The sequence below is a fragment of the Myodes glareolus genome, chromosome 9 (genome assembly GCF_982192425.1).
Source record: "Myodes glareolus chromosome 9, mMyoGla1.1, whole genome shotgun sequence".
Taxonomy (NCBI): Eukaryota; Metazoa; Chordata; class Mammalia; order Rodentia; family Cricetidae; genus Myodes; species Myodes glareolus.
In genome coordinates this window covers 96313069-96385157 of record NC_142034.1, presented here as the reverse complement: position 1 = coordinate 96385157, position 72089 = coordinate 96313069, and the positions used below count along the sequence as shown (strand labels likewise).

Genomic DNA, 72089 nt, shown 5'->3' with positions numbered 1-72089 from the left:
TTCGTGGCCACCCTAGGCTACACAAGATCAGTGCAGAAACAGATCCAGGAAGTGGTGGCTCACACCTTTAATCCCAGCACTAGAGAGGAATATATGCTGGTATGAGACAGGAATTAGCTCTTTTTCAGTATGAGGATTTCTTAGAGGCCAGAGCTCTCTAGCTTGGCTGCTTTGCTTTTCTGGTCTTCTGGTTGAAGCCTAGCATCTGTCTCTAGGTTGTAAATGGAGACTGCGTTTTGTTTCCCATCCACCCAGTGAAGAAGCCTGCTCCTATGAAGTCAGCTAGGGTTCCTGGATTGGGGGTCATTAAGGCTGAGGAAATGTCATATGAGAGGAACTGAGACAGGAAATAAAGGATAGAATTGGGAGGTCTGTTTGGTCATGCCGAAACAGCCCAACAGCCCAGAGTTTCTTTCAGAACTTGCTTATGTATAAAAGCCAAGCACAGCACAGCACAGATGGTCACCAGTACCTAACCTCATGGCCATTCACGTCTTTGAGTGAGCAACCTCCTCTCCAACATACGCTTGATGCTCAGAAGCAGCCTTACTTTCTATTTTGATGTTCCTGGGGTTTATCATCAGCTGTGTGCTTTCTACTAGACAGAGTGATCTTTTCTCATGGGCTAGATCAGAAGTCTCTCACGGCCCTCAAGGTTACTGGAAAAAGTAGAGCAGACAAGCTTGAACTCATATAAGTCATAATGGACTCCAGATGGAAACTGAGTCACACATGGACTCCCACAACCCAGACCCAAATAATCACACAGAAACTATATAAATTACAACACTGTTTAGCCAATGGCTTAGGCAAGTTCCTAGATAGCTCTTATATCTTAAACTAATCCATTTCTATTATCTGTGTATTGCCACAAGGCTTACCAATAAGGTTCTGGCATCTTTCTCCTTTGACAGCTACATGTGATGTGCCCGACTCTGCCTTCTTTCTCCCTGCAATCACTAGTTTTCCCACCTAACTGTATTCTGCCATGTCATAGGTCAAAGCAGCTTCCTTATGAATCAATTAAAACATATTTACAGCATACATAGGGGCATACCACATCGTCTCCCCCTTTCTGTCTAAATGAAAAGGAAGGTTTTAACTTTAACATAGAAATTGCATATAACAAAACAAGTATCAAGCAAAAATTACAGTCACAATATTTTTTGTGAGTCTAAAGTTTATATCTAATTTATCTTATATCATAACTAAGGAAAACTATAATTATATCTGTCTTCAACTCTATCAAAAGCTGCAGAAGGATATAATATTACCTAAGTAAACAGGAAGTACATTGTAAGCAACTTCAGAAACTCTAGAATTGACAGAGATATCTCACTGCCTGGACAGTCACACAAAGTTCTTCTGTATCCTTGGGGCATCCATCTTCAGCCTACAGGCCCATAGTATCTGGAAGACTTTTCCATGAAGCAGGAAATTTGAAAGTCTGTTTCACCTATATTGACTGTTTGTCAGTCACTTTCTTCTATGTCGTGCAGACTCTTTCATGAAGCAGAAACCCTGAAAGATCATCTCACCTTCTTTAGGCAAGGTTAGCAGTCATTTTCCTGTGGGTTCTGCATGTCCAGTTCATATAGCATACTATCAAGCAGTTCAGGCAAGAGCAGTTTCTTGCCCAAATGGCTAGCTCTGTCACATGGAAGACAAATTTTACAAGGAGTTTCTTTAGTGCCCATCAGCTTCTCTGAAGTAATTGGTGCTGCCAGAAGCAGGCATATCTCACTGTCAAGAAAAGTCTAAGCTGGGAGGTGGTGGTACACACCTTTAACCCTAGCACTCAGGAGACAGAGACAGGAGGATCTCTGTGAGTTTGAGATGAGCCTGGTCTACAAGAGCTAGTTCCAGGACAGGCGCCAAAGCTACACAGAGAAATCCTGCCTCAAAAAACTACTACTACTACTACTACTAATGAAAGAACTTAGACTTTTCTTTCCCTTCTTTCCTTCTTTCCTTCCTTCCTTCCTTCCTTCCTGTCTTTCTTTTTTCTTTCTTTCTTTTTCCTTCCTTCCTTCCTTTCTTCCTCTCTCTCTCTCTCTCTCTCTCTCTCTCTCTCTCTCTCTCTCTCTCTCTCTCTCTCTCTTTCTTTTTGAGATAAGGTTCCTCTGTGTAGCTTTGATACCTGCCCTGGAACTAGATCTTGTAAACTAGGCTGGCTTCAAACTCAGAAATCTGCCTGCCTCTGCTTCCCAAGTGTGGGAATTAAAGCCGTGTACCACCACCGCTTGGCAAGTTAAGTTCTTAAAAACTTTTCTTTTTTTTCTTCAAGAGCAGTCAGGGTTTCCTGTCCTGTGGGAAATCCAAGTTTCTCCCCCTCCCCCCCAGGTCCAGGAAGGTGAGCATTCAAACAGGCCAGGATCCCAAAAAGCCAGACCATGCAGACGAAACAAGACCCAGTGCCATTGTCAATGGCTTCTCAGTCTTCATTTGGACCTTGGGGGCTCAGTCAGCCCCCATGTCAGCCACATTCAGAGAATCCGGTTTGATCACATGCTCGTTCAGTCCCAGTCCAGCTGGCCTTGGTGAGCTCTCATTCGATCAGTCCCCTTGTAACAGTGGGTGAACACACCCTTCCCCGTCCTGACTTCCAGTGCTCCAATGTGGGTCTCCGTCTCTATCTCCATCCATCGTCGGATGAAGGCCCCCTCTGATTTTGCTTTCCTTGCTCACGATCTCCCTCCCTCTGTTTCTCATTTGAAACTAGGGAGTTAAGTCCAGTATTCCAATATGTGTCTCTGTCTCTATCTCTATCCATCGCCATATGAAGGTTCTGTGGTGACATGCAAAATATGTCATGGTTATGGGCCAAGGCCAGTTCAGGCACCATCTCCTCTGCTGCCCAGAGTACCATCTGGGGACCTCTCCTTGGGCCTGGGAACCCCTCCAGAATCAAGTCTCTTGCAAACCCTAAAATGGCTCCCTTAGTTGAGATATAAACTTCACTGCTCCCATAACCATCCTTCCTCCCTCCCCCCTCCCATTCCCCCAAGCCACCCCTAATCCTCCCCCTCTCCCTAACCATCTCCCCTTACTTCCACCCCCCACCCCCCGTGCACCCAAGTTTGCTGGCAATCTTGCCTACTTCTAATACCCAGGAGGATAACTATATGATTTTCTTCAGGTTCACCTTCTTATTTAGCTTCTCTAGGATCACAAATTCTAGACTCAAAGACCTTTAACTGTGGCTAGAAACCATTTATGAATGAGTACATACCATATTCCTCTTTTTGGGTCTGGGTTACCTCACTCAGTAAAGCGTTTTCTATTTCCATCCATTTGCATGCAAAATTCAAGATGTCATTGTTTTTTACCGCTGAGTAAAACTCTAATGTATATATGTTCCACACCTTCTTTAACCATTCTTCTATTGAGGGGCACCTAGGTTGTTTCCATGTTCTGGCTATTACAAATAGTGCAGCTATGAACATAGTTGAACAAATACTTTTATAGTATGATAGGGCATCTCTTGGGTATATTCCCAAGAGTGGAATTGCTGGGTCCTGAGGGAGGTTGACTCCCAGTTTCCTGAGAAACCGCCACACTGATTTCCACAGTGGCTGCACAAGTTTGCATTCCCACCAACAATGAATGAGTGTTCCCCTCACTCCACATCCTCTCCAGCATAGGCTATCATTGGTGTTTTTGACTTTAGCTATTCTGACAGGTGTAAGATGGTATCTCAAAGTGGTTTTGATTTGCATTTCCCTGATCGCTAAGGAGGTTGAGCATGACCTTAAGTGTCTTCTGGCCATTCGAAGTTCGTCTGTTGTGAATTCTCTGTTCAGTTCAGTACCCCATTTTTTAATTGGGTTAATTAGAGTTTTAGTGTCTAGTTTCTTGAGTTCTTTGTATATTTTGGAGATCAGACCTTTGTCTGATGAGGGGTTGGTGAAGAACTTCTCCCAGTCCGAAGGTAGCCTTTTTGTCTTACTGACAGTGTCCTTTGCTTTACAGAAGCTTCTCAGTTTCAGTAGGTCCCATTTATTCATTGTTTCTCTTATTGTCTGTGCTACTGGGGTCCTACTTAGGAAGTGGTCTCCTGTGCCTATATCTTGTAGACTACTTCCCACTTTCTCTTCTATCAGGTTCAAAGTAGACAGATTAATGTTGATGTCTTTAATCCATTCGGACTTGAGTTTTGTGCATGGTGATAGATATGGATCTACTTTCATTCTTCTACAGGTTGACATCCAGTTATGCCAGCACCATTTGTTAAAGATGCTTTCCTTCTTCCATTGTATACCTTTAGCTCCCTTGTCGAAAATTAGGTGTTCATAGGTTTGTGGGTTAATATCCGGGTTTTCTATTCGATTCCATAGGTCGACTTCTCTGTTCTTATGCCAATACCAAGCTGTTTTCAATACTGTAGCTCTGTAATAGAGTTTGAAGTCAGGGATGGTAATGCCTCCAGAAGTTCCTTTATTGTATAAGATTGTTTTGGCTATCCTGGGTTTTTTGTTTTGCCATATAAACTTGATTATTGTTCTCTCAAGGTCTGTGAAGAAATTTGATGGGATTTTGATGGGGATTGCATTGAATCTATAGATTGCTTTTTGCCATTTTTACTATGTTGATTCTCCCAATCCAAGAGCAGGGGAGGTCTTTCCATTTTCTGGTATCCTCCTCAATTTCTTTCTTCAAAGACTTAAAGTTCTTGTCAAATAGGTCTTTCACTTCCTTGGTTAGAGTAACCCCAAGATTTTTTTATGCTATTTGTGGCTATCGTGAAAGGTGATGTTTCTCTGATTTCCCTCTCTGCTTCTTTATCCTTTGTGTATAGGAGGGCAACTGATTTTTTCGAGTTGATCTTGTATCCTGCCACATTACTAAAGGTGTTTATCAGCTGTAGGAGTTCTTTGGTAGAGTTTTTGGGGTCGCTTATGTACACTATCATATCATCAGCAAATAACAAAAGTGTAACTTCATCCTTTCCAATTCGAATCCCCTTGATCTCCTTATGTTGTCTTATTGCTATTGCTAGAACTTCAAGCACTATATTGAAGAGGTATGGAGAGAGTGGACAGCCTTGTCATGTTCCTGATTTTAGTGAAAAGGCTTTGAGTTTCTCTCCATTCAATTTGATGTTAGCTGTCGGCTTGCTGTATATTGCTTTTATTATATTTAGGTATGATCCTTGTATCCCCAGTCTCTCCAACACCTTTATCATAAATGGGTGTTGAATTTTGTCAAATGCTTTTTCAGCATCCAATGAAATGATCATATGGTTTTTTCTTTCAGTTTATTTATATGATGGATTACATTGATAGATTTGCGTATGTTGAACCAGCCCTACATCTCTGGGATGAAGCCTACTTGGATCATAATGGATAATTTTTCTAATGTGTTCTTGGATTCGGTTTGCCAGTATTTTATTGAGAATTTTCGCGTCGATGTTCATGAGTGAGATTGGTCTGTAATTCTCTTTCTTGGTTGTGTCTTTGTGTGGTTTTGGTATCAGGGTAACTGTAGCTTCATAAAAGGAGTTTGACAATGACTCTTCTGTTTCTATATTGTGGAATACATTAAGGAGTATAGGTATTAGCTCTTCCTGGAAGTTCTGGTAGAATTCTGCATTGAAACCATCTGGTCCTGGGCTTTTTTTGGTAGGGAGATTTTTGATAACAGCTTCTAATTCTTCGCGACTAACAGGTCTATTTAGATTGTTCACCTGTTCTTGGTTCAATTTTGGTATATGGTACTTATCTAAAAAAATGACCATTTCTTTTACATTTTACAACTTTGTGGCATATAAACTTTCGTAGTAAGATCTAATGATTCCCTGAATTTCCTCTATGTCTGTGGTTATGTCCCCCTTTTCATTTCTGATCTTATTAATTTGCATGTTCTCTCTCTGTCGTTTGATTAGTTTGGATAGGGGTTTGTCGATCTTGTTGATTTTCTCCAAGAACCAGCTTTTTGTTTCATTGATTCTTTGGATTGTTTTCTGTGTTTCTATTTGTTGATTTCAGCCCTCAGTTTGATTATTTCCAGTCTTCTACTCCTCCTGGGTGAATCAGCTTCTTTTTGTTCTAGAGCTTTCAAGTGTGCTGTTAAATCTCCAATGTGTGCTTTCTCCATTTTCTTTAATTGGGCACTTAGTGCTATGAACTTTCCTCTTAGCACTGCTTTCATAGTGTCCCATAGGTTTGAGTATGTTGTGTCTTTATTTTCATTAAATTCAGGGAAGACTTTAATTTCTTTCTTTATTTCTTCCTTGACCCAGGGGTGATTTAATAGTTGACAGTTCAACTTCCATGAGTTTGTTGGCTTCCTGGGGGAATTCTAACTTTAATCCATGGTGATCTGACAAGACACAGGTGGTTACTAATATTTTTTTTTGTATCTGTGGAAGTTTGCTTTGCTACCAAGTATGTGGTCAATTTTTGAGAAGGTTCCATGGGCTGCAGAGAAGAAGGTATATTCTTTCCTATTTGGGTGGAATGTTCTATAGATATCTGTTAAGTCCATTTGATTCAATACCTCTAATAATTCTCTTATTTCTCTGTTGGGTTTCTGTCTGATTGATCTGTCCATTGGTGAGAGAGGTGTGTTGAAGTCTCCTACCATTAGTGTGTGTGGTTTGATGACTGCCTTGAGTTCTAGAAGTGTTTCTTTTACATAAGTGGGTGCCTTTATATTAGGGGCATAGATATTCAGGATTGAGACTTCCTCCTGATGAACTGTTCCTGTTATGAGTATGAAATGTCCATCTCTATCTCTTCTGATTGATTTTAGTTTGAAGTCAATTTTGTTAGATATTAGAATGGCCACACCTGCTTGTTTCTTAGGTCCGTTTTCTTGGAAAACCTTTTCCCAACCCTTTACTCTGAGTAGGTGTCTGTCTTGTGGTTGAGGTGTGTTTCTTGTAAACAGCAGAATATTGGATCCTGTTTTTGTATCCAATCTCTAAGTCTGTGCCTTTTTATAGGTGAATTGAGTCCATTGATATTAAGTGATATTAATGACCAGTGGTTTTTGACTCCGGTTATTTTGGGGGGGGGGTAATAGAGTGTATGTTTTTCCCTTCTTTGAGTTGTGCTTGTGAAGGGTCGCTAGATGTCTGAGTTATTGTAGGCGGTGTTGGGAATGTTGGATTCCTTGGGTTGTGATTTGCCTTCTAATACTTTCTGTAAGGCTGGATTTGTAGCTACGTATTGTTCAAATTTGTTTTTATCCTGGAATATTTTGTTTTCTTCGTTGATAGTGAACGATAGCTTGGCTGGGTATAGTAGTCTGGGCTTGCATCCATGGTCTCTTAGTTTCTGCAGTACCTCTATCCAGGACCTTCTGGCTTTCATGGTTTCCATAGAGAAGTCTGGTGTAAGTCTGATAGGTTTACCTTTATAAGTTACTTGATCTTTTTCCTTTGCAGCTCTTAATATTCTTTCTTTAATCTGAATGTTTTGTGTTTCGATTATTATATGGCGAGGGGATTTTTTTTTGATCCAGTCTATTCGGTGTTCTGTATGCTTCTTGAACCTTCATAGGGATATCGTTCTTTAGGTTGGGGAAGTTTTCTTCTATAATTTTGTTGAATATATTTTCTGGACCTTTGATCTGCAGTTCTTCTCCTTCTTCTACCCCTATTATTCTTAGATTTGGTTTTTTTTATTGTGTCCCACATTTCCTGAATGTTTTGTGATGAGAATTTGTTGGATTTGCTGTTTTCTTTGGTCAGAGCGTTTAATTTCTCTATGCTGTCCCCAGAGTCTGAGATTCTTTCTTCTATCTCTTGTATTTTGTTGGTTATGTTTGTTTCTGAAGTCTCTGTTCGTTTACCTAGATTTTCCATAGCCAGCCGGCCCTCCGTTTATGATTTCTTCATTGACTCCATTTCAGTTTTCAAATCTTGAACTGTTTTCATTACCTGTTTGATTGTTTTTTCTTGGTTTCCCAGAATTTCATTTACGGATTTACTCATTTCTTCAAACTTTTTGGTATATTTCTCTTCCATTTCTTTACTCATTTCCTCAATCTTTTTGTTATACTTATCTTCCATTTCTTTATGGCAGATTTTCACCTCCTGTTTAAGATCCTCTATTATTTTCATAAAGATCCGCTTAGAGTCGATTTCTTCTATTTCTTCTGGAGTAGGTTGTTCAATTCTTCTAGTTTCGTGATCCCTGGATTCTGGAGATGTCATGTTGCCTTTCAGGTTGTTGGAGGAATTCTTGCATTGGCGCCTGCCCATTTCCTCCTCTCTGGATGAAACTCCTCAGGACTCTCTGGATAGGACTCCTCAACACTCTCTGGATAGGACTCCTCAGCACTCTCTGGATAGAACTCCTCAGCACTTAAAAACTTTTAAATGCCATATTCTATAGTTCTTTTAAATGCCATATTCTATAGTTCTTTGAAATTTTGAAGATTATATACTAACTGAAATATATCTCTGTATATCTAGAAAACCTAACTAACATGACTAAAAGTTTGATTATTATAGATGACTACCTGCTAATCTGTATTTCTTAACTATACATTTTAAAATGAGCTGCATAAGCACAGTACCTCAAACAAGATTAGAAATATATATTCACAGAGTAACAAAATCGACCTGAAATTTGTATCAATAGACCAAGATTCATACCAATGCAAATTATTCATCTCTATATCATATCACCCTTCTTTTTGAAATTGACTGTGGCCATTAATCACTTATAAGCAACCCTTTTAAAATGAAAAGTAAACATTTATAAACAATCATTTTGGGAATTCGGGTGTAGTTTTCTCTAAACTACTTCCTGCCTTTTTCTGGGTGAAGTATTTTTAGGGGTTCGTAGAGACCTTTCAGGGGCTTTTGTTCCACCAAACCACATTATCTTAGAAGGAATCCACAGGTTCCCATCCTCTTTGGAAACAAATGCAGAACCTCTTTTCCAAAACAACATATATTTTAGACACAAATTTTGAAGTCAAGATACCTTTATGTTGGTTTAGGTTAGCAGTTCCCACAATCAAGTGTCTCTCAGCAGTTAGTACATCAACAGTAAAAAAAAATGTAAAGAAAACACAGTAGAATACACAATCCATATTCTCTGTGTATCTTTAATCATTACATGGCTTTATTATATTACTTTTACTGTCTCTTTAAAGACTTTTAAAAAGCTATTTCTTTTTATAACTGCCTATACGCTTTCCCCTCTCTTTCCAAAGCCTACATACATTTTAAAGACACATTATGAATTGTCTAGAGGTTTATTTTTGTCTGAATCTGTCTTTATTGCATTTCTGCAATCCTTTTTTGATCACTGTTGTGAACTGTTAAGCAGTCATGGCTAGGACCAGAGCAGTCACTGTGACTGTTGGTTCCACCCTGCTTGGCTTTCCAACATGTCAGAGGTTTATTTACCACCAGCTCTGGGAGCCATGTTTACCACCCCAACTCTCAGAAGCAGTTGTCCCATGCTGTCACCAAGTAACTTGCAGCACGCTGCCCATAAACCTCATTCAGGTGATCCAAAACTGGACCTCCTAAAAGATGCAGAGAGATTTGTGCTACCAGAATGAACCAAGAAACTGTTTATCAAAGGAACTGCTCAGTTTTTTGCTGCTAATGCTGGGTGAGAAGCTTTCTCTTAGAGGAGCTGGGAGCCTATCTGAAAATATGTGGCTATCAAGAAGCTCCAATTGACTCCCATTTTTGTGGGTCTAGAAGCCCTCTCTTTAAAAAAAAAAGAAAGTTTTTTTTAGGTCTTATGGGGATCCAGGCCCATGTTGAGTGCCATCTGTAAATAAAGACTGTACTTTTGTTTCCTAGCCTGGCCACCCACAGCTGAGTAATCACGCAGAAACTATATAAATTACAACACTATTTGGCCAATGGCTTAGGTGTGTTCCAAGTTAGCTCTTATGTCTTAAATTAACCCATTTCTATTAATCTCTGTATCACCATGAGGCTTACCAATAAGGTTCTGGAATCTTTCTCTTTGGGCAGGTACATTGTGTCTGCCTGACTCTACCATCTTTCTTACTGCATTTGCTTTAGTTTTCCCACCTAGCTATATTTTGCTATGTCTTTGGCCAAAGCAGCTTCTTTATTAACCAATGGCAATAAAACATATTCACAGTACACAGAAAACATCCAACATCACTTGGTTTTTGTTATTCACACTATATTTAATGCACAATGTTTGGGGTACAAATTCACACAAAAAAAATTTACCTGAGGTTTTTTAGCCACTGGTACAGGTTAAAGCTACACAAGGGGCTCCCACTGGAGCTAAATGTGGGGCTCCAGCCCCACCTGGCTTGTCTTTCTTTTCTTTTTTCCCCAAGCCCCTGAGATAGTTTGGGATTTTTCTTTTGTGGACTTCAGGCAGTCCCCCAAACAAACACACACTTTTTCTGAACAATTCCCTGTACATTTTTCAGACAGCTCTCTCTCTCTCTCTCTCTCTCTCTCTCTCTCTCTCTCTCTCTCTCTTTCTCAGCTGTGGGGTGCAGGCTCTCCTTGAATGCCCTTTTTGAACTGCTAACAAACTAGATGGCTGCTTTAAAATCCATTCAGGGTTTTACTTTTCTATGTAGCAGGAATAAGGCTCACATCTTCATCAACATTGTCAGCAGATTTAGTAAGTCAATTGGGAATTCTTTTTTTTTATTGTATAATTTCAGGCATTTTAATTTTTTATTTTTAATTGTTTTTATTGAGCTATATATTTTTCTCCACTCCTATCTTTCCCTCTCTCCTACCCTTCTACCCTCTCCCAAGGTCCCCATGCTTCCAATTTACTCAGGAAATCTTGTCTTTTTCTGTATCCCATGTAGGTTAGATCCATGTGTATCTCTCTTAGGGTCCTCTTTGTTGTCTATGTTCTCTGGGATTGTAAATTGTAGGCTGTTTTTTCTTTTCTTTTTTTTAATTTTAAAAAAATATTTATTTATTTATTATGTACACAATATTCTGTTTGTGTGTATGCCTCCAGGCCAGAAGAGGGCATCAGAGCCCACTACAGATGGTTGTGAGCCATCATGTGGTTTCTGGTAATTGAACTCAGGACCTTTGATAGAGCAGGCAATGCTCTTAACCTCTGAACCATCTCTCCAGCCCCCTGTTTTTTCTTTTCTTTATGTCTAAAAGCCACTAATGAGTACATATGATATTTGTCTTTCTGGGTCTGGGTTACCTTTCTCAATATGATGTTTTCTAGATCCATCCATTTGTCTGCAAATTTCAAGATGTCTTTATTTTTCCCCATTGTGTAGTACTCCATTGTGTAAATGTACCACATTTTCCTTATTCATTCTTTGTTCTGGGGGTATTTAGGTTGTTTCAAGGTTCTGACTATGACAAATGATAATGAGCACATGTCCTTGTGGTATGATTGAGCATCCTTTGGATATATACCCAAAAGTGATATTGCTGGGTTTTAAGGAAGGTTGTTTCCTAACTTTCTAAAAAATTTCCATACTGATACCCAAAGTGGCTGTATCAGTTTACACTCCCACCAGCAATGGGGGAGTGTTCCCTTTATCCCACATCCTCTCCTACATAAGTTGTTATCAGTGTTTTTGATCTTGACCATTCTTATAGGTGTAAGATGGAATCTCAGAGTTGTTTTGATTTGCATTTCTCTGATGGACATTTCCTTGAGTGTCTTTTAGATTCCTCTGTTGAAAGTTCTCGGTTAGGTCTGTACCCCATTTTTTATTGAATTATTTGTTTTTTTTTTTTATTTAGAGACAACCCCCTGTCTGATGTGGGGTTGATGAAAATCTTTTCCTATTCTGTAGGCTACCATTTTGTCTTGTTGACCATGTCCTTTGCTTTATAGAAGCTTTTCAGTTTCAGGAGGTCCAGTTTATTAATTGTTTCTCTCAGTGTCCATGAGACTGGGGCTATATTTAGGAAGTGGTCTCTTGTGCCAATGCACTCAACTATACTTCCCACTTTCTCTTCTGTAAGTTTCAGTGTGGCTGGCTTTATGTTGAGGTCTTTAATCCATTTGGACTTGAGTTTTGTGCATGGCAATAGATATGGATCTATTTTCATTCTTTTACCTGTTGATATCTAGTTATACCAGCACCATTTGTTAAGTATGCTTTCTTTTTTCCATTTTATGTCTTTGCTTCATTGTCAAAAATCAGGGGTTTATTGGTGTGTAGATTGATATCCGAGACTTCAATTCAGTTCCATTGGTCCTCCTGTCTGTCTTTATGCCGTTACCAGGCTGTTTTCAGTGCTGTAGCTCTAGAGTATATTTTGAAGTCAGGGATTGTGGTGCCTCCAGAAGTTCTTTTATTGTACAGGATTGTTTTGGCAATTTTTTTTCTCTTCCATATGAAGTTGAGTATTGTTCTTTTGAGCCCTGTGAAGAATTTTGCTGGGATTTTGATAGGTATTGCATTGAGTCTGTAGATTGCTTTTTGGTAAGATTGCCATTTTTACTATGTTAATTCTGCCTACCCAAGAACTTGGGAAATCTTTCCATTTTCTGGTGTCTTCTTCAATTTCTTTCTTCAAAGATTTAAAGTTCTTGTCATATAGGCCTTCCACTTGCTTGGTTAGAGTTACTCCAAGATATTTTATGTTATTTGTAGTTGTTGTGAAGGGTGATGCTTCTCTGATTTCTTTTTCAGTCTATTTATTATCTGTGTAAAGGAGGGCTACTGATTTGTTTTTGAGTTAATCTTGTATTCTGTTACATTACTGAAGGTATTTATGAGTTGTAGAAGTTTCTTGGTAGAAATTTTGGGGTCAATTATGTAAACTACCATATCATCGGCAAATAGTGAGAGTTTGACTTCTTTTTCAATTTATATCCCCTTGATCTACTTTTGTTGTCTTATTGCTCTAGCTAGAACCTCAGGTACTATATTGAATAAATCTGGAAAGAATGAACAACCTTGTCTTGTTCCTGATTTCAGCTGGATCGCTGGGAGTTTCTCTCCATTTAGCTTGATGTTGGTTGCTGGTTTGCTGTATGTTGCCTTTATTATGTTTTAGGTATGTTCCTTGTATCCCTGCTCTCTCCAAGACCTTTATCATGAAGGGATATTTTGTAGAAAGATTTTTCAGCTTCTAATGAGATGATCATGTGGGTGTTTTTTTTTTTAATTTGTTTATATGGTGGATTACATTGACAGATTTTCATATGTTGATCCATCCCTGCATCTCTGGAATGAAGCTAACTTTATTATGGTGGATGATTTTTCTGATGTGTTTTTGGATTGGGTTTGCCAGGAGTTTATTGAGTATTTTTGAATCAATGTTCATGAATGAGATTGGTCTGAAATTCTCTTTCTTAGAAATGTCCTTCTATGGTTTGGGTATCAGGGTAATTGTAGCCTCATAAAAAGAGTTTGGCAATGTTCCTTCTGTTTCTATTATATGGAACAATTTGAGGAGTATTGTTATTAATTTTTCTTTGAAAATCTTGTAGAATTCTGTGCTGGTCCTGGGCTTTTTTGGTTGGGAGACTTTTGATGACTGTTTCTATTTCTTTAACTGTTATAGTTCTATTTAATTTGCTTATCTGGTCTTGATTTAATTTTGGTAAGTGATATTTATCCAGAAAATTGTCCATTTTCTTTAAGTTTTCCAATTTTTGTGGAGTACAGGTTTTCAAAATATGAGCTATTGATTCTCTGGATTTCCTCTGTGTCTGTTGTTATGTCCCCTTTCATTTCTGATTTTGTTAATTTGAATATTCTCTCTCTGTCTTTTGGTTAGTTTGGCTAAAGGTTTGTCTATTTTGTTGATTTGTCTCGAAGAACCAACCCTTTTTTGTTTCATTGATTCTTTATATTGCATTCTTTGTTTCTATTTTGCTGACTTCAGCTCTCAATTTGATTATTTCCTGCCATCTAGTCCTCCTGGATGAGTTTGCTTCTTTTTGTTCTAGAGTTTTCAGGTTTTACGTAAACTCGCTAGTATGGGATTTTTCCAGATTCTTTATGTAGGCATTTAGTGCTACGAACTTTCCTCTTAACACTGCTTTCTTTGTGTCCCATAAATTTGGGTATGTTGTGTGGTCATTTTCATTAAATTTTAAGAAGTCTTTAAATTCTTCCTTTATTTCTTTCTTGATCCATTGATGATTCAGGTGAGCATTGTTTAATCTTCATGTGTTTGTTGGACTTCTGAAATTAATGTTGCTGTTGAATTATAATTTTAAGTCACGGTGATCCAATAAGATATATGGGGTTATTCCAGGTTTTTAATCTACTGAGGTATGCTTTGTTACCTAGTATGTGGTCAGTTTTTGAGAAGGTTCCATGAGGTGTGCTGAGAAGTTGTTATGTTCTTTTATGTTTGAATGGAATGTCTGTTAAGTTCATTTGATTCATAACATCTATTAGTTTTCTTATTTCTCTGTTAATTTTCTGTCTGACAGACCTGTCCAGTGGTGAGAGTGAAGTGTTGAAGTCTCCCACTATTAATGTGTGGGGGCCTAATTTGTGATTTAATCTTTAGAAGTGTTTCTTTTACATATGAGGGTGCCCTTGTATTGGGGGCATAGATGTTTAGTATTGAGATTTCCTCTTGATGGACTTTTCCTGTGACTAATATGAAATGTCCTTCTTTGTCTCTTTTGATTGATTTTAGATTAAAGACTATTTTGTTAGATATTAGGATAGCTATACCAGCTTGTTTCTTAGGTCCATTTGATTGGAAAAAAATTCCCAATCCTTTACTCTGAGGCAATGTCTGTCTTTGAGGTCAAGTTGTATTTCCTGTATGCAGCAGAAACATGGCTTCTGTTTTCATATCCAATCTGTTAGCCTGTGTCTTTTTACACATGAGTTGAGTCCATTTATATTAAAGGGATATTAATGACCAGTGATTACTAGTTCTTGTTATCTTAGTTGTCATTGTTGGTAATGTTATTGTGTGTTTTCCCCCTTTTTGGGATTTGCTGCTGTGAGATCATCTATTGTCTGTGTTTTTGTAGATGTAGCTAACTTCCTTGGGTTGGAGTTTTCCTTCTAGTAGTTTATGTAGGGTTGGGTTTGTGGCTAGGTATTGGTTAAATCTAGTAATGTTATAGAATATCATGTTTTGTTCTTCTATGATGATTGAAAGTTTTGCTGAGTATAGTAATCTGAGCTGTTATCCATGTTCTCTTCATGTCTGCATAACGCTTGACCAGAACCTTCTGATTTTCATTGTCTCCAATGAGAAGTCAAGAGTAATTCTGATAGGTCTGCCTGTATATGTTACTTGGCTTTTTTACTTTGTAGCTCTTAATATTCTTTCTTTATTCTGTATGTTTAGTGTTTTGATTATTATGTGGCAAGGGGACTGTTTTTGGTGTCCATTCTGTTTGGTGTTCTATAAGCTTCTTGTATCTTCATATGCATATCTTTCTTTAGGTTAGGAAAGTTTTCTTCTATGATTTTGTTGAATATATTTTCTGTGCATTTGGGTTGGACTTCTCCTTCTTCTAGCCCTATTATTCTTAAGTTTGGTCTTTTCATGGTGTCCCATATTTCCTGGACATTTTGTGTTAAACTTTTGTTAGATTTAATGTTTTATTTACCAATGAGTCTATTTTCTTTATTGTTATCTTCAGCACTCTCTTCCATCTCTTGTATTCTGCTGTTTATTCTTGCATTTGTGGTCCCTGATAATTTTTTTTCATGTTTTCTGTTTTCAGAATTTTCTCAGTTTGTGCTTTCTTTAATGTCTCTATTTTGGTTTTCAAGTCTTGAATCATTTCTTCCATCTGTTTGATTGGTTTTTCTTGGTTTTCTTTAAGAGATTTGTTGATTTCTTCCAATTTTTTGTTTGTCTTTTTCACCATTTCTTTGAAGAAATTTTTCATTTCCTCTTTAAGGGCCTCAAACATTCTCCTTAAGTTATTTTTTAGGTAATTTTCTTCTGCTTCATCTATATTCAGGTGTTCAAGTCTTGCTGTTTTAGAGCCACTAGTTGTTGTTGGTGTTGTGGGTTTTTTTGTGGTGTTGAGTGTGTTATTACCTTATCTACCTGTCCTTTCTTCTGATTGGTGTAGTTGGAGCTGTATCTCTGGTGATCAATCTTCCAGGTGCCAGTGGATCCAAGGTTCATGTGGCTGTTCCTCATGGTGCGGTCATAGCCATGGTTCCAGTCATTGGAGATACTTGATGTTCCTAGAGGTTGCTTGGTGCTCCTGAGTGTCACTCTACAATCCCGTAAGTTGTTCGGGCCTGTTCCTAAGGAAGTTGATTGCTTGGGGTTACTCCTTCTGAGGTTGTTACCTTGAGCCTGCTCAGGCAGAGATTGCTGGCTCTGGCCTGCTCCTTCGGAGGTACCAGACTCATGCCTGGTCTTTCAGAGTTCCCTGGCTCGGGTCTGCTCCTTCAGTGGTCATTCCCTTGTACCTGCTTCTGTGGAGGTTGCTGCCTTGGGCCTTCTCTGGTGGAGGTCACTGGTTCGGGTCTGCTCCAGCAGAGGTTGTTGGCTCAGACCTGTTCTTCCAGATGGTTCTGGCTTGGACCTGCTCCTGGAGAGGTCCCTGGCTTGGGCTCAGTCTCATAGATGTCCCTGACTCAGGCCTGCTCCCTTAGAGGTCCCTGAGTCATACCCAATCCCACAGAGGTCTCTGACTTGTGCCTGCTCCCTCAGTGGTCACTCCCTTGTACCTGTTTGACAACTGGGAATTCTTAAAAGAAGAAGTTAGTTAAAAGAGAGATCCCACATTAGAAATGTGAAAAACCATTATAATGGAGGCATTTGGGTTTCTGTATGATAATATAATAGTTTGAAAATGGAATGATTAAATGAGTAGATATATAATTTGGATGTGATTTATGTAATGTCAATCAATTCTAAACATTATCAGCATTATCATCTAATCACTAAAAAAGTTGGTTAATCTGAGTGCTAAGATACAGGTCTTAGAGAAACCTAATAAAAACACATCACAGATATATTCAAACAGACAGATGATTTAATGGAGAGTCAAATTCAGCATTGCATTCTAAGAATAGAGGGGAATAACCTAAAGTTTTCATATAACCAATCCCAATATATCCAATAAACTTACAGTAATTGCCCAATGACGGAGGCTCTTTAACAACTAACTGAACTTCTATGCCAATGCTAGATTTAAAGAGATTCAAAGAATCAATAGTCTCTTATGGCATGCATTCAATATTGTGAAGCAAACTGTTAAATGTTAAACTTGTGATCAGTTTGTAATACAATTATCCCTAATAAATGTGTAGATATGGTTGAAGGTATTTCAGATCCTGATCCACAATTATAGTGGAGTACCTGGTTCAGAAAAAAAGGCTAAGATTATTGAAGAATGAAGTAAAGCTAGCAATAGGGAAATTTCCCAAGATCAAATTCTTGGAGAAGGAGACTATGCTACTTTAAAAAGGCAGGCTATATATGATGACCATATCCTGGATTTATTTGTGTAGCAGCTTTGAATGTTTGAGATAGAATTGGAGAAATAGAAAAGAAAATTTAGCATTTACTAATATTATGCCAGTCCCAAAGGAAGTTTTTATGGATTTCTCACAAAGATTGACTTCGGCAGTGACTACAATGATAGCAAGAAGCCTGACAAATAATAATTGAATCTCTGGCTTTTAAGAATGCCAATTCTATAAGCAAAGAATAATTACATCATTAAAGGCAAGTTCAGCACCTTTCGAGGAATGGATCCAGGATATAATTAATATTGAATCTCATGAACATGATGTTTCATGGATAGGAGAGGTGATTTCCAGGGATTTGAGCAAAAATTGAGATGTCAAATGTTCTAATTATGGCAAATAAGGTCATCTTAAAATGGACTGTAGATGGCATTCCCAGAAAGAATGTTTTTTCTAAGAATATTCCATTCAAAATGTCCTTCCTTCTGGATTATGCAGAAGGGGTGGCAAAGGCAGATGTTAGACTAATGAATGTTAGTTAGCAAGGAATATTTATGGTAACTCTTTGCCGCTGGGAAACTCTGTGAGGATCCTTTCTCAGGCACCTATGCCAAATCCAGTTCAGTCATTTTCTGCTATCATAGATAAAACTCCTTTCCAGAACAATTAAAGAACCTAATGCCTATTGTAAGAAATCATACTGCTCTGGAAAATAGAACAGCTATAGAAGAGAGAACAAAAAAATCAGGAGAAATCAAAAAAGTATTTTGGCAAGCTTCTATAAATGAACAAAGACCAAAACTAAAAAATACGAATGAATGATTTTGTCATTGAAAGTCTAATAGACACTGGTGGGGATACAACAATAATGTCATCAGAATCTTGCACCCAAATTGGCCTCTTCAGGATGTAAATTTTCAGTTTTTAGGGATCAGAACTTTATTTCAGGTAAAGCAGAGTGTAAGATGGGTCAAATGTATAGGGCCAGAAGGACAGAGAGGAAAATTAAAACTTTATGTGGCTAAATAGCAATGAATTTGTGGGGACATGTGGTGTGGGAGGTCCTTCAGTCTATGTGTTGCTTTTATTGGTTAATGAATAAAAAAACTGCTTTGGACCTATAGCAGGGCAGAACTTAGTTAGGTGGGGAAAACTAAGCTAAATGCTGGGAGAAAGAAGGGCAGAGTTGGAAAGAAGCCATAGAGCCAGTACCAGAGTTAGAAACATGCCAAAACTTTGCTGATAAGTCACCACCACATGGCCATAGACAGATTAATAGAAATGGGTTAAATTTCTATTATGTAAGAGTTAACCAATAAGAAACTAGAACTAATAATGGGCCAAGCAGTGATTTAATTAATACAGTTTCTGTGTGATTATTTTGGTTCTGGGTGGCTGGGACAAAAAGGCAACCTCCCTGCTACAGACTGGCATGCCATCATGGGTGACTACATCCACATAAAAACCTGAGAAAGCTTAAAAAATAATCTTGGACACAAAAGAACAGAGTTAAGCATGGCTTGGTAGTGCCACTTTCTTGGGTAAGCTCTGTTTGTTAGAAGCAAGTAGAGGCATGGTTCCTTTAAGAGAGGTTTTTCTGATTCAGCTGTAGCACAAAAAATGCCACACAGTTTTAAAATGTGGCTTCCTGGGCCATGCTGCCAGTGTGAGCTCTGGCTATGAAGCATTTGAATGGCATTTGTAGGCCCAGGTGTTTGTGTGCCCACTTGGGGCTGTGAGGAAAGTAGCTGAGATCATGCCCATGGCTCAGTGCTCTCCACCTTGGTAGGGTAGGCAGCAGGATCCGGTCTACTAGGCATGCACAGGCAGGAGAGCATGGCAGATTCCTACCTCCATACACAGAGATATTTCCAGGCTGCACAATGTTTTGCCTGGCAGATTTAGCTATTACTCAGATAAAAAGGGTTTATGTGCTGCATGCTCCTTCTCAAAGTTAAAGTGCTGAGTATGGCTCCTACCTGACAGACCCAGAGCAGGCAGTAATGGTACCCCCACCACTTTAAAAGTGAAGGGAGGCAGATCCAGCATCCAGAGCAGCTACAACCAAGCTTCTTATCATTTTAAAAGCTCTTCAAGACAGTAAAGAATTACATATATGCAATAAGGACAGATTCAGACATGAAAGACCTCTAAATGGGTCACAGGGTTGGATAAATGCACGTAGGCTTGGAAGAGAGAAGAAAAATAGTATAGAGAGTTGGAAAAAGAAGTAAATACAAGAGCTAGTTCCATGCCAGGCTCCAAATCTACGCTGTCTCAAAAAAATAAAAAAAGAAGTAAATCATTTTTTTAAAAAAGTCTTTAAAGAGACAGAGTACAGACAGTTATAGATTAAAAGGATTAATGAAAAATAAGCTATGTAAAGCTGGACTAATCACAGAGAGTCTGGATTATGTATATTATTGTGTTTTCTTTTAATTTTTTGACTGTGAATGAACTAAGTACAGAGAAACATTTCATTGTATGGGCTGCTAAACTAAACCAGCATGCATATTATAAAGGTATCTTTACTTCAGAATTTAAGTCTAAGGATATGTTGCTTTGGAAAAGAGGTTCTTCTTTTGTTTCCACAGAAGATGAGAACCTGCAGATTGCCTCCAGACAAATATGGTTTGATGAACCAAGACTCCCTTAAAGGTTGCCTTGAACACCCCTCAAAAAAACTTTTGCCCAATAAACAGCAGGAAGAAGTTTGGAGACGCTACACCCATATTCTGAAATATTGTTTATAAATGTTTCTTTACATTTAAAGGGGTATATGCTATAGAGATTTGCATTGGTATGAATTTTGGTTTATTGATACAAATTTAAGGTCAATTTTGTTATACTGTGCCTGATTAAGGTGTTGTGTTTGTATAGCTCATTTAAAAATGTAATGTATAATTAAGAATTATAGGTTAATAGATAATCATCTATAAAAGTCAAGTTTGTAGTCATGTTAATTAGGTTTTCTAGATATATAGAGATATATATCAGTTAGATAGGTATTCTTCAAATCTTTCAGAGACCTTCAGGATATGGCATTTAAAATGTTTTAAGAGTTTAAGACTTTTCATGACAATGAGACACATCTTCTCCTAGCAGCACAAAGCTACTTCAAGAGGAAGATGGAAATCAAAGAGACTCCTTATGAAGTTGACTGACCATTTGGCAAGAAACTGCTAAACATTCGGCAGGACAGAAAAATGTGATGGAAAAACTGCCAATATAGGTGGAACTGTCTTTGAAATTTCCTGCTTTGTAGAAAAGTCTGCTGAATACTATGAGCCTGTAGAATGAAGATGTATGTCCCAATGGTACAGAAGAACTTTGGATGACTGTCCAGGCAGCGAGATGTCTCTGTCAATTCTAGAGTTTTGGAAGTTGCTTACAATGCACTTCCTATTTACTTAGGTAATATCATATCTTTCTAGAATCTTTGATGGAGTTGAAAAATTTATAGTTATAGTTTTTCTTAGTTATGATAAAAGATAAAGTAGATATAAATATTGTAACTGCAATTCTTGCTTGATAACTGTTTCGTTATATGTAATTTTATTATATTAAAGTTAAAGCCTTCCTTTTTGTTTAAACAGAAAAGGTAAAATGATGTGGGAGTTCCTTCTGTCTATGTGTTGCTTTTATTGGTTAATGAATAAAGAAATTGCTTTGGACCTATAGCAGGGCAGTATTTAGCTAGAGCTAATGGGCCAAGCAGTGATTTAATTAATACATTTTCTGTGTGATTATTTTGGTTCTGGTGGCCAGGACAAACAAGTGACCTCCCTGCTACAGACATGGTTTGTTACAGCAATGAAATACTCAGATTAACATTCCTCTAATCTTAGAAACAAACCATAAATCAGCATATGTTTCTGTGAAAAATATTAAAAGGATTTATAAAGAACAGTCACCAACCATTCAGGTTGTACAAGAACAGGGCACAGCAGCTGTCGATCTTTCAAAGACACCAACAGTCCCACATTTAAAATGGTTGACTGACAAACCTGTATAGGTTAAGCAATGGCCTTTAACAATAGAGAAACTGCAGACTTTAGAATAGCTGGTATAGGAGAAACTAGATGCTTAGTATATTGAAGAATCGACCAGCTCTTGGAATTCTCCTGTATTTGTTGTTAAAAAGAAATCGATTTTCATTCTTCTACAGGTTGACATCCAGTTATGCCAGCATCATTTGTTGAAGATGCTTTCTTTTTTTCCATTGTATGATTTTAGATTCTTTGTCAAATATCAGGGGTTCATAGGTGTGTGGATTAATATCTGGGTCTTCAATTCAATTCCATTGGTCAATGTCTCTGTTTTATGTCAATACCAAGCTGTTTTCATTACTGTAATTCTGTAATAGAGCTTGATATCAGGGATGGATTGAGGAACCCATTTTGCAAGAAATATGGCTCTAGAAAAATTCCCAGGAATCCACAAGGAAGATCTCAGCTAAGACCCTAAGCAGTAGAAGAGAGGGCGTCTGAACTGGCCTTGTCCTGTAGTCAGACTGATGGTTATCTTAAATATCACCATAAAATCTTCATCTAACAACAGATGGAAACAGAGGCCGAGACCCACATCGGAGCACTGGACTGAGCTCTCAAGGTCCAGTTGAGAGTGGAAGGAGTGAGATTATGTGAAAGGAAGTCAAGACCATGAGGAGTTCACCCACTGAGACAATTTGCCTGAGTTAATAGGAGCTCACCAACTCCAACTGGACTGGGAGTGAATGAGCATGGAATCAAACTAGTTGCTCTGAATGTGGTTGGCAGTTGGGGCAGACTGAGGGGCCAGTGACAATGGCACTGGGATTTGTTTCTACTAAATGTAGTGGCTTTTTGGGATCCTATTCTCTGTGGATGTATACCTTGCTCAACCTAGATGTAGTAGGGAGGACCTTGGACTTTCCACAGGGCAGGGTGCCTTGCTCTCTCTTAAGATTGGAGGGGTGTGGGGGGGAGAGGTGTATGGAAGGAGTGGGAGGGGAGTGGGAGGAGGGGAGGAAGTAGGAATTTGGATTGGTGTTTTTTAAAGTAATAAAATAAAATAACAAAAAAATTAAAAACAAGTAAAAATCTAAAAAGTGGAAAATGGAAACAGATCTAAGAGCTGTCAATAAGGTTATTAAGCCCATGGGCTCTCTACAGTCTGGCATCCCTTTGCCTTTCCTATTGCCAAAAGGATGGCCTCTAGTATTTATTGATTTAAAACATTATTTCTTCACTATACCTGTACAAGAAAAGGGCAGAGAAAAAAATGCCTTTACAGTGCCTACTTATAATAATTCTCAGCCTGCTAAAACATATCAATGTAAGATTCTCCCACAGGGAATGTATACTAGCCCCTGTGCCAATATTTTGTAAGTCAGCCATTGGAAGTGAAATGTAAGCAATTTCCTGAATCTATAGTTTACCTTTACATGGATGACATTTTACTATCTGATTCAAATATAGATACTTTAGAAACAATGTTTGAAGAAGTAAATAAATTTTGCCTTGTTGGGGATTACACATTTCTCCTGAAAAAAAAATACAAAGATGAAATTCAATTAATTATTTAGGCTATAAAATAGGTTTACAAAAAATTAGACCCTAAAAGGTGTAAATTATGAGAGATTGATTGCAGACTCTTAATGACTTCCAAAGATTTCTAGGAGACATTTCCCATCTACAGTACAATAATATGATTTCTAAAAGTTAGGGCCATGATGGGTATTTTGTACAAATAAAGACAGACAATCTTCTAGCATATGTCTTTAAGAAAATGAAACAGTTTTTTTGTTTATTATAATATATAGCATATTGCAGGTATTCCACACAATCTTACATGATAGAAAGTTATAGAAAGATCAAATTGAACTCTAAAGGATATGTTAAATAAACACAAAGGTATGATAAAGACCCCCATTAATGATTGTATAATGTTTTATTAACTTTGAATTTCCTAAATGTTAATGAGAAAGGAATAGCAGCTGTGGAGAGACATTGGATAGTAGAAAAAAACTACAGAATTAAATCAGCCAATATTCTTTAAAGATGTACTGATCTCAGGATGGAAATCAGGACATGTGTTACATTGAAGGGGTTTTGCTTTTGTTTCCACAGGAGAAGAAAAGCAATCAATAACATCAAAATTGACAAATATTCAATTTGAACAAGAGATACCTTTTATTTAGAAGAGATGATAGTTCATTAAGCACCATGACCGTTTAATTCTAACTAACCTAAAAATAAAAAATGCTTTTAAATTGATCAGATATAACTTGCCAAAAGAGAATCTCCCCAAAGTTATCATTAGCGAAGTTTTGTTTCTGTCTTTTTAGGAGAATAAAGATATTAGCTAAGGAATCTGAAGACTACTGGACAAATGAGACATCTGAAGAAAAGGGACAAATCATCCAGAAAAAAAATGTGTCAAGAGAAAGAGTAAATTGTCCTATTAGTATATCACATTTCCAGAAGGGTAAATTTTCATATACCATTCTAAAACTGTGTTTCTGCGGTTCTCTACAGACATATATGCAAGCATTCTTTTAGTAGTCCCTGTCCAATTAAACATTAACGCTGGTTTTGGAATTGGAGTGTGGCTTTCTCCTTCTCTAAACCCAAGCATGCTTTTCAGGTGAAATCCCAAATCTCTCTCATGTCAAATGAGCCACCTGATATGGGACAGAAGAAAAGCAAATATTTAATGACTATTTTATTGCTGCTAATCTCACAATCCTTTGTCTTTGTTTTCAAAACAGGGATCTACAGAAAATGGCATTTAAGATGTTCTAAAAACATGGGTTCTTTTTTCTTTTTTATCACGATGAGACATGTCGTCTCCTGGCAGCACCAATCTACTTCAGAGAAGATGATGGGCATCAAAGAATCTCCACATGGAGTGTGCTTTCTTCGTGGCAAAAGAAAGACACTGGGAAAGAAAGTGCCCCTACCTCAACTGCTGACAGTATTCTGGCCTAATGGGACAACCAGGACACAAAAAGAGAGTGACTGCCAAACCTTGCCCAGTAACTAAGGTTCTCAGGCACAACACACCTGTCATACCACCACTGGGGAAGCTAAAGTGAGAGGACTAAAAAAAGATGAGTCTTGGTGGATGGAAATTAGGGGCTGAGCAAGAAGACTTGCCACCATGCCTGACAACCTGAGTTGATTCCTAGTGGCCACATGGTGGAAGGAGAGAAGATGCTCCAAACAGTTCTCCTTTGGCTTCCACATGTGCTCTGAACGTCCACCCCACTGTCATCTTAGTTACTTTTCTATTGCTATGATAAAACACCATGGCTAAGGCAGCTTGTCATGAAAGCATTTAATCTGGGGCTTACGACTTCAGAAGGTTAGAGTCCACACTGCTATGGGAGCATGGCAGCAGGCAGTCACGCATGGAACTGAGCAGTAGCTGGGAGACATCTTGAGGTGAAACTGTTGGTATTCAGACATCTATACTGTCCTGACCTTGGGGTATGTACCCTCATCTGCAGCCACCAAGAGCACTTCCTGTGCACGCTCACAATGTTCCCTTTTAAAAGGGCCCTGCCCACCACCTATCTCTCTCTTTCTCTCTCTGTATCCATCTCTCTGTCTTCTCTCTTCTCTCCTGCCACTTCTGTCCTCAGAGGCCTGCTTCCCCTCTCCCCTCCCCCGCTTTCCCATTCACTTTCCCCCAGGAAGCCCCCTCCACCTGAGCGCTGTTGTATGGCGTCTTTCTTTCATGTGCTGTTTTTTTTTTTCAAATTATAACAAAACCCACCAGACCCAGAGAGATACACAGTGGGAATTGCATGGGCTTTTAAACCTCAAAATCTACCCCAGTGACACACCTCTTCTAGCAAGGCCACACCTCTAATCCTTGTCAAACAGTTCCACCAACTGGGAATCAAGCATTCAAGTATATGAGCCTGGGGGGAGCATTCTTATTTACAGCACCACACCCCCAAAATAAACAAAGGTGATAAAAAGGAATGAGGACACAGGACATTCTTATAAAGAGATTATTTGGGACTGGGTCTTTAGTTCAGAAGTCGAGTGCTTGCCAAGCTGTCTGAAGTCTCTGGTTCAGCTCCCTACCAAGAGCAAACACTCATTGTCTGAAGGGAATATTGGGACTCCAGCCCCTTGCTTTATCTTTCCGCTTCTTGTTCACAACATGGCCAGCAGCTCTGCTTCACTGACTGCTTCTCAGCATGATGTTCTGTCTCACCATAGGTCCAAAGTGACATCGCCACAGATGGGAACCTCTGAAAAAAATGAAACAAAGTAACATTTTTTTCTCTGGGGACTTTTCTCCGACTCCAGGTTTAGGGGCAAAGTGTCTTCCCCTGGCTCTGGTCCCATTTTCAGGACCTAGCCAGGCAGTGGTGGTGCTCGCCTTTAATCCCAGCACTCGGGAGGCAGAGGCAGGCAGATCTCTGTGAGTTCGAGGCCAGACTGATCTACAAGAGCTAGTTTCAAGACAGGCTCCAAAGCTACAGAGAAACCCTGTCTCGAAAAACAAAACAAAACAAAACAAAAAGAAAAAACATTTTCAGGGCCTGTTTCTTTCCCTGGCTCTGAACCCAGTGCCAGGCTGCTTGGGGATTCTGCTAGGGCTACAGACTCACTGAATGTGTGGGGGCCTGGGCCTCTCACAGTGTGTCTGTTTTCCTGCAGGTATAAGTCTATTTTCTTGTTACTTTGGCTTTGTATATAGCTTGGAATCAGGTAAAATAATAAGTCCAGCTAGCTTTCAGGCATTATGCTGGTCCACCCCGTGTCGCTTGGCAGGATGAGCTTGTCAGTACTCAAGCAAATACTTAGTCATCCCAGGGTCCTATTGTAGGGTGAGAGGGTCAGCCCAAGAAACGCACCCTGGCCCTGAAACCAGAGCCAGTGAAAAAAACTCACCCTGGTTCTGAGACCTGAGCCAGGGAAAAATATACTTTAGCCCTGAACCCCGAACCAAAGAAACATGCCCTGACTCTGAAACCAGTGCCGAAGAAGCACACTTTGCTGGTAGAATCAGAGTCAGTAAAAGAACTATCCCCAGCACCCAAACTAGAGCCAAAAAGCTTTTTAAAAGGTCAATGAAAGAAACACCGTTTGGCTCTAAAATCAGCCATCTCTGCCCCGGACCAACTAAACTGGCCAGTCCCTGAGCAGGGAAAAACTAACCACTCCCTCTTCTCCCTAGGAAAACTCCACCCCTAAGAAGCCCTAGATAAGCCCTGTGCCTGTTCAGCTGGTAGCTGCTCTTCTTCCACTCTGGTAGAGGCAGCCACTCTCCTGGACTCTTCCCTCCCAGTGAAGCTCTTGAATGAGGTTGGGTGATGTCCTTCTTTTGCAGGAGCAGACAGAGTAGAGCGGGACTGTAACACTTTCAGGAAGGGAGCCTTCCCCTATCAGCGCCTATATGCTAAGTCAGAGGCGCAGCGCAGTGGAGCAGAGCTGGACCGTAATGCTCTCGCCAGGGAAAACTTCCCCTAGCAGAGTTCCTACACTTTGGAGCACTTGTAACAACTTCGCTGGGGAAGCCCTCTCCTTCCAGAGCAGAGCTGTCACATTGGTGAAACCTTTCCCTAGAGCAGGGCTCTAAGCTGCTACACTTATTGTGGGCTGTGTTCTGACTGCCAGAGCTCTGTTCCACCCAAGCTGTAACACCTGAGCTGTAACACTCAGTATTCCTTGGCTCCTGGCTGCCAGGGTCCCTTTCCAACTAAGCTGTGACACTTATGACTTCTTTCTCTCTCTCTCTGTCTCTCTCTCTCTCTCTCTCTGTCTCTCTCTCTCTCTGTCTCTCTCTCTCTCTCTCTCTCTCTCTCTCTCTCTGTTTCTCTTCTGCTACTCCTGTTCCCAGAGGCTGCCCCATCTCTCTCTCCCCCCTGTCTGTTTTCCCATTCCCTTCCCCCAATAAAACCCCTCCACAGGAGCGCTACATGGCAATGGACTCTTAACTGTCTAAGTTTTTCATAAATGGTAAATCATAAACTATTGTAAGTCCTGACTGGACATAAAGAATCTTCTAGAGTGTTTTGTTTGATGATTCTGGACTAGCAGGGCACTGAGTGTTCAAGTACAGAGTACTTCAGTGTAATTTCAGAAAAAGGATTTAAGTCTGGGATGCACACTAATCCTACAGATAGGCGAGTTCCTCATTAGGAATGAAGGAATTAAATTTCCAAGGCATCTTTCTTTTAAAAAGTCACACAAACATAACAGACAATTGTAAAAAGGGGAACATAAAAAAAGGAGTAAAAAGAGGGAGGTGAATTACAATAAAATTTTAATTTTAAATACTCATACATTATTTTTTAAAAAGATATTTAAAGCCAATGTAAGTGGATAATGAGAGCTTATTCTGAGTATATGCTAAGCTCTCGGAGACTTGCTGTATGTACACTGGAGGGTGGATGTCATTGTTTTGTTCTTTAGGTTTCCAGGAAACCAACAATTAACCAATGTTCCTGAACTCTTAATGAATGAATCACTCTGGGGCTCATTAAAAGTACAACAGTAGATCATGTAGTTTCGAGTCATTAATAAGTTGCTTTGGTGATCATTAGAGACACTTAGTATCCCTTCTGGGAAACCCTCGTTATGAAACAGTTGGGATACCTGGTGTTCTCATAAATGAATACCCCAGGCAGGAGGCCAAGAGGGTCCTCTTACAAGGTCATCTTGAGAAGTTGTAGTTCAAGTTCTGTTGCACTCTAGAGTAGAGAAAGGCTGCCTTTGCTCTCAGTCTTTCCCTTGGGAAAGACGGCTCTGCCTAGGGGAACGCAGTCACAAAGGCTGTTTAGGGAAAAGGTTGTCAATACTACTTTCTTGCTTATAAATGGAACTTTTGCCAGGTCAGTGTGTAATGTCTAGGGTTTGCTTTAAAACCACAAAGCTGACAACACTCTCACAGCAAACTAAAACCATAACACTGGAGGGGATAAATGAAACAAGATTGCAAAACGTTAATAATTTAGAGATAGGGTGTCATGTCAATGTCATTTTTGAGGCATACAGAACATTCGTCATACTACCTTTCTGTATACTTGATAATTCCTATTTTTTTAAAAAACTATTGGGTGGCGATATTAAAAGGATTTGTCTCCTATATATTAAGTTAGTTATTGCTCTGAGTGCTTATGGGTTCTTTCAGTTACACAATTCCTATTCGTAAAAAATACATTTAACAATAAATGGAGGCGTGCACAGAATTCGTGTATCTGGAAAGTCCAGGGCAGACATAGGTCTCAGGAGATGTTTGACCCTCCAGCTCAATGGTGTAGCCAAGCACTGAGTCAACCATTTGCTCTTCTTCCCTTGACATTGGTTTCATAGTAAAGCTTTATCTCCGAGCTTCAGGAAGACCATCCCTGGGGTCGCTGGACTCCAGGAAGACCGTCGGGGGTCGCTGGATCCCAGGAAGATCATCCCTGGTCGCTGGACCTTGGGAAGACTGTCGCTGGTTGTTGGACCCTGTTGCTGGTTGTTGGACCCCGGGAAGACCGTCACTGGTTGCTGGACTCCGGGAAGACCGTCACTGGTTGCTGGACTCCGGGAAGACCGTCACTGGTTGCTGGACCCCGGGAAGACCGTCTCTGGTTGCTGGACTCTGGGAAGACTGTCTCTGGTTGCTGGACCCCGGGAAGACTGTCTCTGGTTGCTGGACCCCGGGAAGACTGTCGATGGTTGTTGGACCCTGTCGCTGGTTGTTGGACCCCGGGAAGACTGTCTCTGGTTGCTGGACTCTGGGAAGACTGTCGCCGGTCGCTGGACTCCAGGAAGACCGTCACTGGTTGCTGGTCTCCTTACCTGTATCATCTGTCAAGAGCCGGTTGTTCTAGCATTTCTAATATCAGTCTGCAAGGGAACAGCTTAAGCCACATGCCTAAACCAGAAACCCTGTTTCTTAAATTGCGTATCACAACCCTACATGAGATTAATAAAAACCACTAGTTCTGAGGTTTATGTACAAAGGCAAAAGACCAGAATATTGACGACTATATTGAAGAAAGTAGGAGGGCTCATATCTTTGAAAAACTAACTCAAAATAAATCACAGGCCTAAATACAAATTACAAAGCTCCTAGAAGATACGAGAAAAATCTACTCTCTTGGTGTTGGGGAAATGGCAAAGTCGGGAAAGTGCTTGCTGCATGAGCATGAATTTGATTCCTAGTGCCTATGTAAGAAGTCAGGAACGAGAGCACACTTCCCGTAGTTGTTGGACTTTGTCCACAGGGTCTCTCTGAGTAGCCATGGCTGTCCTAGAAGTCCCTGTGTAGACCAGACTTGCCTCAAACTCACAGAGATCCAACTGCCTCCCCCTACAACATCCCGTACTGGGTAAAGGTGTGTGCCACCACTGTCTGGCTATGGCAGTGAGTGTTCTTAACACCAGCACTGGGGACTCCGCAATAGGCAAATCCCTGGGGCTTGCTGGTCAATAAGCCTAGATCAATTGGTGAACTCCAAGTCTTTGTGCTGGCTAATTATACATCCGCTTGACACAAACTAGACCCGTTTCAGAAGAGAGAATCTTAATTGATAGAATGCCCTCAGCAGTCTGGCCTGTGGTGCACTTTCTTGATTGACAACTGATTGAGAAGGGGCCATCCCATTGGGGTTGGGCTTTCCTTGGGCTGCTGGTCCTGGATACTATAGAGAAGCAGACTCAGCAAGCCATGGAGAGCAAGCCAGTAAACAACACTCCTCCACAGCCTCTACATCAGTTCCTGCCCCCAGGCTCCTGTCCAGACTTCCCTTAGTGGTGGACTTCGATGTGGAAGTGAACTCAAAATAAACCTTTTCCTCTCTAATTTGCTTACAGTCATGGCTTTTCATCACAGCGATAGAGACCGTAACTAAGACAATCTTCTAATTTGTACAATCCTCCTTCTCTTCACTGCCCTTTATTTCTAAGAATTTAGGTTCTGCTGAGAATGGTGGCATACTCCTATAATCTCAGATACTTGAAAGGCTTGATGTGAGTTTACACATTCAAGGGATGTGTGGGCTACATAGCAAGTCCTGTGTCAAAACCGAAGGCTCCAGTGTATAGCTCCAACCCCATGCTCACACACACAGCCCCGATTAAACTCGACAGGGTTCAAAACAGAAAGACATGAATATGGCAAAGGGCGCTTGAGGGAGCTGACAGAAGTGAGAGATTTGGGGATGAGAGCAATCAGACTTTATTATGTTCATATAAGAAATTGCCAAAAAAAATTAATTAACAAAAATAAATACAAATTTAAAAGCAGGGTAGGTGGCTCATTTAGTAAAGTGTATGTGGTACAAGCATGAGAACCTGAGTTATGAGAACACACATAACGGTCAGGAAGGGCAGCTCCTGCCCATGACCCAGCGTGGGAAAGAATCAGTCAGTCTAGCTGAACACAGGGAGCTCTAAGTTCCATAAATATCAGTGAGAGACCCTGTCTCAGAACTGTAAGATGGAGAACAGTGGGGGAAGACACCTGAAGTTGACCTCTGATCTCAGCATGAACAGCTGAGTGGTCGAATACATGCACACAGTGACATACACACATACACACACGAGCACATGCACACAGTGACACACACATGAGCACATGCACACAGTGACACACATGAGCACACGCACAGTGACACACACATGAGCACATGCACACAGTGACACACACATGAGCACACGCACACAGTGACACACACATGAGCACACGCACACAGTGACACACACATGAGCACATGCACACAGTGGCACACACACGAGCACATGTACACAGTGGCACACACATGAGCACATGCACACAGTGACATACACACACGAACACATGTACACAGTGACACACACATGAGCACACGCACACAGTGACACACACATGAGCACACGCACACAGTGACACACACACAATCAGCAGAACTCTTGTCTCACATACCCACAGCCCTAGTTCCAATCTCTAGTGCTGAAAAGAAAAATTCGGCTTCTATCTCCTTAAGCCAGAAACATTACTTTTTATTCAGAATAGTTCCAAAAAGCAAAATTCAACTTTTTTTCCAAAAATGACTCAAGATCGTCATGATCTCTAAAATGTAGACTGAGTTTTCCTGTGTGTTTATACTTCAAGTCCTCCCTTAAGCGCCCTAAAGAACAAGAAGTGATTTAATCTATCCTCCTTAAATAACTTCCCCAGCCCACGATCTCCATCAGCATTCCATTTCCCTGAACACACAACGATGTCTCTGCTCACCCCATTCCTCACCTGCTCAGGTTCCCTCTGCAGAGCTCGGCCAGAGTCACCCGTGAGCTCTTCAGTGCCCTGTGATAACTGAAGTTCCAGAAATGCCAGCAAACGCTCTTAGGTTTAGGACTGTCTTTGTGAAATGGATTTTTTACTTTGACTGGCCCTCTTTGCATCAGGCTCCTTGGGATACCATAAAACCTTGATCTAAGGGTCCAAATACTCAACCGCTTTCAGATTTACCGTCACCGTTCTGCTCTTATAACAGATTTGCTCCTATGTTCGACACTTTACAGTGTGCAACCTTGGCCAACTGAAGCACAGGTTGGTCCCTCTGGCTTAAAATTCAACAAAAGAATCTTGCTCCTGAAGGCACCAAAGGCAGGGTGGTGAGGAAGGGAAGCACAGGTCAATAGAAAGTCATGATGATCGGAAGATTTGCTACTTAACAGAAGAAAACGGAACAGAAAAGGTCCTGACTTGCCCCTCTCTACAGTAAACTTCTGTGGGCTGAAGAGAAGGTTCAGCAGTTAAGAGCACTTGCCGCACTAGCAGAGGCCCCCAGAGTGGCTGGTAAGTTACAGGGCAGCTCACAACTGTCTGTGAATCCAATTCCAGGGCATCCGATGCTTTCTGACCTCCACTGGCACCAGCACACAGGTGGGTATACATACATATGTTAGGCATATCTTTAAAAAAAAAAAACAAATAATCACCAGGCATTTGTTTCTCTTTTATATCTATGAGTGTTTTGCTTGCATGTTTGTCTCTATATCACTTGAATGCCTGGTGCCCACAGAGGATCCCCCTGGAATCAGTTATAGATGGTTGTGAGCCACTTGGTAGATGCTGGGAATCGAATCCAGGCCAGCCAGAGCTACACAGTGAGACTTTGTCAGATGGGGATGTGCGGTGGGAAAGAGAGAATGCAAGAGAGAACAGAGCTAGGATTAAGATGCCATTTTACTGGTTTTGTATTTCTTCAAGGGTTTTTTAGACCTGTAAGTAAGGTTTCATGGGCCTCCGAAATTTTGCCCAACATGCTATGAGCATTCAAATAAATGGTCAGTTTCTTGTGGTCCACCAGGGCTCTGGAGGTACAGAGCCTCTTCCTGAGTCTCCATCAGCAAAAACTATTTCTGAGACTACACTGGCCAGTCTTCACACTAGCAGTGGTCAGGTATAAAAGCGTCAGCGAAGGCAGGGACGTTTCTCTAGGGCCAGGGTGGATGCTGCGCTGCGGGCTGCACCGTGGCCCTGAGTTGCCCTTGCGAGAGGATGCCAGCTTTGGGGCCTGACTTCACTTCAACCACTTTCCGTACGGGTGGGCAGAAACGCCGTAGCCTAGGGTCGACCGCCTCCCGGTACCTGCTCACACGCTTAACAGAGGCAGCCAAAGTCGCAGCGTCCGGGTTACCTCCTAGAGGCCGGCTTTGGGATGCCGTTTCCCGTTCGCTCACCGGCGAGCCACCGCCCTCAACCGCGCAGCTTTGCTCGAATACCAGCCGGAGGCAGCGGGAGGGCCACCGCGCTAGGCTTCCCGCAGACAGAAGTCACCCTTTTCTCCAGTGGGTTTGAGCGCACGCCCTACCAGAAGCGGAAATGGGTGTTCCCGAGGCTTAGGTGTGTCTCTCTTTACTCTTTGGCGTTTACGGGTCTGTGCTTGTGCAAGCATCCAGGGGGTTTCCGGACAGGCAGGAGCCTAGAGGAGCCCATAGTAGGACAGGAGGGCATCGCCGCCTCGCCTCCCGGTCATCTCAGCGGAGCTTTGAACCGCTGGTGTCTGGGGTCATCGTGGTATGGTGGCTGCCCCTGTGTATGCTGTGCTCACTGCCTGGGCCCCTCTTCAGGCTCCAGCTGTGCTCGGGGAGCCTTTCGCATCTTCCTTCGGGGAACATGAGGGGTTTGAATGCCTACCGAGTCGTGTGATGTTTTCCTCATAACTGTTTTTGTTTTGAAATATTGTCTTTCCCTTGACAAAGCAATTGAAACCAATTAAGTGATTTGTTCTTGCTCAGTGCCACACATTTATCAGTAGGGGTGCTAAACCAGAAAGTGGCCTTCCTGTTGTCAGAAGGTCTGTTTTGTTTTGCTTTTTTTTTCATCATCGTACTTCCCTGAAGGTGGAAACGCTGTCTTCATGTTCTCTAGCAATGCCTAAGAACAGTCAGGTACACAAAATAGGTTATCCCAGGAGCTGGAGAAATAGTTCAGCAGTTAAGAGCACTTGGCTGGTCTTCCAAAGGTCCTAAGTTCAATTCCTAGCACCCACATGGCAACTCACAACTATCTATAACTCCAATTCCAGGGGATTCAACATCCTAAGAGGTTATCCCTAAATATGTACTGTCAAATGTTTTTGGATTCTTGGTGATCTCCAAATGTCTGTAAGAATACCAGCAAAGAGATTATTAATTAAGTGCATCACAAGTAGGCAGCATTAGTGTACCAATAAGCCCGTACTTCCAAAGACCAGTTTCGTGCTTATGGAGAACTCAGGGCAATAAAAAGGCATAAACGACCTTGTGAGAACCCGAAAGAAAAAGCTGATTTGGGGCTTCAGAGATTATCAAAGGCTGCAGACTCCGGGCACGTGCCAAACAGAAGGAAAACTTGAGAGTTTGTAAGACTGAAAGTGCTTCCCTTGAGCTAGACTACATTGAGAGGAAGAAAGAGTTTAAGAGATTAAAAAAAATATGTGACTCTTATTTTGGAGTCTCTTGAATGGGAAGAGAAAATTGCATTTAAGAACGGAAATAAGGTTTTGTTTTGCTTTTGAGCTTTCTAGGGAAGTTTATCTGGGGTAAGCTTAAGGTGAGAAGGAAACAGATGCGGTTACCTTTTGCTCTGGGGTGGAATGTTATGTGACTCAGAGGATGCGTCTTGATCCTTTTAAGGCATTACCGATTAAATGGGTACTAACAGGCTTGTCCCTTGAATATGTGCGAAAGAACAGTCTCCTGAGAATCTCAGTCTGATGCAACTTACTTTCTAAATGCCTTGTCTTTGCTCCCAGTTTCAGAACCAGGGGACAGCAAAGTTTTTAGTATTGAGATACTGATTGCTTTGCCCAGGATTGAGCATATACTTAAAACTATTAAGCCAGGCAATGGTGCTGCAGGCCTTTCATCTCTGAGTTTGAGGCCAGCCTGGTCTACAGAGTGAGTTACAGAACGGCAAGGGCTATACACAGAAACTCTGTCTTGAAAGCGAACAGTCACTATTAACTGAATGAATGAAATGCTCCAGGTATTGTCCTCGGATATCATTAACAAGCTTGAGTCATAACAGACGGAGAACATTGGTTAAAGAGAGAAGGTCAGAGAGACCCTGCGGGAAAGAGGCAAAGCAGGGCACGAATGACCAATAGGACCAATGATGGTTTTCATGGTATAAAGTTAGGTGCCATGCTTGCTTATCCTTCCTGAGGGGCTATGGAAGTCGTGCTTTTGGGCTCTGCTTTAGAGGTAATTTATGTGCAACTGGGAAACAGTGAAAGCAAATATGTTGAGTTAATTCTGAAAGATCCACAGAGCTCATATGGGATTGAACGCAGACCGTCCAGAGTTACTGCTGCGGCTGTTGGCTAACAAGTGCTCTTTTTCTTTTCCTGTTTATAATATATGCTGCTTAATTGTTCTAACTATAATATATCTAGAACAGTCCAGGGAGTTCTGCGGATGGAAAAGTGGCACTAAGTGCCATTGTCCTGCTTACAGATTGCTTCGGGAACTTGGTGACACTCAAAGCTCATGGCTATATTGACTGAAATAAAAGTTAGATTGCAGTCATGTGTACAGCCTACTAACTTCTCTTCCCCTAAAAGATTCTACACTATTTCCAAGTTCCTGCTGTCCAGATTTCCAATGTCAGGATCTTTGAGGCTCGTAGTCTCATTAAGTAGATAAACTTTTTCGGAGAATGCTGTATTTATGACACCATGAACCCCATTCTCTTATAACAGTGAGGTGAAATCGGGTGATTTGGAAGCAGGGGAGCTGCACTGCACCTCTGCTGAACACAGTTACCCAATCCCTGTCCTTGAGTCTTTCACACCTTCCCCAAACCTTGCTTTTCATCGGCTCCCATCCTCATCTGTCCTGTGGGACCATCCCCTCAGCTGCTTCCTTCTTTATTTCATCCCTTTCACCGTGTTGAGTTAGGGAACATATGCAGGTACCCTGATGTTCCTGACTGGGGAAACAAGCAGAGAGCTCTGAAGACTGAATTCCTCTGCCTTGTGGTAGTAAGAACCAGATAGTGCTGCCGTCTGCAGGATTATGCAGTGAGATTTCAGCTGATGAATCAGAAGGTCAGCCCACCAGAGATGTGCACTCTGGTGGAGACAGGCCCAGATGCAAGGCTCTGGGAATGCTGCCTTTGCATGGGGGCTGCTCCTGCTGTGACTCCCTTGTGAAGCCTGGTGCTCTGCTTCTGTAGTGGGACTCATCCCAGAGCTTCACCAGCGTATTAGTTAATTGTTGGGCACAGTTTCTCCCATGCACTGGTATACTGGGTGACTTTTACCCCACACTGGGGGACCTTTGTGAGAAAGTTAGTCACACAGCCAAAAAACCTTTGTTCCCCCAGTCAAATCTCTGCTCCGTTCCCTGAAACAAACTTAGAAGCCAGCTTCCCACATGATATTTTATGGCAGGACATTTAACTAAAAGAAGAATCTTGTAAAAATATCACATTTGGGACCTTTCAGATAGGCACAGGTACAAAAATACAGCATGTCTGAGCTTGTTGATTCATAGTCATCATAGTAAGGAGGACTGGGCATCCTGAATTCACCAACAGCCATTATGGGAAAGTGCAACTTCAGTTAACCCTGCTCTAACCTTAACAGGCTATTAATACCCTGCACTTACTCTCACCTCGGTGTATTGACACAAGATTTTAGTCTAGAAAACTTACTGTTTGTGCCGTAACCCTGAGAGATAACAGGGAAAAGCTATTGACCATTTAACCAGCTCTAGACAAAGGTAATCCTCTTCACATGCGCTCTGGGAACAAACGCTCCCATTTGGCCTGGGCGGCTGGAAATGGTCTGGCCCTGAATTTTGTACTCTATAACCATAGATTTCCCTTTGTTGTAACTGCTTAGGGTGAAAGATGTAATTCTTAGATCTGAGAGGTCCTGGTTAGTCAGCTATCATTGGAGAAAATGCCAATGCAGACCAGGCTCCCTAAGTCTCCTTCCACAATTTACACCAGTTGCCAGGACTACCCTGACGCTGTTCCCAGGTGCCACAGTTCTGGTGAGCCAAGAGAGTGCCAGTCGCTGCATTCCTCTTCTCTTTTATATTTATCAATCACAAACTTCTAGTCTAATATAACACATTAGGAATGCAGCACACGAACTCCCCCTTTCCCTTCTTAGATTTTAAATCTCTTTAAATTGATCTTTTTGCCTCTTGGAGATGCCTGGGAGTTTCACGAGCCGAGACTCCCTTGAGCCATAAAGTGAACTGACAGTGATGCCTTCTGCAGCTCTTACCTGTTTTATGATCCTCAGAAATTCAAGTCTTGTAACCTTGTTATTGCTAGGGAAGAGCTGTGAGTGTGCGCGCGCGTACATATACTATAAACTGAAAACATTGCATAATGACAGAAGAATACAGAGACTGATTCGGAAAAGCACCTAGTGAGAGATTCATTTGCCCTCAGATATCCTGAGTCCATCGCTGGCTGTTGCATCCCTTCTGAGCCCTGCGAGGGTCTTGGGACTGGACTCCCAAGGCTCTCATTAAGATGGTACTTAAATAACGGCAGCTTTGAGTAGGTCCTTACCTCCCTAGCTTATACTTTAGTCATGAACCCTTAACATTTCAGTTACTTTTCTACTGCAAAACCTTGTGGCCTTCTGGAGCTTTGATTTTTCTGTTTGTTTGTTAAAAAAAAAAATCTTTTTTTTCTCCAGTTTTCTAAGGCTTTGCACATTTCTCCTGTTTGTTGTCCTTAGTCAAATTGAGAATGAATAAGAGAGGGACATAAACTACACTGAATTTGGAGGAGAAAACAAAGGTCCTAAGTGTTAGAATTTCTGGCATCACCTAGCCAGCCCCAGGGTCCTACAGCCCAACATGCATCGTCAGTACTCAGGCAAATACCCAGCCAGCCCCAGGGTCCTACAGCCCAACATGCATCGTCAGTACTCAGGCAAATACCCAGCCAGCCCCAGGGTCCTACAGCCCAACATGCATCGTCAGTACTCAGGCAAATACCCAGCCAGCCCCAGGTCCTGTGGCCATGCAAATGTTGTCAGTATTCGAGCAAATGCTTAGCCCAGGGCCACTTCCCCTTCCGAGGCGGACCTCCACAACCCACCCCTTTTCACCCCCATCAAAAAAATTCCACGTGGGTTTGTTCTACATTGTGGTTTGCTGTCACGACCGTAAAACTACTACATTAAGTAGGAGTGAAGCTGGGCAATCTCTTGAAAGTGTGGTAGATGAATTTGGTATCAATAAATCACATTTTAAGATACTAAGAAGAACAAGAGTTGATTTTGGATTTCCTACTGAAACAGGATATGCTAATAGTAGGGACTGAAAAGAGAAAGAAGATGACAGGCGCCAAATATGGCGATACTGATGATGCAGCTTACCTCTGGGATCCCTGTCAAAGCTGTGGCACTTCGGGCTGCTGCAGAAAGATCTGCGGTGTTTTGGGTGAACATACTTTAAGGCCTGTATGGATTGGCTCTTTAGATTTTGAAATAGGCACGCAATTGGGAACCTGTAGATGGAGTTTTTCCGTTGGGACAGCCAGCTCCCCAAAAGCCAGAGACTTATTAATTATAAATGCTTGGCTGATAGGTTACTAACTAGTTCTTTCAACTTAAATTAACGCATATTTCTTTTCTATCCTCTACCACATGGCGGTACCTTTTCAGAATGCCATGTTCGCCTCCTGCTTCCTCTGCATCTGGCTGGTGACTCTACCCTTTCTTTCCAGCATTCTCTCAGTCTGGCTCTCTTGCCTAACCTCTTCTTTCCTACTCAGTCCTAGTTATTGGCCAGTTGGCTCTTTATTAAACCACTGAGAAAATGACATCTTTACGGTGTACAAAAGGATTATAACACAGCAGGAACCAGAAACCATGTGGGGACATATGTGCAAATTCAGATGGAACTCATAAACTAAAATCCATCATTACTGAAGATCTAAGGTACCCAAAAGTGTAAAAGAGACACAACTACGTTATCTGTGGTATATAAATCTAGTAAAGATGTTTGGTTCATGAGAGAATTATTTTCAGAGTGGTTCTTTCAAAAACTTTGTGTTTTAGACAGGCAAAGTAACAGTTTGTATACAAAGTTAAACAAATGCAACATAAAAGAATGCAACATGTCTTTGCATCATTAATACAAATATTCCACAGCATAAACAAATGTAACATATCTTAAGGTAATATTCTACAACACTCCACCCTCTCTTTTATAGCTTCAGTTTGCCTTTTCCACGTGACCCACACCCACACAGCTATCTGGAGAGACAGAGGTCTCTTCACTGCTCCTAATAACTCACTTAAGAACACCACTGAGATTCTGACCTCACCACAAGTCATCTGGTTCTGACTCGGGGTGGCAAGGCCCACTAAAAGAATCACTCTGATATTTTGGGTAATAACCAAGCTTGTTTAATCAACAAGCCAAACAGGCAGCTTGGCCTCCAAGCGGTGTTAGTTCTCAACACGCTCTTTTGTCCTAATCTATTTCATCCAGCCACATAGTTGAGAATTCCAAATTCTCACTGAGCCTCTTTCGTTGTCTTGGGAATTCTTCAGACTTCATGACCCATTTCGAAAGCTGGTTCCACCTGTGGTCAATCCAGTTCTGGAATATTCTCTACGTATCTGTATCAGTCCCTAACTCCCAAGGCTTGGGGAACAATGTAGAAGAGGGAATGAGAAGAGGGAATGGAAAGACTGTAAACCCCGGCCCAGCACACAGTAACTACGCCGAGGGAAGACGGACAAACACCTCCACGTAAGAGACTCAGATATCGACTTGCAGTAAACACCTTAACCAGTGGATAGAAGAGGATAGAGGCAAAGGGTTCCAAAGGTAGCCACTGTCTTAATATTCATTTTAGGCTCCCTCAACCCATAGTTTTTTACTGTTTTTTTTGTTTTTGAGACAGGGTTTGGCTATCCCTGTTCTATAGAACAGGCTGGTCTCAAAAATCACAAAAATACTCCTGCCTCTGCTTCCCAAATTCTGGGATTAAAGGCACGTGCCACCACTACCCAGCTCAGTTAACAGAGCTTTATAACGGCCTGGCTATCATTTTGAGTAACACTCACCAGGTGTGTAAAGCTCTTAAAATTATATGCTTCTATTGTTTAATAAATAAAGCTCTTTTGGCCAATGGCTTAGCAGAGTAAAGTCAGGTGGGAAATCGTAACACACACACACACACACACACACACACACACACACATGGGGGCGGGGATGGGAGGAGGGGAAAGGAGGGAGGGAGGGAGGGAGAGAAAGCAGAGTCAAAGAGATGCCATGTAGCTGCTGAAGGAGGACATGCTGGAACCTTAGGAATTTTACCAGTAGGCCACAGTCTTGTGGCGATACTCAGATTGATAGAAATGGGTTAATTCAAGATGTAAGAGCTAGCTAGAAATATGCCTGACATTTGGCCAACATTGGCCAGTGTTGTAATTAATATGGCTTCTGTGTGATTTCGTGTCTGGGTGGCCAGGAAATGATTCAGCAGACTCCCGATTTATCAAAAGATAAACACCCCTATGATTTCTATCCCAAGCCTACCTTCTAAAACGTGATGCTTACCTCTGAGTAATTTTGCCCTTCTTATCTCTGCACTATTAATGATCAATGGCTGTATCAAGACCATTATTAGATTCCTTCCCGGGAACCAGTTTTGCAAAACAAAAATATCCTGTCTTTAAAAAGCCTGATAGTTACTAAGAGTCGTATGATGAAATCATTACTTTTGCATACTAACCTAAAACGTTAAAAAAACAAAACACAAAGCTTCACAGGAACACAGCACCCTAAACAGAACTGCAAACATCTATACTGCTATAAAAAGGAAAAGAATCATTTTTGCAGGCCCTTCATCACCCCGGCCACCATTCATGTCAGCTTCACCCTGCTAACATAGAACAGTTCAACCCAGGAAAACAACACCTTGCTTCAACCAAGCAAAAGCTACCTTAGTTAGAACCTGCACAAGGAAAGAACATTTGTCTGAAACGTATCAACGCAAAAGTCCTCAATGAAGACTCATACATACTCATGTTTCCTGGGAGATATTTATTATAAACCTTTCAAACATTTTCAACAGGGAAAGACAAAATTCCTAATTTCTTTAGGATCTGTTTTGTTTCTGAGGAATCACAGAAACTTGCACCCAGAAACATGTCTCTAGAGCACAGTGCATCTCTGGCAGGGGAAGAGAGTCTCAGTCTCTGGAAAGGTACACTGTAGCCACAAACCCATTTAAATTGTAAAAGGCTGGGCTCACCTGCAGACTTAGGACTTCCTATGCCTCTGGTTCCCTTTTTTCTGAGGTCACGTTATATGCCAATGAGCACTCCTGCCAAACTACTCAGAGGAGTATTGCAATGGTAGAACTAGACTGCCCGGGACTTCCCAGTCAGTGCCCTTCAAAAAGATGCAACTTAAAATCAGTCTTGTTGACCTTCAACTGGTCTCCCAGCTGAACAACTGGCCCTTCTTTGGCTCAAGGGCCTCAGGAGCCCAAACTCTCCTGCTAAATGTCACAAATAAAGAGGGAATTGAAGTCCCTGCTGGAATACTAGAATCAGTACAGCACCTAAACCATACTGTAGTCAAACAAAGTAGGTATACCCAAGAACAGAGAGAAAAGGGGCTCTGGGCAGGAGACTTCAAAGAACTTGAGTTCTTCCTTCTAGAGACTGAACTTTTTAGTTTTAAGCTACTTTTTCACCTCTGAATCTCCCTTAAAATAAGTTTCACTTTTTCTTTATATTAGTTACCAGCAAAATACACCAAATGGGCAAAGAATACCAGCTCTGGATAACAACCTCTGACAACTTTTGTCAAAACTGTCTCTAGCCAGTGTGAGTTCTCTGGTGACTTGTAAGGCGGGAGCTCCGGGAGAAGCTTTCTCCGCATTCAGAACATTTATACGGCCTTTCTCCCGTGTGGGTTCTCAGGTGGCGAATCCGGTTGGAACTGTGTGAGAAACTGTCTCCACACTCATGGCAGGTGTAGGGCTTCTCTCCTGTGTGAATTCTCTGGTGCCTGATTAAGTTGGATCTATGAGAGAAGTTTTCCCCACAAAGGGAACACTTATACGGTTTTTCTCCTGTGTGTGTTCTCTGATGTCGGGTAAGGTGCATGCCCTGCCGGAAACTTTTCCCACAAGTTGAACATTCAAAGAGTTTCTTCTCCACTCTGTGGGCTCCGGGGTTTGTAAGAAAGGGGGTGCTGTCATTCATTCCTTGTCCGCACTCAGGGAAAGGGTCGAGTCTCTCTTTCTCGTGGGTTCTCTCGTGAATGACGAGATGTGAGCTGCGAGAGAAACTTTTCCCACACTCCCGGCACCGATAGGGCCTCTCGCCGGTGTGGATCCTCTGGTGCCGAAGCAGGTTGGAGCTGTGGGCGAAGATCTCCCCACACTCAGGGCACTTGTAGGGCTTCTCCCCAGTGTGTGTCCTCTGGTGTCTGTGGAGGTTGGAGTTGCAGGAGAAGCTTTTCCCACAGACACTGCACTGGTAGGGCTTTTCCCCCGTGTGGGTGCGCTGATGGCGGGTGAGGTGGGTGTTCTGACTGAAGCATTTTCCACATTCAAGGCACTTATGGGCTTCCTCTCCCACGTGTGTTCTGTGCAGTGACAGAAAATGTGGGTGCCCACCAAAGACTTCACCACATTCTACATCCATGCACAGTTTTTCTGCCGCGTGTATTCTCCGGTGCCTAATGAGGTTGGAGTTATTAGAGAAATTCTTGCCGCACAGAGAACACAAATGGAGCTTCTTGGGCAGTTCCTTTGGCTGCACCAGCCCTCTACAACTTGTGGTTCCCACTAACGACTCCTCTATTTTGTCCCCTGGGGGACATTCCCAATGTCCTTCTTCTCTGTCATCAGGTCTTCCCTGCTCAGGACTCCAGGGCACCTCCCTTCTGGCCTGGCCAGGCAGCAGTACTGGAGGATGGGGACTCTCGGGAGAGACAGACGCACCGCTTCTTTCTGAGTTCTCAAATTTTTCTACCCCTAGGAAGAGAGAACAAACCAATCTCTAGATTATTTTACAATGGAAAACAGAAATCTCTACAGGCCTTTCATAGGAGAGGCCCTGAGAACAGAGTTCAGCTCAGTTTCCCCCATCCCTGTCTGGAAAGCATGCCGGAGAAACGTGTGGCGTAGAGACTCCAAGACGCAGAGCTCAGAACCCTTTGCAGGCCCCCACCCTGCTTTCTGGCTAACCGTAACCCCTCCGGTATGGATCGAGGCTGAGACTAGACAGAGTTAGGACCTCCTCCACTCCTCGCTTTCCTTGCTAAGTGTGCAGGAGACAAAGCAGTTGTCCCAGTGAGCTGCGCTGGCCCTGTACTTAGATCCCCAAATGTCGTGCACTGTGGGAGCCCTCAAGCCGTTTGCCTTCACTTCTCACCTGGAACTGGGTCTCTGGGGCTCCCGCCTCCCTTGTAGCTCGACACACTAGGGTCCCACGGCCTCCCTCCTGGCTCCGTCTGGGTGCTTAAGGCCTCCTGACCAGGAATGCAAGACTCTGCACAATGAAAGAAACATCACCACATTCTTCACCATGCAGAGAAAACAGTCCTGTTCCCTGCCAGCAGCAGAGAAACCAACTCTAAATCTGACACATATTCATCAGGAAACACAACAAAGCATTCCCAGTAGTTATGCGACAGGAAAAAGAAATTAGAGAAGACTATGGGTTTTTAAATATTTTCAAAGAACTTGAATTTGTTTAATGAGAATATGCAATTTGTAATTCAAGTAACTATAAAATAAACACAGGAGGACCACTTGAGATTCAACTTACTTTAGTGAAAGTGTGGCTTTTTAGATAGTGCTAAACTAAACTGTAAAACTCTAGAAGAAAACATGAAGTCAGTTAGAAAAGAACCCAAGTTCTTAGAAGACCATGAGATTAAAACCCGTAAATCTTCCTGGGCTGTGCTAAAAAGGAAAGCAAACAGCTCACTCAGGTTCCAGCAGGAGCTCATTTCCAACAAACCAGTCTCTGTCGTCAGTTGGCAGAGCAGCGGAAAGGGACGCAAAGCCCAGAGGGGCTCTCGGTGCAGGAACGTGAAAACATGGCCAGCTCTAGCTAGCTATGGAAAACCTGCAGTGTGAGGTCCTCCCGGTGTGTGCTTCAGCACAACTAACCATACTGCACACACAACACGGCTTGGATAGACTGCCTCCAACTTCTTTTTCTCCTGAGACAGGGTTTCTGTGTAGGCCCAGCTGTCCTAAAACTCGCTCTGTAGACTATGCAGGCCTCAAATTCACAGAGATCTGACTACCTCTGCCTCTGGAGTGCTGGGATTAAAGTAATGCACCACCACTGCCCAGCACCTCCAACTTTTTCTTATGAGAAATTTCATCTACACAGAAAAGCTGAGGAACTATGTAATACTCACATATAGTCCACCTACATTCAACTAAGTTTGCCTTATTTTATTGGCATCATTTTTAACCTGTGCAGAATTGTTCAACACACACTTTAATTAATGTATTATCTAGCCTACATTGTGTATACATTGTTCCAAATTTACAAGCCCCGCCCCTTCCTGGACTTTTACAGGCTAGGAGAGCTAATAAACTGGCGTATTAATGCCAAGGCCCTGGACTTTCTGACTTTGTAAGATGTCTAGAAATACCAATACCAATGGAGCGCAGGGGGTGTAGAGGCCAGACAGAGCACAGAGCACTCAACATGTGATGTGGGCCTGTGGTCACTGGACGCTCTCTACAGCTCAGACTCTGCCTTCAACCCCAGCAACAGACACATAGTCTAAGGATGCCAGTCAGTCTCTCTGTGCCATGTGGCAGATGTTTCACTGACCACAGCAGGAGAAACTTTAGAGCCAAGGGGGAGAGGGGACCTCTCAACAAAACTCAGAGCTCATGGCCAGGTGGAATGTGTGTCCAAAGACCAGGCCACCCTGGTCATACACGTCAGCATCCCAGCCAGAGAGGGAGATCTTACCTAGCGTGCCCACGTTCTCATAACCATCTCGAACCATGTCCCTTGAGAGAGCTCTCGTACTAGGATCCTGACGGCCCCACTCCTGAGAGATATACACCGCCATGTCCTCCAAGTTCTCGGGCAACTGAAATAACACAAGATCTCCTTTAGCATCACATGCAACAAGAACAATTCAAGCACAGTCACGGTTAAAGGCGGGAAATCAGGAGTGCCAAGGACACACGTCATGGGGGAAGAGGGGTCCCAGGCCTCTAAGTGATGGGTTGAAAAGACATAGAGGCTAAGGGAGGTATCTGATCAGAAAGAAAAGATCCCCCTAGTAGCCGAGGGGCACCTCCCACCCCAAAAAGAGAGGAGAAAAGGAGGGTTCTGAGGGGAGGCAATGCGATGTCCACATCACCTGGGAACCAGTCATATCCTTATCTTCCATATTCCCTTCAGGAGGAAAGAGGGAGAGCCAGGGAGCAGATAATGCTGAAGATGACAGAAATCACAATGAGAACAGTAACACTAAATCTTGGCAACCCACAGATTATTACAATACCATATGAATTCCCCAGCACATGAATGTATATGAATGTCCGCTTTTAGGCTGACATTAAACAAAAAGTAGCAAAAGGTGTAATAATGTGATCGAAAGTAATGGGGCGGCCTTACATCCCCGACAACAGTGCTCTAACCACACACATCCCCACATCAATCATCTCACTACACAAGGGGCTTTTACTAAGAGTCCCCTTTTCCTCCCACCCCTCACAGAACTCACACCACCACTCTTGGGTTTTTCAAACCACATCTGAGAACCTTAACTTCAGAAACTCTTTCTCCTTGGCACCTCTACTACATTCTACTAAGGTCAGAGGCAACCCCAAAGCCCCTCCTCCCTCCCACCAGCCCAGATAACTGCCCCTCACCCCTCTCCTTTACAGCCTGGGGGTCCCTTTGGGGGCTGGGGTCTAGCAGCTCCTGCAGCCTGGGACCAGGGCTTCGCTCAGTCTCCATGGGCTCCAGCTTGAAGCTCGGTGACTCTCCTGCTGTTTCCAGTGGCAAAGGCTCCTCCAAAAGCACTTCTGCTCCCCGCCCTTGGTTTGTGACCTGGGAACCAACCCACATCACTCATCATCACAACAGGGCTGACAGAAAGGGAAATTAGTACAGGATGCTTAGACAAGCCTTCAGAAGAGAACCACGGACCATCCCTTTGGTCTTGGCCAAGAGGATACTTAATGCTAAAGGCTTTTTAGATTGTGTGTGACAGAGAAAATGGGAGGGACAGGAGCGAGAAAAAAATGAGGGTCCACTGCCAGCGCACACCTCAATATACTCTTCTGAAACACCTCACCTCTGCTTGCTCACTCTCTCCCCCTTTCCCTGGGTGCTTCCATTCACTACTAGGTAAGGTGAACTTATCAGGCAGTGACCACAAAGCCTAGTGTTTAGCTGTTTTTCAAAGTTCGATTAACAGAGATCCAACTCTGCATCGGAGATTTTTGACTAAAATACACTGGGTATTAACCACTAAGAATAAGACTGGGGTGGTGGCATGTCTGTGGTAATCCCTGAACTAGGGAGGTTGAAGCAGGAGGATTGCCTTGAGTTTAAGCTTGGGTTTTACAATGCTAGGCTCTGCCTTTGAAAGAGCAAAGTAAAGCGTGATGGCACACGCCTGTAACCCTAGAACTCAGAATTTTGGGAAACAGAAGCTGAAGGATCGCCACTGGTCCAGAGTCAGGCTGAGCTACACAGTGAGTCACAGTCAGCTTGGGCTACATAAGACTCTGTCACAAAAAAAAAAAACAACAACAACAACAACAAAACCAACTTCAAAGCAGTGGCAGCAGCATCAAACAAACTTGACATACTGTTCTCTGACCCTCAAAACTGTCCCCAGACAATACTTTAGCATCTTCATTTTATCAATAAAAAAAATAGGACCAAACAGATTAAGTAATCTGCTCAAAGTCGCAAAGTACTAACAACAGGACTAACTATGCGACGCCCACACTCTGAAATAAAGTCCTCGTCACTGCCCACTATCGTCATATGGGGAAAATCTGGAAGGAAAATGTTCCAGATAAACTACGAAAATCCCTCTTTCTTATGTAATGTCCACTCAGGGCAATCAAGTATATTCGACTACAAAACTAGACTAGCACAATGTTCCCTTCTTCCTGGTCAAACTACGGATAAAACCGCTCTCTCTGTCACCTGTTGCCTCAGTTTCCCAAGTTCTCTCTGCAGACGCTCCACAAGGGTTACTGCTTCTTCGCCGCTCTCTGGGCGCAGCTCCTGCACCCTGCTCTGAATCTCTTGGGGAAGGATAGTCAGGAACTGCTCCAGCACCAATAGCTCCAGTATCTGCTCCTTGGTGCGCATCTCCGGACGCAGCCACCCATGGCAAAGCTCCTGAAGCTGGCTCAAGGCCTCTCGGGGACCAGAGGCCTCTTGAAAGCGGAACCGCCGAAAACGCAGGTGGGAGGCCTCAGGGCTGGGCTCTGGGTCCGGCGGGGGTACCTCCTGGCTCCAGGTGCAGTCCTCCTCCAGCTTCACGATTAGGAGCCCTTCCGGCTCCTGGGAGCCCGGGCCAGCAGCCATGGTCATGTCCCCAGAGCGCCTAGGTCCCGAAAGCAGTTACGTCTTCCGCCCAGGTTCCGCACAACGGCAGAGCAAGACTGCAGCAGCCGAGGGGGGCCGGGCTCCAAATCCCACCCGAAGAACCCAGGTCGAAATCTTGGCACTAGCCCTGCAGCGTCTCCACCTGACCGGCTTCTCGGGCCCGCACAGAACTTAGCCCTCTGGGCCCGTGGCGGAAGTTCCAGCGCGCGAGTTAGGCGTCATAGCCAACGGCCGCCGGGCGAGGCGGACTTCCGATTTACGTTTGGCTTCCTCGGTCTCCCATTGGGTCGGGTCTCGCCACGTACCCACGGCCGACCAAGGAGAAGGGAAAATTTGCATTAAAGAGCGGGAGGAGAAAGTGTTCACCTGTGGATGGGAGGCGGGGCTAAAGAGTGGGCGTGGCTGCCAGATGGAAAGCCGTAGGAGTGGGAATCGCTGGGTGGGTCTAGCCGGGGATGACCCGGGTCAGATTTTCTTAGGAAATTTGCCAAAAGGTAAGTTCCTAAGCCGCGCTTTGGGGCCCAGAAATGCCGGTTGTTAACTCCACAAAGAAAGCCTTCCCGAAGGCCGATCGCAACACCCCAGAGAACTAAGGCCTGCAGCAAGAGATCGCTGCACGCCGCTTACTGGGCTCGAGCTGCGCGGCGACTGCCGGGAAATGTAGTCCATAGAACGCCCTTGTTTGTTTCTGCGCCTGCGGTGTGGATCAAGCATCCCCACCCCCCAAGCCAGCTGAGTTCCAGCTAGCACAGTAAACCATATCTAGGTGCCTGTGCGTTAGCCTCCCTTTGAGCGGTGATCTCTAGTCCTCCAACTTTAGGCAGCTCGTCGACCCAGAAGAACGCGCTGGGTATGACTTGTTCTCTCGCCATTCTCCCAGCGCAGATCTAATGGCCGAGCTCTGTGAGAGCAAGATCACCGACTGTAACTGTCATCCTGAGGGAAGATGCGAAGGAAATATCAGGGCGAACTCCCTTCTCTTTTGAAGAGAGAACTGCCCAGTCCTAAGAATGGTGCGTGTCTGTGACAGCTCATGAAGTCCGCAGATCCTAGGAGTGTGTCTCGAAAATCTGTACTCGCTTACTGAACACGTGCTTACATGAAATAGGACTTTTCACGATATTGTATGAAAGAGGTTTTATTATAAGTCCGGTGATTGTGGCATCGAGAATCGGTTAATAAGTCTCTTGCCCAAGATCACAAGTTAGCCTATCGCGAAAGTTTAGGCTATGGTGTTTTGGATAACCCTGTGTAGAATCCTGAGCCCTCATTTCACCACAGGTACAAAGGCCCACAAGGCTGCCAGGGCAAATGCTTGTCCAGACGCTAAGTAGCGCATGGCCAGGTATAGGTTCATTCAGAAAAACCTTGTTAAGGCTTGTAAGGTTGAACTAGAGAGATGGTTCAGCAGTTAAACTTCCCTTCCTGGGGACCTGGGTTCTGTTCCCAGCAGTCACGTGGTGGCTCACAGCTTTCTGTAGCTTTAGTTCCAGAGGATCTGACACCCTCTTCTGGCCTCCCAGGGCACTGGTGCACACCAGGCATCTATATGCAGTTGCAGCCCAAACTGAAAGGTTAATGACTTAAAAGCTTTGGACAGGAAAGCAGACTTGGCTGATAACAGCTGTGGACTGTCAGGAGTCAGGAAGCTTCTGTTAACACCAATTACCAACCTGTTTTAGTATTTACTGGGAGCCCCTCCACGAGCGACCAGACCCCTCCCCCAAGGACCACCAACTGCCAGGTTCCACCTATAGAACATTCTAACTGCTTCAACTACTAGACCCTGCCCCCACGCTAAAGAGTAAAAAGCCCAACTTCACCCTGAAAAGTTCCATCATCCCCTCCCCCCAAAAACCTCTATATAACCCTGCCTTCTGCTTAGTTCTCTGCAGTTTCTTATCTAAGCAGGGGCAGCCACTGGAGCGGAACTAAGACTTAGTACTATATGGCAGGACTGAAATTCCTAAAGAGAGCCCAGGAGAGGTTACTGGTGAAAAGTAAGCCCAGTTGTCATAGGAGTCCAAGAAAGTGTTAGAAAGGTCCGAGAATGTGCAAGTTTAAGTAAGCTGAGGATAACTTAAGTTCTGAGGGTCTAAGGAAGCGTTGTCTGGGGCTGTGAAAGCTTAAGTCAGTTCTGAGGGTCCCAGAAAGTGTTGTGTAAATGACAGTTCTGAAGGGGAAACTATTTCATCTTTCCCCTCTATGCTGTTGTTAAGCCTATATTTAATAGCTGAACCAGACACTTGCATGGTTCATCAGCAGGTTGCCAAAAGGAGATACTTGTCCCTGTAACACCTAAACACCTAAATTGATTTCTAAAACACCTGTCCCTTATTTCTTTCCCTATGATCAAACTAGAGATCACTGTCGATCTCTAAGGCAGAGATAAGCTGCCCTTAGAGATCCTATAAAAGATAAGATTCGACAACTTCAGACAGACCTTCAAAAACATAAGAAACAACCTGATGCCTCCGACCAACGGAGGATCCCTGATGGTCCACTATAGAACTGGATGCTATCCTTCTTAACGTTTCTTCTTCTCCTTTTCTTAATCCTACTAGTTGCAACCTGCATTATAAACTTCTTGTCTAGATTCCTTCAGCAGCCTATTCAAAAGATTTCAAACCAGACTTTAACCAGTTACTATTACAGGATTACTAGCCACTAGCTATGCAGGAGACCTGCAGCACCTGGTTACATCCGGACAGTGAAGATCAGGATTGCCCCAAGAACCTCGATGCCCCAATTCAACAGGAAGTAGTCTAAAGATAATACCTCCCCTTTCCAACTCCTGGTTTATTAATGAACAAGAAAAGGAGGGGGGAATGTAGGGTAAAAAGGTCAGCCAAAGAAACCCACCCTGACCCTGGAGCTAGAACCACTGAAAGAAACAAACTTTAACTCTGAAACCAGGACCAAAGAAACACACACCTTGATCCTGAAACCAGAGCCAGTGAAATAAAAAACAAACCCTGGTCCTAAAACTAGAGTCAGAAAGCTAAACAGGCCCAGTGAAAGAAGCATACTTTGGCCCTGAAACCAGAGCCAAATCTGTCCCTGACCAACTGAACACTAAACCAACTAATCCCTGAGCAGAAAACCAACCAGTCCTTGAGCAAGAAACCTAGCCAATCTGAGCTTGTCCAAGATCAAGGGGATTGAAATCTGACCATGATGAAAATCTTCACGCTGGAAAAACTCTGCCCTTAAGAAGCCCTATATAAACCCCATATCTGTTCAGTTTGATGCTGCCTTTTCCCACCATGGCAAGGAAGTCACCCTCCTGGGTTCTTTCCTCCTAACAAATCTCTTGAATGAGGTTTGGGTGACAAGCTACTTTCGAAGGGATGGAGTTCAGCAGAGAAGTGACAACTTTTCTCTGGAGCAGAACAGAACAGGGCGGAGCAGGGCTGTAGCACTTTTGATGGGGAAACCTTCTGGCTTGCCTGATACAGGACAGATATTTTGAATATTTTGGAAGAAACCTTTAAACAAACATGCTTGTGTCTAGAGTAGGAGGAGCCTTACTTCAACTCCAGAACCAGATTTTAATTGAAGTGGGACAGCATATGATAACTTTTAAAAAAATAGGACATTTACACTGTGTGTGTGTGTGTGTGTGTGTGTGTGTGTGTGTGTGTGTGTGTGTGTGTGTAGCGAGACTACACAAAAAAAATAGGGCTTGGAGCGGAGAAGGAGAAAAGAGAAATAGGGAATGGGGGTTCTCTTTCCATTTCCCCGATTGCTTACAACATTTGTAAAGGTACCAAATAATATTGATATCTAGGGTGCTGTTAAGTGGCCCTTTGGATTAATTATCTAGGGGGCATTGAAGCTAAACTTGATTGCAAAAGAGAATAAATCATAAATCTGGTCCTTTCAGGTCAGGCACCAGGTATAGAGACTGGAGGTTTTCTAAGAGGCATTCCAAGAGGGAATGAGAGGGTATAGAAGATACATTCCCATGGATGACAGAGAAGGGAAATGTCATTGCAATCTGTAGTTGCGGTTGTCCCCAGGACTCGGGGAGGACCAAAAGAGGACCAAGCTATTCAATGAGTCATCAGCACACTCACCAGGTCAGGAATTCTTTTGTCTGAGCCTGAGGAGAGACTTGGCACCTGGTACCAAAAGGTGAGGACAACTAAGTTCTAAGAGAGAGGCCTTTTCCATAGGAAACCGTAGGGTATGGGGTCACAAAAGTCACGAGGCTTTAAGCAGCTGTGGGATCACAGGCAGTTCCAAAGGGAAGATGGGAGAAGAGGGCAGAAAGGGATCAATAGACCAGTAGGGCTAAGAAAACTTCAAGACTACAGCTCCAAGAGTTAGGGAACTGGGCTGAAGAGGATCGGCCATAGCCTTAAAAACTGTGACTGGAGGTTCCTCCATTTCCAAGAGTACCAGAGGGGTGCCAGACACTCAACAGTCACTTCCTCAGACTCAGAGAGGAATAGTTACACTGATCAAAGGCGAAACTTAAGTAATTGCTACTGGTAGGTGGGGTGCTGAGCGACCGGTGAGCTGGAAGGTGAGTCTGTTGTGGGTGTAACAGAGGTGAGGGAGGAATAGGGTCCCAGTGCAACTGAGGCCTATGAAGGAAAAGGCAGGCACAAGGAGAGGCTAATGCAGGTTTTGGCACCAAATGTAAGCATTACAGCTCAGCTAGAAAGGCATTCTGGCAGTCAGAAGCCAAAGAAAACCACAAAATCACACCACATAACAAACCTCACACAAGAGATTTATTGGTAGTGAGAAAACCCAGGAGGCTGGCTGTAAGCACTGCCGCTCCGGTGGAAAGGGATCCTGGAAGCCAGGAGCCAGAGCACCACAGTCACTGTTAGTGCAGCAGCTTACAGCCCTGCTCCAGGGAAAGGCTTCCCCAGCTTAACAGCTCTGCCCAGGCAGGGGAGGTGTGGCGGCATTTCATTTGTATTTTAATAAAGAAAACTTCCCTGAGGATTGAAAGAGTAAAACAGCCACACTGGTCAGCCTTCCAGCCAGGCAGTGGTAACACACTTTGATTCCAGTAGCCACATTAGTTGCCATAGAAGCCAGTCGGTACATGCCTGTAACCCCAGAACTAAAGAGGATTATATAATGGGAGGAAATAGCTTAGACACAGTCACATTTTGAGATTCCTGGAGGCAGGATCACCATTTCGGACTGAGGTAGAGGTAAGAGCCAGTGGCTGGCGATTTTCCTTCTCTGACCTTCAGCGTGAATGCCAATATCTGTCTCTGAGTTTTTATTAATTGTACATCAGAAAGGTTTCCCCAGCAAAGCTGTTACAGTTCTGCTCAGGTCCCCTGTAGTGTAACAACTCTGCTCCACGAGGGGAAGTTTTCCCCATCAAAAGTGCTACAGCCCTGCTCCGCTCTGCTCAGAGAAAGGAGAGCAAAACAGACTATTGTCAATAGGAACCATTGCTACTCATCTCGTGCTCTTGTGGTTTTGGTTTAACACCCTAAAACTTTGGCTAAGGCATAAATCCTACTCAAGAGTTATAAAACTTCCTGTGTAAACTTCCTATACATCAAAACTTGTAAGCATATTGGATATGTGTAATGGCTATTCTAGGTTGTCAACTTGAATATATCTGGAATGAACTATAATCTAGAAATAGAGGGCATACTTGTGATCTAGACATTGAGGCAAGAAGACATTGGGCCTTCCGGATGACACATGCCTTTAATACAGAAATTGAGGCTAGAAGGCACACCTTTAATCTGGGTCACATCTCCTGCTGGAAGGACAATGGAAGAAGGAAGGTTTTGCTCTTTGCCTACTTGTCCTTAACCTGCTAACCTGTCTATTCCTTCACTGGCATTGGAGCACACTTCTTGGGATCCCAGCATATACAGAAGACCAGATAAGACACTCAGCTATTGTAGACTATTATTTTAATTGAGCAAAGATGTATTGCATTTATTTATGCTGTAAATATTACTTTTACTGTGTAAGGGTGTGTTGCTTTTGTTCCTGCTGCATTGTTTAATTATGTAAAGATGTGTTGCATTTGTTTCACCTTGCCTGCCTTAGATACCTGATTGGCCTAATAAAAAGCTGAATGGCCAATAGCTAAACAGAGAAAGAATAGACAGGGCTGGTGGGCAGTGAGAATAAGTAGGAGGAGAAATCTAAGCTTGGGAGGAAGAATGAGGAAGAAAAGGGGAGGACAGAATGAGAGGCAGGCCCAGAGCCAGAAGCCAGGAGCCGTCAGCCAGCAGTCACAGAGTAGGACATAGAGAAAGTGATAAAAGTTAAAAGTCCTGAGGCAAACAAGTAGCATAAAATATCTCAGAGTAACTCTAACCAAACAAGTGGAAGACTTGTATGACAAGAACTTTAACTCTTTGAAGAAAGAAATTGAAGAAGACACTAGAAAATGGAAGGCTCTCCCATGCTCTTGGGTATGTAGAATTAACATAGTAAAAATGGCAATCTTACCAAAAGCAATCCACAGATTCAGTGCAGTGCCCATTAAAATCCCAGCAAAATTCTTCTAAGACCTCGAAAGAATGCTACTCAATTTCATATGGAAAAGAAAAAAACCCAGGATAGCCAAAACAATCCTGTACAATAAAAGAACTTCTGGAGGCATCACAATCCCTGACTTCAAACTCTACTACAGAGCTACAATACTGAAAACAGCCTGGTGTTGGCATAAGAACAGACAGGAGGACCAATGGAACTGAATCGAAGACCCGGAGATTAATCTACACATCTTCAAACACCTGATTTTTGACAAAGAAGCAAAAATATCAAATGAAAAAAAGAAAGCATATTTAACAAGTGGTGCTAGCATAACTGAATATCAACATGTAGAAGAATAAAAATAGACCCATATCTATCACCATTCACAAAATTTGAGTTCAGATGGACCAAGGACCTCAACATAAAGCCAGCCATATTGGACCTTATAGAAGAGAAAGTGGGAAGTACACTTGGAGTCATTGGCACATAAGACCACTTCCTAAATATAACCCCAGCAGCACAGACACTGAGAGAAACAATTAATAAATGGGACCTCCTGAAACTGAAAAGCTTCTGTAAAGCAAAGGACACAGTCAACAAGACAAAACGACAGCCTACAGAATAGGGAAAGATCTTCACTAACCCAACATCAGACAGAGGTCTGATCTCCAAAATATACAACGAACTCAAGAAATTGATCATCAAAATAACAAATAATCCAATAAAAAAATGGAGTACAGACCTAAACAGAGAACTCTCAACAGAGGAATCTAAAATGGCTGAAAGACACTTAAGGAAATGTTCAACATCCTTAGTCATCAGAGAAATGCAAATCAAAACAACCCTGAGATTCCATCTTAAACCTGTAAGAATGGCCAAGATCAAAAACACTGATGACAACTTATGCTGGAGAGGTTATGGGGTAAAGGAAACACCCCTGCATTGCTGGTGGGAATGCAAGCTGGTACAATACCTTGTGGTCTGTAATTGACAAGGATGTTTGTGTTCTTTCTGGCCGGTGGGTCTCCACAGAAGGAGTAGAGGTATAAAAGGTTGCTGGGCAAAATAAAGGTTGCTGTTCTTCCACCTGAAAAGACTCTGTGTCTTAATCCCGGAACCTCTCGCCAGTCTTGGCTATCCAGGCTGCGCTGGCTGCAGCACATTACCTCAGGTAGACTGTCTCAGTGGGTGTCCCCATCATGGTCTTGACCTCTTTTCTCATATTCTCACTCCTCCCACTCTTTGACTGGACTTTGGGAGCTCAGCCCAGTGCTCCGCTATGGATCTCTGCATCTGCTTCCATCAGTAGCTGGATGAAAGTTTAATGATAACATTTGAGATAGTCATCAATCAGACAACAGGGAAGGCCAGTTCAGGTACCCTCTCCGCTACTGCTTAGAGTCTTAGCTAGGGTCATCCTTGTGGATTCCTGCCAGGTTTCTTGCTAGCCCCATAATGGCTCCCTCAATCAAGATATCTCTTTCCTTGCTCTCCACCTCTATCCTTTCCCCATCTCGACCATCCTGTTCCCTCAGGTTCCCTTCTCCTCCTCCCCTTCCACCCTCCCTTCTTCCCCTATCCCCACACTCCCAGTTTTCACAGGAGATCTTGTCTATTTCCCCTTCCCAGAGGCATCTATGTATGTTTCTCTTAGGGTTCTCCTTGTTACTTAGCTTCTCTGGGGTCGTGGACTTTAAGTTCATTATTCTACCCTTCTTAGTCCCCTTTCTTCTCTTTTTCTTAATCCTACTATTCACATCATGTCTTTTAAACTTCTGATGTAGATTTCAAAAAAATCTCTATTTGGACTTGAGTTTTATGCATGGGGATAGATATGAATCTATTTGCATTCTTCTACATGTTGACTTCCAGTTATGCCAGCAGCATTTGTTAAAGAGGCTTTTTTTCCATTGTATAATTTTAGCTTCTTTGTCAAAACTCAGGTGCTCATAGGTGTGTGGATTAATATCAGGGTCTTCAATTCAATTCCGTCGGTCAATATATCTGTTTTTCTGCCAATACAAAGCTGTTTTAATTACTGTAGCTCTGTAGTAGATCTTGAAGTCAGAGACAGTGATGCCTCTGGAAGTTCCTTTGTTGTACAGGATTGTTTTGACTATCCTGGGTTTTTAGTTTTCCCATGTGAAGTTGAGTAATGTTCTTTCAAAATCTGTGAAGTGGTGTGGGAGAATTGTCTGTATTCTGTCAATCATCTTTTAATAAAACACTGATTGGCCAGGCAGGCAGTATAGGCGGGAAAGCCAGACAGGAAGTAGGGGTGGAGCAAAGAGACTGGGAGTTTTCTGGGACACAGGAAGCTCTCTCTCAGCCATTCCTGTACAGACCACCGAAGAGGCAGCATGTAACTTGCCCAGCAGAGAAAGGTACGGAGCCATTATGGCTAACATAGATGAGAATAATGGGTTAATATAAGTTATAAGAGTTAACAAGAAGCCTGACCTAATGAGCCAATCAGTTTATAACCTTATGGAGTCTTGTGTGTGATTTTCTTTGTTACTTGCCAGCTGTTGGGGTACTGGGAGGGACAGAAACCCCAACAAGCCAGCCCTCATACTACATATGGCGCCCAGACGTGGATAACTGAATCCACAGAAAGCCTGAGAAAGCTTGGAAAAGAATAGAGTAAAGCATGGCTTCTTGGTGGCAGCAATTTCTCAGGTCTACTTTGCTTGCTAGAGGCAAGCAAGCGCTCTCATCTGAGAGAGGCTTCCTGACTCAGCTTTAGCTGCAAAACCTTGCAGCTCTTTAAAGAGGTCCTGCCACAAAACACTTAAATGTTGTTGATGACAAGCTGAACGCATTCTTTTCAGTTTTCAGCTGTAGCAGGAGAAAAGCTGTGCTGTTTTAAAATGCCGGCTATCTGGGCTGTCCTGCCAGGGCAATTTCTGACTCTTTCAGGCAGGCAGTCTGACTGAGTGTGAGCAGAATGCTGCAGTTTTCTTGCTGGCAAGGACCTTGAAATGCCATAGAGTTGTGGCAGTGAACACAGCTCTGGCTGGTATCTCAGTGATGAGGCTGGAAAGCTAAGAAATGGCCTGGGTCTAACTGTCAAAGTCATGGCTTTAGTCTTACCCATTGAAGACTCGTGTGGTCAGAAAAAGAGAGATATACAGTAAAGAGAGATTCAAAGAGGAAGAAAACCTCTAAATGGTTTACAGTGTGTTAAAAATAAATGCAGGCTAGAAGTTAAAGTTCTTAAAGTAAAAAGAAAGAAAGAGAGTAGTTGGGTGTGGTAGAACACACCTTTAATCCCAATGCCTGGGAGGCAGAGGTATGTTGACCTCTGAGACTTTAAGGGACAGAGGTAGTTTACCTCTGTGACTTCAAGGTGTGGTAGCACACACCTTTAATCCCAATGCCTGGGAGGCAGAGACAGACAGATCTCTGAGTTCAAGGTGTGGTAACACACACCTTTAATCCTAGCACTGGGGAAGCAGAGAGGCATGGATCTCTGTGAGTTCAAGGTGTGGTAGCAAACACCTTTGAGCCCAGTACTGGGGAGGCAGAGACAGAAGGATCTCTGTGAGTTCAAGGACAGCCTGGTCTACAGTGTTATTCCGGGACAAAGATATACAGAGAACCTGTGTCAAAAAGTAAAAGTAAAAATAAAAGAAATAGGGGTTAAAAATAAAGCTGCATAAAGATGGAAAATACACAGAGAATCTTGATATTGTATGCTATTATGCTCTCTTTGAATTGTTTGAATGCTGAGGAAGGAACAACAGCTGCTAAAAGACTTTTGTTTATAAATGCTGCTGAACTAACCCAAGATAGGTATTTTGAAAATACCTTGGCTTCAAAATTGAAGTCCAAAAGTATGTTACTTTGGAGAAGAGATTTTGCTTTTGTTTCCACAGAAAATGAGAGGCTCTGGATTTATTCAGAGTTAAGAAAAATCATCTTTGATCAAGGGAGACCTCCTGAGAAATTTCCAGTAGGAACAGATGGCCTGGATGTCTGAATTCTACATCCAGAACAGATTCAAGACTGCTGCCTGAGATGATCAAGACTCACAGGATATTCCAGTCAGGACTTGATTATAACTCTAAATTTTCTTTAGGTCCCCATAAGATCATCAGCGCCCCCAACCAGCAGGAAGTAGCCTGAAATACTACGCCCACATTCCCAACAAATGGACTATGGGTATTTTCTTTTGTTTAAAAAAAAAGAGGGAAATGGTGTGGGAGAATTGTCTGTATTCTGTCAATCATCTTTTAATAAAACACTGATTGGCCAGGCAGGCAGTATAGGCGGGAAAGCCAGACAGGAAGTAGGGGTGGAGCAAAGAGACTGGGAGTTTTCTGGGACACAGGAAGCTCTCTCTCAGCCATTCCTGTACAGACCACCGAAGAGGCAGCATGTAACTTGCCCAGCAGAGAAAGGTACGGAGCCATTATGGCTAACATAGATGAGAATAATGGGTTAATATAAGTTATAAGAGTTAACAAGAAGCCTGACCTAATGAGCCAATCAGTTTATAACCTTATGGAGTCTTGTGTGTGATTTTCTTGGTTACTTGCCAGCTGTTGGGGTACTGGGAGGGACAGAAACCCCAACAAGCCAGCCCTCATACTACAGTGAAGAATTGTGTTGGGATTTTGATGGAGATTGCATTGACTCTGTAGATGGCTTTTGGTAGGATTGCCATTTTTACTATGCTGATCCTACCCATGCAAAAGCATGGGAGATCTTTCCATTTTCTGATATCTTCTTCAATTTCTTTCTTCAGAGATTTAAAGTTATTGCCATTCAGGTCTTTCACTTCTTTGGTTAGTGTGTTACTCCAAAGATATTTTATGTTATTTGTGGCTATTGTGAATGGTGATATTTCTCTGATTTCTTTCTCAGCCCCTTTATCATTTGTATATAGGAGGGCTACTAAATTTTTGAGTTGATCTTGTATCCTGTCACATTATTAAAGGTGTTTATCAGCTGTAGGAGTTCCATGGTAGAATTTTTGGAGATACACACACACACACACACACACACACACACACACACACATACACACACACAAAATCATATCTCAAACAGCGAAAGTTTGACTTCTTCCTTTCCAATTTGTATCCCCTTGATCTCCTTTTGTTGTTTTATTGCGCTAGCCAGTTCTTCAAGTACTATGTTGAATAGATATGGAAAGAGTGGACAGTCTTGTCTTGTTCCTGATTTTAGTGGAATCACTTTGAGTTTTCTCCATTCAATTTGATGTTGACTGTAAGCTTGCTGTATATTGATTTTATTATGTTTAGATATGATCCTTGTATCCCTGATCTCTCCAAGACTTTTATCATGAAGGGGCGTTGGATTTTGTCAAATGCTTTTTCAGCATCGAATGAGATGATTGTATGATTTTTTTCTTTCAGTTTATTTATATGGTGGATTACATTGATAGATTTTCATATGTTGAATCATCTCTGCCTCTGTGGGACAGAGCCAACTTGATAATAGTGGATGATTATTTTTTATGTTCTTAGATTCAGTTTGCCAGTATTTTATTGAGTATTTTTGCATCAATGTTCACAAGGGAGATTGGTCTGTAATTCTCTTTCTTGGTTGAGTCTTTGTGTGTTTTTGGTATCAGGGTAACTGTAGACTCATAAAAAAAGTTTGACAATGTTCCTTCTGTTTCTATTTTGTGGAACACTTTGAGGAGTATAGATATTAGCTCTTTTTTGAGCTAATTCTGGTAGAATTCTGTGCTGAAATCATTGGGCCCTCTACTTTTTTGGTTGGGAGGCTTTTGAGGACTGCTTCTATTTCTTTACAAGTCTATTTAAATTGTTCATCTGTTTTTGATTTAATTTTAGTATATGGTAACCATCCAGAAAATTGTCCATTTCTTTTTACATTTTCCAATTTTGTGGAGTACAGGTTTTCGAAATATGGCCTAATGATTTGAAGGCTGAAGGAACTCCCACAGCAATGATTCTCAGTATTTCCTCGGTGTCTGTTGTTTTGTCCCCCTTTTAATTTCTGATTTTATTAATTTGAATGTTCTCTCTCTGCCTTTTGTATAGTTTGAATAAGGGTTTGTCAATCTTATTGATTTTCTCAAAGAACCAGCTCTTTGTTTCATTGATTCTTTGTAGTGACTTCTTTCTTTCTTTCTTTCTTTCTTTCTTTCTTTCTTTCTTTCTTTCTTTCTTTCTCTCTATTTTATTGATTTCAGCCCTCAGTTTATTTCCTTGCTAATACAGGTTTACCACCCCTAGCTACAGAGTCAGAGGCCAGTGACTCCTGATTATGAAGATCAAATCCTCCCAAAGGAGTTCAACAACCCAATTCAGGAAGTGATCTAAGGATAATATGACTCCCTGTTCCCATAACCTGATTGTTTATCAATAATAAGCCAAAAGGGGCGAATATAAGCCCTTTTAACTACACAAATTGTCAGGTCCCTCCCCTGAGGCCCTCCAGCTGTCAGGTTCCACCCACAGAACACTCTAACTGCCCTAACAGTGGGGGATTCTGCCCCCACTCTACTGATTTAAAGGCCAAAGCTCTGGACTTGAAATCCTACCAGCCAGTCCCCACCCTGAAAAGCTTCACCCTGAAAAGTTCCATCACCCCCTCAGCCCAAGAAACTATATAAGCCCTGCCTCCTGCTCAGTTCTCTGCTGTTTCTCACCCAAGCAGAGGCAGTCACCCTCCTGGTTTGTTCTTTCCCAATAAATCTCTTGTGTGGGGTTTGTTGTGCTGTGTGACTTGGTGGTGTTCCTTGGCTCCCGATTGCCAGGATGCCTTTCCATCCGAGCTGTAATGCTTACATTTCCCACTTCCAGATTGCAGGCAAGCTGACCGGCAGATGCAATAGTCCATTCTCAAGATTCCTTTTCCTGCACTATGAGGCCCCCAGCCCCCATTGTTATGGAGCACCGTAGTCTCCTCTCCTAAGGAGAGAGGGGTGGCCTTCGACTGTTCTGATTAAAGGACAATTCTGCCTCTGTGGCAGTCAGATGCCTCCTTCTTTACTTCTGTTCTGCCTCAGTCAATCTTGAGCTAACAAAAAACACTCACACATAAAAATAAATCTTATTTTTTTTTATAAAAAGACTTGAGAAGTTAAGTGTCCCCTATGATCATTTTCATGTACTTTAGATAATCCCATCTCAAGGGACTCTAGATTCTAACCTGGAAGCCCCTTTTCTTCCTAGCATTTGCTATGTGATCTACTCTCACTATGGTAGACCTCAGCTTTCTCTCCTGTTCTGGAGTAATAGTTGTTATACCACCCCTTAGCATGGGCTGAAGACTAAACAAAGTACTAATATATACATGACTCATAGAGCAATGCTTTGCACGCAGCGTGGGCTTGAATCAGGACCAAAAGATGGGAAATTGAGGGGTCATAATAAGGGGAGAAGTTTTCAATCAGGATCTGGCTGGAAGTCAGAAAATTCAACACAGAGGATAAAAATAAAAATTAAAAACTCATTTACAGAAACTAACCATGATGGCACATGCCTACAATCCATGCTAACACTCAGGAAACTGAAGCAGGGGATCAGAAGTTCACCCTGAGCTACAGAAGACCCTGTTTAAAAAGAAATATATAGCACATATATTTTATACTAACTTTTAAATCTTTGTGTAATCTTTAATTCCTTTTATAAATTATATCATTTGAGAAAAATAACTTAGAAAATCACAAAATCATATAGAGTTGTTGTCAAAACACTGTACAGTTCTTGTGAGATGCTTACACCATCTTTGCTTTCAATTCTTTGCATGAAACATTAAAAGAGATGCTACCGGGCACATGTTACACCTCGCCACAGCTGAGACCAGAACTAGTCCCGAATGCAGTAGCAATAGGGACTGTTTGGGACATCAGCTCAGCAGGTCTCCTAGAGGTAGCATCAGTAATCACACGGTGCCGGGCATTCCAGATTCACTGAGACAAACTGTCAACAGTAGCATGAGTCCAACACTTTGTGCCAACACCATGATTTATTTGGCTCTTCCAGCACCAAGCCTTCCTTATTCCTCCTCCTATAGCTTCCCCGGGATACAAGCCAGTTTAGTTGGCCTGTCTCCTCTTCTCTTTTGCTTCGTCCTGCGTAATTACTTCTTTCTCCACTTTGCTATCATGGCACAGGAGTTTCAAAAGGGATCACGGCGCTAAGGCCAAGAGAACCTATTCTCATATTTGTAGGAGTGAATGAAGACCTCCGTGAATGTTCGTTGCCTGACTTGGCCATGTCAAGATTCCAGTGCCTCAGAGTCATGGGAGTAGCAAAGCTATCCTCGGGTCCAGGTGCAAGTGCTGACAGTGTGTGCAGAAAACCTCTACTATAGCTTCCTCCACCCCACCCCCACCCCCGCACTAGATGTTTCCAGCCGGAAGACAACTCCCCCACAGAGACTAAGACTAGTCAAATCCACCTCCTGGTTCAGCTGTATAAATAACCTTACTTCCACGTTTATCTGTAGGTAATGGCCCAGCCTCCTTGTTTGTCTGTATGCAATAACCCCACCTCCCTGTTCAAATGTATCCAATAAATACACTGCGGCCAGGGTGCTTCCGCTTCTCCATCAGAGAGGTCAGGTCACCTGGTCCTGGCTTTCTGTGTGTCTCTGTGCTTGTCTTTCCTTCATTCCACACCTTCTTAGTCAAGTCAATCCCTGGAGCCATACAGGACTCAGCATACAGTCTTCTGGGTATCTATCTATTTATTTCCCTCTCTCCTTCTTTTCCCCCTGCACCTCTGTAAATATGTGCCTCTCTCTCTCTCTGTCTCTCTCTGTCTCTGTCTGTCTCTGTCTGTCTCTCTCTCTCTCTCTCTGTGTGTGTGTGTGTGTGTGTGTGTGTGTGTACATGTGCATGTGTGTAAATCTGAACTGGGTAGTATCCCATTTCTCTTGACAATATTGCTTTATTCCAACTAATCTTGGATTTATTTGCTCGTTTATCTGTGTAAATGATGTGTGGGGGATTGAATGAAAAAGTCCCGCACAGGCTCCTGGGGAGTGGTACTGTTAGGAAGTGTGGCCTTGTTGGAGTAGGTGTGACCTTATTGGAGGAAGTGTGTTGAGGTTTCAAATGCTCAAGTCAGGCCCAGTGTTTCTTTCTTCCTGATGCCTGCCAATCCAGATGTAGTGATCTTGGCTACCTCTCCAGCAACATGTTTGTATGTGTGTCACTATGCTTCCTGCCAAGATGATAATGGACTAATCCTTTGAACTACAAGCCAGCCCCAATTAAATGTTTTCCTTTATAAGAGTTGCTGTTGTCATGGTGTCTCTTCACAGCAATATAAACACTAAGATATGGCATGAGACAGAAGTGTCCCTCTCTAGATATCAATAGTCCCAACACTTACAGACTGACATCTCTTCTCTCCTTGTCTTTTGTATAAAATAAATATACATATGTACTGTTAAGGTTTGATTAAAAATGTACCCCTTCTTGGTTTCTATTTTTGTGTTTCTTGGGGTTTTGTTGGTGGTATTTGTTTGTTTTTTTAAAAAGGCAGAAAGTACAGGTCGGGTGGACAGGGAGATGGAGAGAATCTGGGAGGGGGAAACATGATCAAAATATATTGTATGAAAAATATTTTGATAAAACACCCCTAAGACTCATATATAAAAATCTTGACTCCAAGCTGGTAATTCTAATATTGAGAAGTGATTGATCTTGAGAGTTCTGGAGCAATCAATGTTTAAAATCACTGGTGGATTTGTAATTTGATAACATTTTTGGGGGTTCATGGATTCTTTTAGAGGTAGAGCCTAGTTAGAAGGAGTTAGTAAGTGGGGAATGTACTCGGAGGCTGTTAGATTATTAAAGGCAATTATACAGAGACAGAGGTAAAAAGAAAGAGAGGCTTCGACTGACCTTAAGCAGAACCGTGTTTACTCACAGGGAGGGGCATCTTTGTCATTTGTGTATGCAGAGGGCCAAAATGCCCGTGGGAGATGGGACATGGTCCCTTATAAGAGCAGAAGTGACTTTCATAGTTTGAAAGGGGCACTGGGAAGTATAGAAACTAGCGGGGCCCTATCTCATCCTGGGCCCTTCTCTATCAGAATATCGCTTTCTACTCACCATGGCCTGAGTGACCTCTACCATGAGCTCTCTGCATCATCTCAGAACTAAAGCATTTCATTAAAGAAATATCCCAAGTCTGTTCACAGCAGCATTGTTTGTCACAGTCATAACCTGGAAACAATTTAAAAGCCCCTCGACCAAAGAATGGCTAAGGAAAATGTGGTACATTTACATAATGGAGTACTACACAGAATAAACAAACAAACAAACAAACAAATAAATAAGTAAATAAATACATCTTGAATTTTGCAGGCAAATAGATGGAGCTAGAAAACATCATTTTGGGTAACACAGACCCAGAAAGACAATTATCACATGTACTCACTCATAAGTGGTTCTTAAACATAAAGAAAACTAGCCCACAAATCACAGTCCCAGAGAACTTAGACAACAATGAGGACCCTTAGAAAGACATACATGGATCTAATCTACATGGGAAGTAGAAAAAGACAAGATCTCCTGAGTAAATTAGGAGCATGGGGACCTTGGGAGAGGATTGAACGGGAGGGGAGAGGAAGGGAGGGAAGCAGAGAAAAAATGTAGAGCTTAATAAAAATCAATAAAAAAAAGAAATATCCCATAGTCCTGGATGGAAGACTCAATGTTATAAGTACATTAAGCACTCCCAAATGAACAAATTCTATTCAGGTCCTACTCTGCTGTCTTTTTTTTCCATACAGAAGTCTTAGATGACCTTTCTTAGACCTATTTTATGTGTGTTTATGTTGGCTGTGGTATGTACATGCCTGGTGCCCAAGGAAACCAGCAAAGGGTATTGTTTGCGTGGAACTGGACTTAACCGATAGTTGTGAACCATTTAGGTGCTGAGAACTGAACCTGCAAGAGCAACAAGTGCTCTTACCCACTGTGTCATCTTCCAGCCCCAGAAGCCACAGGGTTTGGGGGGGCTTGTTTTTGTCTTTTAAGGTATCACTATGTAGCTCTGGCTTGCTAGGAACTCACTGTACAGATCAGACTTACCTAGAACTCATAGAGATCCTCCTGCTTCTACCTTCCAAATGCTGGGATTGAAGCATGCACTACCACACCCTTCTTAGAAGCTGAAGTTTTAAAGCATGAATCAGACAGTGTCAGGTGTGCTGTAAGGCCCCTAGACCTGAGCACAACTGACTCCATGGTGGATGTGCCATTCAGGCTATAAAACTCAGCATGTAGACAGCACTACTTACCAAAACTAAAATAAAGGCCTAATCCTTCAAAGGCCCCAATTCTAGGAAAGTCTCTATGTATTAACCTAGTTTGTAGCCTCTGTAGTTCTGTTTCTGGCTAACTGTTCTTGTTAACTGAACGCTGTTAACCCAGCATGTGTTTTCTGTGCTTAAATCCCACCCTGAGAAAGGATTAGGGATATGCTGGTATCCTGAACATCCAGTGTAGTCACCACCTGCTGAATAAAGACTTTCTATTAGCTTAAACCCAAGTGTGAACAGTCATCTCTGCTGGATTCCCTACAATGGTGGCACATACCTGCTATTCTAGCATCTGAGACATGGAGGCTGAGGTGCTACAAAACTTGGGGGGAGTCACAGACTGTGCTCAAGAAGCCAAATTGAGCTACTCAGTCTTAAGCCAATTAAAACAGCAAAAGTAGAAAGGAGAGCTTTATTCAGTATAGTGGCAATGGGAAGAGGGAATAAAAGATCTAGTCCACCTTCCAGACCAGAAGTGAGGTCATAGTTTAAACAGAGAGGGATGTGCATCTCTAAGCAACTGCTGTCATGGTGTGGTCCTGCCCACTGCTGACCCTCATTGTTTGGGCTTCAGGCATAGCCGGTGAGGTGATCTACAGCATTAGAACTGTAGGAGATCTCTTTCCAGGATTCCAGTTGGCACGAAATTCCTAAGGAAGTTCCCATTTCAGTGGGGTCCATTGTTTTAATCATCTGGTTGAGAGACACAAGTGCTTCTTTAGAATATCTTCATTTCTACAAGACGATCAAGCATGCAAAGCCAACTTCAGCCGTGGAGAAAGTTAGATGCCACTTTGGGCTACAGGAGTTTATACTGGGACCGGGAAAAACCCTGCAGAGTTACCTCCATCTTGTAATCTCACAGAGGCCATTTCGGGCTTAGCTAGAACTTGATCTCTCTGATGGAGAATCCCATGGAAAATTACCCAACACTATTCTAGGAACCCAAAGTCAGACTGTCATACTTAATTTATCTTAGCTTTTTAAAACGGTCTGCTTGTGCAAACACTCCCCCTCCAGCTAACCGCCTATCTTAGCTTCTGTGAAATTGCTTGCTTACTGGAACACCCCCCACCCCCAACTAATGAGTGAGATGCCAGAATGTGGCCTAGACATTCAAGAGCTACACTGAGGTCCCTGAATACTTGGGTGTAGTACCAGCCAGCAGTAACCAATATTTTCAGTTGGCTATAAACTGTGTCTGAATGGTTATCTCTGGTGAGCTACCCATAACAATATCAAAAAACAAAAGAAAACAAAAAGTCAGCTCCTGTTACCGCTCAAACTTGTCATTAACCCTCATCTCGGGACACAGTGAGATTCTTGTTGCCATCCAGAAGCTCTGCTTTGACCTGGCACCAGGTTTCTTTTTGTCATTTTGTTTGGGGAAACAGGATGTCACAATGCTTCGGAAGGCACAGGAGGATCAGAAATTCAAGGTCATTCTTAACTACTTAGCAAGGTTGATGTAGAGTAGACTACATGAGGCATTGTTTCAAAAGAGAAAGCAAGACAAAACACACACACACACAGGAAGAGAGAGAGAGAGGGAGAGAGAGAGAGAGAGAGAGAGAGAGAGAGAGAGAGAGAGAGTCAGTCAGCAAACAATCCCCAGACCAAAGCAAAAGCCATCAAAAGCTGAGGGTGTCTCTCAGAGATGGGGTATTTAGTAGTACTGTATGGCTCCTTATTTGATCCCCACACCATGAAAATAAATAAATAAACATAAGAAAGAAAGAAGTGTCTCCCTCACAGAGTTGGGTGATAATTAAAGGAAAAACATATATATGAAATAACACATCCCAGGTTCTGTCAGAGTGACTTGTGGGTGTTTTTTGACAGACTATATTCCCTCCTGACTCCAGATCACACCTGTACCCATCGTCTAGTCTAGACATTCAAGCTATCATTTTGTTTTGGTCATTTAAAAAGATTTTCATTTGAGCATAAGTGTGTATGTGCTACAACACATGTAGTAGGTACCTGCGGAGACCAGAGGAGAGCATGACCTCTCTTAGAGCAGGAGTTACAGGCATTGAGAAGCTGCCCAACATCAGTGCTGCAAACCGAATGCAGGTCCTTTGAAAGAACAGCTGAAATATTGGAACACAGTCCAAGCAGGGAGTCATACGAGGAGTTTTCGGAGTGCTTGTGAGAAAACTCCAACAAACTAAGACAAGAGTCTTGGGACGTCACTATCTTCTAAAACATGGAATTGTTCTTGGATTATTTCAAAAGCTAAGAGACCAGTTCACAGTCCCTACCCAGGGTTCAGAACAAGAAAACTTCTCAGGAGCAGGGATAGAAAGAGTTCTATAATAACTTCACACAGTATCTGATGGCCATTTTCTTTATTTCTTCTTTAATTCTAATTCTCTTGTCCTTACTAATTGTCTATAATTTCTTAGCTCTAATCTTCTGTCCCAATTCTATCATTCTTTATTATTTTATATTTTAAATTCTTCTATATTTTTATTCCTCTACATTCTACATTCTTATTCTTCCAATCTTATTGTTAAGTATTTTTCCTTACAATGAACAACCTCTCTGCCAATGCAAATAATTCCAATCAGACCAAATCAGACCAAATTAAAAGATGTCCAGGCTTAATGGCTGCCAGCACTCCCGGGTGGCCCTGTGAAACATGGAGAGGGAAAGAGAGAAAAGGGGAGACCACTGGGGAGACAGTGTTCATTCTCTGGGGGGCAGTTTAAATAGCCTGTGGGAGTGGTCTTGACCTTCCCTGGGGAGGTGTTACCATTTGGCGGGCTTTCTTGACCCTCTAGGGAGGGTTCACTGTTTGGCGAGTTTTCTTGGAGGTGGAGTTTGAACTGAGGCAACTCCCAGGGGAGGGAGCTTGGAATGGAGTTTTTCACCCAACACTCCAAAAATGGATGCCAGGGGGCTATAGTGAAGCCCCCTAACTAAACACTAATTTCTTCTGCTGTCACAAATTCCCAAGCATGTGTGTATAGGTAGATAGATGATAGATAGATAGATAGATAGATAGATAGATAGATAGATAGATAAATAGATAGATCGATAGATAGATGATAGACAGACAGACAGACAGATGATAGATAGGATTCTCACCGTAGTGAGGAGAACATAATGTAGAGAGAAGACATATTTCTGACCATCCACAAATATGTGTGCCCATAATGGATATATATGTGTGTGTGTGTGTGTGTGTGTCTGTGTGTGTGTATATATATAAATTTGTAACAGCAGAAGCAATTACACCTTACTTGAGAATGCATGGTAATGGGGATATGTCAGAGCTGTTATTGCACAAGTGAAATTACAGATGAGATCAACAGTCTTCAGAGTCAGTGGCCCTGCTGGCCTTGCGGGCAGGGTTCCTCCATCTAAGATTAATTTCTCTGGTGGGTTGACATCTGAATTATCAATTGCTATAAGCTGTATTTGCATCGTGGTCTACAGTAGCTCGTGACAAGCGCTCCTGACAGGTTATACTTTCACAGCCCTATGTGTGAAGCTGAGAGGAGTGAGTTTACTTCAGGTTATCTGTTACAGCTGACTGCTGTTATTCGCCTTTATGGAAAAACATGCTTTGGCATGCTGGCTTTCTGTTGACTCAGTAACAGGTATGTTTAAATACCATCTTTTCTCTTGATGTTTTGGAGGACAGGCTATATATTCTTTTAGAGGCTTGGATAATTACAAATGACTTAAAGACTATCTTTTGGAGCTGGAGAGATGACCCAGCAGTTAAGAGCACGTGCGACTCTTCCAGAGGAACCAAGTCTGATCCAAGCACCTACATGGAGCAATTCATAATCACCCGTTTCTCTATCTCCAGAGGCTCTCACAGCCTCCTCTGGCCTCTCTGTGAGCATCCCAACACAGTGAATATGCACACATACAATCACACATGTATAAATGAAATAAAATATATTTTTCTTATATTTTCAGAGCTATCTCAATGAGCAGTCTTCCTTCATATGCATAAGACCCCGGGTTTGATCCTCTGCCTTGCAAACTATGAAATGTCAGGAGTGGAACTATGCCTTGCTGGGGACTGAGAGCCGAGGGTGGATCTTTTAGTAGATCCCGAGTTAGGTTTAGATTTATTGTTGACACCAAAATAAGATCACCTGTCTGGTTTCGGAAGGTCAAGAAAGAAAAGCTCATTGTGCAACCCTAAACAGGGCATCTGTATCAACTCCAACATAGCTTACGGAACATTGTGGGAGAGAGGAAGGAGTGGAAGAGTCTGAGGGCGGGGAGGAGGGCTGGGAACTGCTGTCTCCTGGTCAGGACACGCCCAGTGCACTCACCAACTCGCTGAAGCTGTGGTCCCTTGTCCAAGACCCAAACAAGATCATGTCACCATGCACATGCTTAGTCAGCTTTCCAGCAGGCAGCGCCACCTAGATTCAGTAAGTTAAGAGGGGGGAGAGGAAGAGGGAGGGGGAAAACAGAGGGCAAGGGGGGGAAAGAGAGAGAGTTGAAGACAGAAGGCTGATGTATTGGGGGTGTTGGGAAATACTATTTTAAGGTGTGTGACTTTTGTTTATGCTATATTTGTTTAACTCTGTGAAGCTGTGATTCTTTGCCTGTCTAAAACGCCTGAAGGTCTAATAAAGAGCTGAACAGCCAATAGCGAGGCAGGAGTAAGAATAGTAGGGAGGGGCTGGCAGGAAAAGCATATAAATAGGAGGAGAACAGCGTGTCCCAGACTGCCCCTGGCGAGGTAAGCCTTTGGGTTCCCAGTTAGAGGGCTCAGCTCTCTAGGACCTTGCCCTGGGAGGAACATCCTGTTGCCTCACCCCCACCCACCAAGCCCTGGAGAACCCAAGCAGCCTCCACACACCCACGACCATCTGTCACCACATCTGTGACCACGGGAACCTTGGCCCAAACTGCCCCAGAACAAAACCTGGCCCAGACGACTGTACCTGGAGAGGGGGCCCAGAGCCTTATCAGCATCCACTAGAGGCACGGACTGGCTTGCATCCAGAGGAAGAGTGACCACCTAAGCCACAGACCCCATCTTCACCCATTGGAGGAAGACGAACCCCCCCCCCCCGAAGCACAGGTCTCACCCACTGGAGGAAGAGATGGGCAGACAGCAGTGTAAGAACACATCCAACAACGTAAAGACCAAATGGTACCACCAGAACCTAGTGGTCTTATAGTAGGAACATCTGAACATCCTAACCCAGAAGAACCAGAATAAAATGACATTCAATATGTTATGAAGATGATAGAGACCCTTAATAAAGAGGAAATAAAAAAATTCATTAAAGAGATGGAAGAAAGGACACACATCCCTAGTGCTTGAACTGACATCTTGAAGCACATTCTCTTTGTGGGGATAACTTGCTTAGCCTAGACATAGGGTGATATATATAGGGTGATGTTGACTCTCCATGGGAAGCCTCATCCTTTCTTAGGAGTAGATGGGGAGGGGGGCGTGGGGGGCAGAGGAGGACAGGGAGTGGGAACGGGGATAGCTATTTAAAATGAAAAAAGATTGTATTAAAAAATTCTTAATAAAAAAAAAAGCAAAAAGAAGACGGAGAAGGAGAACCGAGGAGAAAGAGGAGCGACAAGAGAACAAGGAGAGAAGGAAGTCAGGAGCCAGCTACCCAGCCCCCCTGCCAGTCACGGAGTAAGGGGGAAAGTAAGACATACAGAAGTAAGACAAGGAAAAAGGCCCTGAAGCAAAAGGCAGTTGGGATAATTTAAGAAAAGCTGGTGAAAGCTGGGCGGTGGTGGCACACACCTTTAATCCCAGAACTCGGGAGGCAGAGGCAGGTGGGTCTCTGTGTGTTCGAGGCCAGCCTGGTCTACAAGAACTAGTTGCAGGACAAGCTCCAAAGCCCAAGAGAAACCCTGTCTCAAAAGAAAAAAAGGTGTGGAACATATATACATTAGAGTTTTACTCAGCGGTAAAGAACAATGACATCTTGAATTTTGCATGCAAATAGATGGAAATAGAAAATGCTTTACTGAGTGAGGTAACCCAGACCCAAAAAGAGGAATATGGTATGTACTCACTCATAAGTGGATTCTAGCCATAGTTAAAGGTCTTTGAGTCTATAATTTGTGATCCTAGAGAAGCTAGATAAGAAGGTGAACCTGAAGAAAATTTATATAGTTATCATCCTGGATAATACAACTAGGCAAGATTGCCAAGCAAACTCGGGTGCATGGGGGATGGGGGGGGTGGAAGTAAAGGAAGATGGTTAGGGAGAGGGGAGAGGGCAAGAATTGGGGATGGCTTGGGGGAATGGAAGTGGGGGAGGGAAGAAGGATGGTTATGGGAGCAGGGAAGTTTATATCGCAACTAAGACAGCCATTCTAGGGTTTGCAAGAGACTTGATTCTAGAGGGGTTCCCAGTAAAAATTAAAAAATAAAAAAATAATAAATAAATAGAAAAATTAAAAAAAAAGAAAACGCTTTACTGAGTCAGGTAAGCCAGACCCAAAAAGAGGAATAAGGTATGTATTCACTCATAAGTGGATTCTAGCCATAATTAAAGGTCTTTGAGCCAATTATTCGTGATCCTAGAGAAGCTAAATAAGAAGGTGAACCTGAAGAAAATGCAGGTAGTTTTCCTCTTGGAGATTGGAAATAGACAAGAGTTCCAGGTAACCACGGGTGCATGGGGGGGGGGGGAGGGTAGTTGGAAGGGGAGAGGGTTAGAGAGAAGGGAGCAGGGGAGGAATGGGAAATGCTCGGGGGACTGGGACGGGGGGGGGGGGGAAAGGAAGGATAGATATGGGTTCAGGGAAGAATATATCTCAACTATGGAAGTCAGTTTAGGGTTTACTAGAGACTTGACTGTAAATGGGATCCCAGGTCCAAGGAGAGATCCCCAGATTGTTCCCTCAAGAGGAGAGGGTGCCTGAACTGGCCTTGGCCCATAACCATACTGATGAATATTTTGCTTATCACCATAGATCCTTCATCTGGCAATGGATGGAGCTAGAGACGGGG

At 42.6% G+C, this 72089-nt stretch overlaps 1 protein-coding gene across 3 annotated transcripts; it reads right to left on the bottom strand.

Annotated features, from left to right (window-relative positions):
• Window positions 1-40811: 40811 nt before the first annotated feature.
• Window positions 40812-47581, bottom strand: Znf263 (zinc finger protein 263). 3 transcript variants are annotated; one of them, XM_048433020.3, is made up of 6 exons: window positions 46952-47579; window positions 45658-45838; window positions 45144-45217; window positions 44744-44867; window positions 43175-43291; window positions 40812-42774 (listed from the first exon to the last, which is right to left on the bottom strand). In XM_048433020.3, exons 1-6 carry the CDS (start codon window positions 47342-47344, stop codon window positions 41609-41611), a joined length of 2055 nt encoding a protein of 684 aa, XP_048288977.1. In that variant the 5' UTR covers window positions 47345-47579; the 3' UTR covers window positions 40812-41608. The 3 variants fall into 3 exon arrangements, with proteins under 3 accessions (XP_048288977.1, XP_048288978.1, XP_048288979.1); XM_048433021.3 differs by lacking the exon at window positions 43175-43291 and having other exon boundaries at window positions 46952-47581; XM_048433022.3 differs by lacking the exons at window positions 45144-45217; window positions 45658-45838 and having other exon boundaries at window positions 46952-47580.
• Window positions 47582-72089: the final 24508 nt, after the last annotated feature.

What these genes read in the sequence shown, in the direction of transcription:
- Znf263 (XM_048433020.3), bottom strand. Translation starts at nt 47,344, where the DNA reads ATGACCATGGCTGCTGGCCCGGGCTCCCAGGAGCCGGAAGGGCTCCTA. An exon ending in TTGGGAAACTGAGGCAACAG is followed by an intron (nt 45,839 to 46,951) that starts GTGACAGAGAGA and finishes GTTGGTTCCCAG; the next exon opens with GTCACAAACCAAGGGCGGGG. An exon ending in CCCCAGAGACCCAGTTCCAG is followed by an intron (nt 42,775 to 43,174) that starts GTGAGAAGTGAA and finishes CTCTCTTCCTAG; the next exon opens with GGGTAGAAAAATTTGAGAAC.